At 42.5% G+C, this 72,089-nt stretch overlaps 1 protein-coding gene and 2 long non-coding RNA genes across 16 annotated transcripts; 2 read left to right on the top strand and 1 right to left on the bottom strand.

The window, feature by feature from the left end:
- The first annotated feature begins 25,176 nt into the window (after nucleotides 1-25,176).
- Nucleotides 25,177-26,245, top strand: LOC141022233 (uncharacterized). The gene is made up of 2 exons (XM_073498555.1): nucleotides 25,177-25,263; nucleotides 25,904-26,245. The coding sequence occupies exons 1-2, from the start codon at nucleotides 25,177-25,179 to the stop codon at nucleotides 26,243-26,245; spliced, it is 429 nt and encodes a 142-aa protein (XP_073354656.1).
- Nucleotides 26,246-28,919: 2,674 nt separating this feature from the next.
- Nucleotides 28,920-31,649, bottom strand: LOC141023240 (uncharacterized). The gene is made up of 2 exons (XR_012183876.1): nucleotides 30,109-31,649; nucleotides 28,920-29,708 (listed from the first exon to the last, which is right to left on the bottom strand). It is a non-coding gene; the product is annotated as an uncharacterized lncRNA (long non-coding RNA).
- A 10-nt stretch (nucleotides 31,650-31,659) lies between these two features.
- Nucleotides 31,660-39,974, top strand: LOC109778078 (uncharacterized). Of its 14 annotated transcripts, XR_012183868.1 has the most exons (11): nucleotides 31,660-32,291; nucleotides 32,395-32,637; nucleotides 33,466-33,613; nucleotides 34,421-34,568; nucleotides 35,372-35,519; nucleotides 36,323-36,470; nucleotides 37,278-37,425; nucleotides 37,767-37,935; nucleotides 38,036-38,144; nucleotides 38,232-38,248; nucleotides 38,697-39,772. It is a non-coding gene; the product is annotated as an uncharacterized lncRNA (long non-coding RNA). The 14 variants fall into 14 exon arrangements; XR_012183867.1 differs by having other exon boundaries at nucleotides 38,036-38,818; nucleotides 39,266-39,974; XR_012183875.1 differs by having other exon boundaries at nucleotides 37,767-37,825; nucleotides 37,909-37,935; nucleotides 38,042-39,772.
- Nucleotides 39,975-72,089: the final 32,115 nt, after the last annotated feature.

The following is a 72,089-nucleotide window of genomic DNA, read 5'->3' as shown; positions in this document are numbered from 1 at the left end:
ATCCAACCAAAACTCCTTAATCTGCTTCTTAATTTCCTCCATATGATTTGCGGGCATCCGGTACGGTCTCTTAGATATTGGTCCGGTGCCTGGCAACAACTCGATCAAAAACTCTGTGTCTTGATCTGGTGGCATGCCTGGTAATTCCTCCGGGAATACATCCGGATAATCCTTCACAACTGGCACTTCCTCATGAACAACTCCTAAGAGTGAATTTACTTGGGTCCTCCTTGGAGCATGCCTAGACACATACTTGATCCGTTTCCCCTCTGGGGTGGTGAGATGAATTGACTTACTAGCACAATCGATGTTTCCTCCATACTTCGATAGCCAATCCATGCCTAGTATTATATCCAATCCTTGTGATTCCAAAACAATGAGGTTGGAGGGGAAAACATGTTTACCTATGGTCAATGGCAACTGGCAACACCATCGTCTAGCCATATATTCCGCTCCTGGTGAGCTCACTAACATAGGTGACCTAAGGGCAATGGTTTCCAACTCAATTTATCCACAAATCCCCTTGATATGTATGAATGCGATGCACCAGTGTCAAAAAGAAGAAGGGTTGTAAATGACTTAATCAAAAACATACCAATAACTACGACAGGCTGCTCTTCAACTTCCTCCATGTTCACGTGGTTCACCTGACCTCTGGTGAAGGGATTTGGCTTCTTTCCTGAACTCCCATTGCCATTACCATTCATTGCTTCAGGACACTCGGTGGCGTAGTGTCCAGTCTTGCCGCACTTGAAACAAGTAATGTGACTCAGATCCTTCTTGGCGGGTGTCGCGGGGTTGGAACGATTCTGACTGCTGGTTCCTCCATTCCCATTTCCATTCTTAGGGCCACTGTGGTTATGTCCACTTCCTCCAGAATGAGAATGTCCTCCATGGTTATGTCCTCCATGGTTATGAGTGTGTCCTCCTGAGTATGAGGAATAACGAGGCTTTTGCTGAGCTCCAGAGTTGTACTTCCCCTGTCCATACTTCTGCTTGCGGCTCTCTATCTAGTGCTGCTTGCCTTCAATCATGAGGGCACTGTCTACCAGCTCCTGGTAGTTGGTGAAAGTTTCCACCATCCACTGCATACTTAGCTCATCATTCAGTCCCTCAAGAAACTTCTCCTACTTCGTGCATCGGTGGCCACATCATCTGGGGCGTAGCGTGCTAACTTGCTGAATTCATCCACGTACTGTGCCACAGTACGATTCCCCTAGCATAAGTTGCGGAACTCACGCTTCTTCATACTCATGGCTCCAGCTGAGACATGTGCGGTGCGGAAAGCCTGCTGAAACTGATCCCAAGTAACATTGGCCATGGGGAAAGTGGCAGTAGTTCTCCCACCATGAGGTTGTGGGTCCATCCAGTTGTTGTGCGGCAAAGTGCACCTTCTCAGCATCAGTGCAACCTACAGTGGTCAGCTCCCTTCCAATCTTGCGGAGCCACTCATCAGCGACAATCGGCTCGGTGCTGCTAGAGAACTCCGGCGGATTCAACCTTAGGAAACAGGCTAAATTGTCAACTGGGGGTGGTGTTGGAGGGTTGTAGTTGTTGTTGTTGCCTTAGTTCTGAATGAGCAACTGCATCAAGGCATTCTGCTGTTGGATCAACTGGGTGAGCTTAGGTGGGAAGGTGAATCAGGTATCACGTCTCAGAGGAATCTGATAGGTTAGAGGGATGAGAACAGAATAGAATAGGCCTAATGAGAGATTTCACTACCCATATGCACATGAGACAAACATATTCATTCCACACCACTCAGTATCAAACAAGATTCATACAATCGATCTAAGCTACTATTACAGATCTCGCAAACCATTACTATATACAAGGAAGAACTCTAATTGTAATATGGTGGTCAACTAGAAATTTTGATCGGTGGAAGACTCCATAATATCCGCTCCAGCTTCGTCTTCAAAGTCATCAATGTCCTCATCATCGCTGTCGGGGTCTGTGTCCGTGTCGTCTAGTATGATGTAGTCTTCAGAACGCATGTCCACTTCAGTTTTGGGATCCCCCATGAATATTCCTAGCTTCCTCTTTAGGTCTTCATTCTGCTCCAGTAGCACAATAATTTCCTCTTCATATCCATCGCGTGTTGCCTTGAGTTCCTCTTCTAGCTCCATGTTCCGGGTCATCACCTTCTTCATATCTATCATGTTAGCACACATCTGGTTCTCATATCGATGAATGTGCTGGTTCATCTCCTGTATGTAGGCTGCAATAGATCCATCCTTCCTGGTGTGAATCATCTCCCATTGCTTATCTCGGCGTCCACATATCTGGTAGATGGTGTCTTTCAGATCCTTGTTGTACACCTCGCCTATGCGTCCAATGGTGATGTGGGCGGCCATGCTCTTTCCTAAACTCCAGGTTGGTGCATCAAAGGAAAACTCGATGGGCTCGGTAATTGGTGCAAAAGTCCTTCCAGGAACACGAACTTGAATCGTCCAGCGCTCCTCTTCTAGCAAGATTGCAGTGAAAGTCCCGGTGAATCTTGGTATGTCGATGTTCAGGTACCTAGTGACCTCCTTCAAGTGTCGTCCGAAAGGGGTGTAGTCATCCGGCTAAGTGAACTTGTTGCTGGGTTCAACATCTATAGAGTAGAAATCGGGAAGAGTTAGAAATGAGTAGAGAAGAGTATCATGTTGCTTTTCCTAGTGGTCGCGTCCTATAGTTAGCATGTGCTCTGATACCATCTTGTAGCGACCCGATCCCAATGGATCGGAGTCTCTGTGCTTAAGTGTCATCCCTGGATCAGTATTGCTGACACACACAGTACTCGAGGAATTATAACAGAGTTCAATCACACACTTATTACATCTAGTGTCTCATAAGCAGAAGTTATTACAATAATATGGTTGAAGGCCATCTAAATTAAGATAACTGTGGAAGCGTCGAAGATAAATGAGTCCATCCAACTCCACGGAAAACTAAGTGTACAACAACGACCTAGCGCACCTTACTCTTTGTCTGAAAATTCTGCAACATGATACGTTGCAGCCGTGTAGGTCAGTGAAGGAAATATGCCCTAGAGGCAATAATAAAGTATTATTTATTTCCTTATATCATGATAAATGTTTATTATTCATGCTAGAATTGTATTAACCGGAAACATAATACATGTGTGAATACATAGACAAACAGAGTGTCACTAGTATGCCTCTACTTGACTAGCTCGATAATCAAAGATGGTTATGTTTCCTAGCCATAGACATGAGTTGTCATTTGATTAACGGGATCACCTCATTAGGAGAATGACGTGATTGACTTGACCCATTCCGTTAGCTTAGCACTCGATCGTTTAGTATGTTGCTATTGCTTTCTTCATGACTTATACATGTTCCTATGACTATGAGATTATGCAACTCCCGTTTACCGGAGGAACACTTTGTGTGCTACCAAACGTCACAACGTAACTGGGTGATTATAAAGGTGCTCTACAGGTGTCTCCAAAGGTACTTGTTGGGTTGGCGTATTTCGAGATTAGGATTTGTCACTCCGATTGTCGGAGAGGTATCTCTGGGCCCACTCGGTAATGCACATCACTATAAGCCTTGCAAGCATTGTGATTAATGAGATAGTTGCGGGATGATGTATTACAGAACGAGTAAAGAGACTTGCCGGTAACGAGATTGAACTAGGTATCGAGATACCGACGATCGAATCTCGGGCAAGTAACATACCGATGACAAAGGGAACAACGTATGTTGTTATGCGGTCTGACCGATAAAGATCTTCATAGAATATGTAGGAACCAATATGAGCATCCAGGTTCCGCTACTGGTTATTGACCGGAGAGGTGTCTCGGTCATGTCTACATAGTTCTCGAACCCGTAGGGTCCGCACGCTTAACGTTACGATGACAGTTATATTATGAGTTTATATGTTTTGATGTACCAAGGTTGTTCGGAGTCCCGGATGTGATCACGGACATGACGAGGAATTTCGAAATGGTCGAGACATAAAGATTGATATATTGGACGACTATATTCGGACACCGGAAGTGTTCCGGAGCAGTTTCGGATAAAACCGAAGTGCCGGAGGGGTTACCGGAACCCCCCGGGGAAGTATTGGGCCTTAGTGGGCCTGAGGGGAGAGAGAGGGCAGCAGCCAGGAGGTGGCGCGCCCCCTCCCATGAGGAGTCCGAATTGGACTAGGGGAGGGGGGCACGGCCCCTCTTTCCCTCTCCCTCTCCCTCTCTTTCCTTCCCCCTCTCTCTTCCTAGTTGGACTAGGAAAGGGGAGTCCTACTCCTACTAGGAGGAGGACTCCCCCCCTCTCCTTGGCGCGCCCCAAGGGCAGCCGGCCTCCCCCTTGCTCCTTTATATACGGGGGCAGGGGGGCACCTCTAGACACACAATTGATATACGATATTTTAGCCGTGTGCGGTGCCCCCCTCCACCATATTACACCTCGATAATATCATTGTGGAGCTTAGGCGAAGCCCTGCGTCGGTAGAACATCATCATCGTCACCATGCCGTCATGCTGACGAAACTCTCCCTCAACACTCGGCTGGATCGGAGTTCGACGGACGTCATCGAGCTGAACGTGTGCTGAACTTGGAGGTGCCGTGTGTTCGGTACTTGATCGGTCGGATCGTGAAGATGTATGACTAGATCAACCGCGTTGTGTTAACGCTTCCGCTTTCGGTCTACGAGGGTACGTGGACAACACTCTTCCCTCTCGTTTCTATGCATCACCATGATCTTGCGTGTGCGTAGGAAATTTTTTGAAATTACTACGTTCCCCAACAGTGGCATCCGAGCCTGGTTTTATGCGTTGATGCTATGCACAAGTAGAACACAAGTGAGTTGTGGGCGATATAAGTCATACTGCTTACCAGCATGTCATACTTTGGTTCGACGGTATTGTGAGATGAAGCGGCCCGGACCGACATTACGCGTACGCTTACGCGAGACTGGTTTCACCGTTGCGAGCACTCGTTGCTTAAAGGTGACTGGCGGGTGTCTGTCTCTCTCACTTTAGTTGAACCGAGTGTGGCTACGCCCGGTCCTTGCGAAGGTTAAAACAGCACCAACTTGACAAACTATCGTTGTGGTTTTGTTGCGTAGGTAAGAACGGTTCTTGCTAAGCCTGTAGCAGCCACGTAAAACTTGCAACAACAAAGTAGAGGACGTCTAACTTGTTTTTGCAGGGCATGTTGTGATGTGATATGGTCACGACATGATGCTATATTTTATTGTATGAAATGATCATGTTTTGTAACCGAGTTATCGGCAACTGGCAGGAGCCATATGGTTGTCGCTTTATTGTATGCAATGCAATCGCCATGTAATTGTTTTACTTTATCACTAAGCGGTAGCGATAGTCGTAAAAGCAATAAGTTGGCGAGACGACAACGATACTACGATGGAGATCAAGGTGTCGAGCCGGTGACGATGGTGATCATGATGGTGCTTCGGAGATGGAGATCACAAGCACAAGATGATGATGGCCATATCATATCACTTATATTGATTGCATGTGATGTTAATCTTTTATGCATCTTATCTTGCTTTGATTGGCGGTAGCATTATAAGATGATCTCTCACTAAAATTTCAAGATAAAAGTGTTCTCCCTGAGTATGCACCGTTGCGAAAGTTCTTCGTGCTAAGACACCACGTGATGATCGTGTGTGATAGGCTCTACGTTCAAATACAACGGGTGCAAAACAGTTGCACACGCGGAATACTTAGGTTAAACTTGACGAGCCTAGCATATGCAGATATGGCCTCGGAACACGGAGACCGAAAGGTCGAGCGTGAATCATATAGTAGATATGATCAACATAGTGATGTTCACGATTGAAACTACTCCATCTCACGTGATGATCAGACATGGTTTAGTTGATATGGATCACGTGATCACTTAGAGGATTAGAGGGATGTCGATCTAAGTGGGATTTCTTAAGTAATATGATTAATTGAACTTAAATTTATCATGAACTTAGTCCTGATAGTATTTTGCAAATTATGTTGTAGATCAATAGCTCGCGTTGTTGCTTCCCTGTGTTTATTTTTGATATGTTCCTAGAGAAAAATTATGTTGAAAGATGTTAGTAGCAAAGATGCGGATTGGATCCGTGATCTGAGGATTATCCTCATTGCTGCACAGAAAAATTATGTCCTTGATGCACCGCTAGGTGACAGACCTATTACAGGAGCAGATGCAGACGTTATGAACGTTTGGCTAGCTCAATATGATGACTACTTGATAGTTTAGTGCGCCTTGCTTAACGGATTAGAATCGGGACTTCAAAGACGTTTTGAACGTCATGGACCATATGAGATGTTCCAGGAGTTGAAGTTAATATTTCAAGCAAATACCCGAGTTGAGAGATATGAAGTCTCCAACAAGTTCTATAGCTAAAAGATGGAGGAGAATAGCTCAAGCAGCGAGCATGTGCTCAGATTGTCTGGGTACTACAATCGCTTGAATCAAGTGGGAGTTAATCTTCCAGATAAAATAGTGATTGACAGAATTCTCTAGTCACCATCACCAAGTTAGTAGAACTTCGTGATGAACTATAGTATGTAAGGAATGACGAAAGTAATTCCCGAGCTCTTCGCGATGCTGAAATCAACAAAGGTAGAAATCAAGAAAGAGCATCAAGTGTTGATGGTTAACAAGACCACTAGTTTCAATAAAAGGGCAAAGGGATAGAAGGGGAACTTCAAAAAGAACGGCAAGCAAGTTGCTACTCAAGTGAAGAAGCCCAAGTCTGTACCTAAGCCTGAGACTAAGTGCTTCTACTGCAAAGGGACTGGTCACTGGAAGCGGAACTGCCCCAAGTATTTGGTGGATAAGAAGGATGGCAAAGTGAACAAAGGTATATTGGCAACCCCTCAGTATTTGATACTGGTTCAGTTGCTAAAGAGTAGTAACTCGAAACGGGAGTTGCAGAATAAACAGAGACTAGTAAAAAGGCGAGGTGACGATGTGTTGGAAGTAGTTCCAAGATTGATATGATCATCATCGCACACTCCCTGTACTTTCGGGATTAGTGTTGAAACTAAATAAGTGTTATTTGGTGTTTGCGTTGAGCATGAATATGATTTGATCATGTTTATTGCAATACGGTTATTCATTTAAGTTAGAGAACAATTGTTGTTCTGTTTACATGAATAAAAACCTTCTATTGTCATACACACCAACGAAAATGGTTTGTTGGATCTCGATCGTAGTGATACACATATTCATAATATTGAAGCCAAAAGATGCAAAGTTAATAATGATAGTGCAACTTATTTGTGGCACTGCCGTTTAGGTCATATTGGTGTAAAGCGCATGAAGAAACTCCATGCTGATGGGCTTTTGGAATCACTTGATACTTGCGAACCATGCCTTATGGGCAAGATGACTAAGACGCCGTTCTCCGGAACTATGGAGAGAGCAACAGATTTGTTGGAAATCATACATACAGATGTATGTGGTCCGATGAATATTGAGGCTCGTAGCAGGTAGACCTTCACAGATGATTTGAGCAGATATGGGTATATCTACTTAATGAAACAGAAGTCTGAAACATTTGAAAAGTTCATATAATTTTCAGAGTGAAGCGGAAAATCATCGTAACAAGAAAATAAAGTTTCTACGATCTGATCGTGGAGAAGAGTATTTAAGTTACGAGTTTGGCCTTCAGTTAAAACAATGTGAAATAGTTTCACTACTCACGCCACTTGGAACACCACGGTGTTATGGTGTGTCCGAACATCATAACCGTACTTTATTAGATATGGTGCGATATATGATGTCTCTTACCGATCTACCACTATCGTTTTGGGGTTATGCATTAGAGACAACTGCATTCACGTTAAATAGGGTACCATCTAAATCCGTTGAGACGACATCTTATGAACTGTGGTTTGGCAAGAAACCAAAGTTGTCGTTTCTTAAAGTTTGGGGTTGCGATGCTTATGTGAAAAGGTTTCATCCTGATAAGCTCAAACCCAAATCGGAGAAATGTGCCTTCATAGGATACCCAAAGGAGACAGTTGGGTACACCTTCTATCACAGATCCGAAGGCAAGACATTCGTTGCTAAGAATGGATCCTTTCTAGAGAAGGAGTTTCTCTCGAAAGAAGTGAGTGGGAGGAAAGTAGAAATTGATGAGGTAACTGTACCTGCTCCCTTATTGGAAAGTAGTTCATCACAGAAATCTGTTCCTGTCACTCCTACACCAATTAGTGAGGAAGTTAATGATGATGATCATGTAACTTTAGATCAAGTTACTACCAAACCTCGTAGGTAAACAAGAGTGAGATCCACACCAGAGTGGTACGGTAATCCTATTTTGGAGGTCATGTTATTTGACCATGACGAACCTACGAACTATGAGGAAGCGATGATGAGCCCAGATTCCGCGAAATGGCTTGAGGCCATGAAATCTGAGATAAGATCCATATATCAGAACAAAGTTTGGACTTTGATTGACTTGCCCAATGATCGGCGAGCCATTGAGATTAAATGGATCTTCAAGAGGAAGACAGACAGTGATAGTAGTGTTACTGTCTAGAATGTCGCAAAAAGGTTTTCGACAAGTTCAAGGTGTTGACTACGATGAGAGTTTCTCACTCGTATCTATGCTTAAGTCTGTCTGAATCATGTTAGAAATTGCCGCATTTTATGAAATATGGCAAATGGATAAACAAAACTGCATTCCTTAATGGATTTATTAAAGAAGAGTTGTATATGATGCAACCAGGAGATTTTGTCAATCCTAAAAGTGCTAACAAAATATGCAAGCTCCAGCGATCCATCTATGGACTGGTGCAAGCATCTCGGAGTTGGAATATGATAAGTTGATCAAAGGATATAGTTTTATACAGACTTGCGGTGAAGCCTGTATTTACAAGAAAGTGAGTGGGAGCACTACAACATTTCTGATAAGTATATGTGAATGACATATTGTTGATCGGAAATAATGTAGAATTATTCTGCAAAGCATAAAAGAGTGTTTGAAAGGAGTTTTTCAAAGAAAGACCTCGGTGAAGCTGCTTACATATTGAGCATCAAGATCTATAAAGATAGATCAAGACGCTTGATATGTTTTTTCAATGAGTACATCCTTAACAAGATTTTGAAGTAGTTCAAAATAGAATAGTCAAAGAAAGAGTTCTTGCCTGTGTTACAAGGTGTGAAATTGAGTAAGACTCAAAGCCCGACCACGGCAGAAGATAGAAAGAGAATGAAAGTCATTCCTATGCCTTGGCCATAGGTTCTATAAAGTATGCCATGCTGTGTACCAGATCTATTGTATACCCTACAATGATTTTGGCAAGGGAATACAATAGTGATCTAGGAGTAGATCACTGAACAGCGGTCAAAATTATCCTTAGTGGAATAAGGATATGTTTCTCGATTATGGAAGTGACAAAAGGTTCGTCGTAAAGGGTTACGTCGATGCAAGTTTTGACACTAATCTAGATGACTCTAAGTCTCGGTCTAGATACATATTGAAAGTGGGAGCAATTAGCTAGAGTAGCTCCATGCAGAGCATTGTAGACATAGAAATTTGCAAAATACTTACGGATCTGAATGTGACAGACCCGTTGACTAAAATTATCTCACAAGCAAAACATAATCACACCTTAGTACTCTTTGGGTGTTAATAACATAGCGATGTGAACTAGATTATTGACTCTAGTAAACCCTTTGGGTGTTGGTCACATGACGATGTGAACTATGGGTGTTAATCACATGGTGATATGAACTATTGGTGTTAAATCACATGGCGATGTGAACTAGATTATTGACTCTAGTGCAAGTGGGAGACTGAAGGAAATATGCCCTAGAGGCAATAATAAAGTATTATTTATTTCCTTATGTCATGATAAATGTTTATTATTCATGCTAGAATTGTATTAACCGGAAACATAATACATGTGTGAATACATAGACAAACAGAGTGTCACTAGTATGCCTCTACTTGACTAGCTCGATAATCAAAGATGGTTATGTTTCCTAGCCATAGACATGAGTTGTCATTTGATTAACGGGATCACCTCATTAGGAGAATGACGTGATTGACTTGACCCATTCCGTTAGCTTAGCACTCGATCGTTTAGTATGTTGCTATTGCTTTCTTCATGACTTATACATGTTCCTATGACTATGAGATTATGCAACTCCCGTTTACCGGAGGAACACTTTGTGTGCTACCAAACGTCACAACGTAACTGGGTGATTATAAAGGTGCTCTACAGGTGTCTCCAAAGGTACTTGTTGGGTTGGCGTATTTCGAGATTAGGATTTGTCACTCCGATTGTCGGAGAGGTATCTCTGGGCCCACTCGGTAATGCACATCACTATAAGCCTTGCAAACATTGTGACTAATGAGTTAGTTGCGGGATGATGTATTACGAAACGAGTAAAGAGACTTGCCGGTAACGAGATTGAACTAGGTATCGAGATACCGACGATCGAATCTCGGGCAAGTAACATACCGATGACAAAGTGAACAACGTATGTTGTTATGCGGTCTGACCGATAAAGATCTTCGTAGAATATGTAGGAACCAATATGAGCATCCAGGTTCTGCTTTTGGTTATTGACCGGAGAGGTGTCTCGGTCATGTCTACATAGTTCTCGAACCCGTAGGGTCCGCACGCTTAACGTTACGATGAAAGTTATATTATGAGTTTATATGTTTTGATGTACCAAAGGTTGTTCGGAGTCCCGGATGTGATCACGGACATGACAAGGAATCTTGAAATGGTCGAGACATAAAGATTGATATATTGGACGACCATATTCGGACACCGGAAGTGTTCCGGAGAAGTTTCGGATAAAACCGGAGTGCCGGTAGGGTTACCGGAACCCCCCGGGGAAGTATTGGGCCTTAGTGGGCCTGAGGGGAGAGAGAGGGCAGCAGCCAGGAGGTGGCGCGCCCCCTCCCATGAGGAGTCCGAATTGGACTAGGGGAGGGGGGCGCGGCCCCTCTTTCCCTCTCCCTCTCCCTCTCTTTCCTTCCCCCTCTATCTTCCTAGTTGGACTAGGAAAGGGGAGTCCTACTCCTACTAGGAGGACTCCCCCCCTCTCCTTGGCGCGCCCCAAGGGCAGCCGGCCTCCCCCCTTGCTCCTTTATATACGGGGGCAGGGGGGCACCTCTATACACACAATTGATATACGATATTTTAGCCGTGTGCGGTGCCCCCCTCCACCATATTACACCTCGATAATATCGTTGCGGAGCTTAGGCGAAGCCCTGCATCGGTAGAACATCATCATCGTCACCACACCGTCATGCTGACGAAACTCTCCCTCAACACTCGGCTGGATCGGAGTTCGAGGGACGTCATCGAGCTGAACGTGTGCTGAACTCGGAGGTGCCGTGCGTTCGGTACTTGATCGGTCGGATCGTGAAGACGTACGACTACATCAACCGCGTTCTGATAACGCTTCCGCTTTCGGTCTACGAGGGTACGTGGACAACACTCTTCCCTCTCATTGCTATGCATCACCATGATCTTGCATGTGCGTAGGAAATTTTTTGAAATTACTACGTTCCCCAACAGTCAGCACATGGAATATGCTGGCAAGATAACACTATAGAGAAATGAACAAATACCAGCTATCACTACATGCAGTATATGGCTGGTGGAGGCTCTAAGTTTATCATTTGCATAAAGCCAATTTTTTCCTACAACAAAAGGAATAGATTTTATTTATCTACTAATTTTATGTCATTAATGAGAAGGTTCCTCCAACTCAATCCCAAAACAATATCAATAACCCAACAATTTTATTAAGTAAGTAATGAGATCAAACAATATTTCAAGTACCAGATACTCAAGATGTCCATAACCGGGGACACGACTAATCATGATTAGTTTGTACACTCTGCGGAGGTTTGCGCACTTTTCCCCATAAGACTCAATCTCCTCCGTTGAATTTCTCAAACTACATGATGTTTGAGAAACGGATGACCCAGACACGGTCTTTCCGAAGCATTAACTCTTTACTCTGGGTAGACAACACCACCTACTTTCCCCTACATCTGCTAGCCTACCACTGAAAGAGGTCACACACCATACTCAACTATGCCAGAGCCCATAATGGCTTGTGGCTGCACACATAAGTTTCTAGCATGAATAATCTTATGATCCCTTTGAGCCTGGGTGGCATTCCATAGGATGATCACACGGGTACTCCGGGATATCCTAGGACAACACTGGATTCTCCAGGTGCCCACAAGCAATCCACCAAGATGTGTATTAGAGTAGCCACCTTATGTTTCCCTTAGTTATTATCTCTCACAACTTGCATGATTCTCTCATACCAATCCACGTCTACGAGCATGGCTAACCAATAAGTAACAAAGCGTACATTCCTGGGGTGATCAAAGGTAATAGGTTCCTACCTCATAGACTACAGGAATACCACATGTTACCAATCCTACTCCTGCAATGTTTGAAGGTTGAAACTAATGCATAAAAACTGGGTAATAAAGGGATATGATCAAAGTGTAACTTGCCTTGCTGACAATCGCAACACCCTAGAGATTCGTAGTAGCAAGCTGCGCACTCCGGAAACTCTATCGTAAACAAACAATATCATACATAAGAACTCAAGCATAATATGCAAAGGTAAAACCAAATAAAAGGTCTAAACAGAAACTTCAAGCGAAGAGCTTCGATTTGCAAAAACAATCGATCAAATCGGAACTACGAAACTCAAATTACGATTAAAAGAAGTTCAAATTCGAATCTGTTTGAAACCAAATTGTAAATTTTAAAAAATATGTTCAAGTTGATTATCTAGACAGAGGGGATCGTAACGAAGAATTTGGCATTGGTTTCGTTGAATTTGGATAAACGAGCAAAAAGTTGTGAGGGTTTGAAGATCAGGGATTAAACAGCCAAGAAAATAATTATGAACGGGTCCCTGGCCGAAATAAACCGAAAAAGAAAAATCTAACGAACGGTCGTTCGCTAACAGAGACAACTGAACGAAAACGTTCACTAATAGATCTAAACGAACGAATGTTTGCTAATTAAAGTAAACTAATAAAATAAAGCGATCTAAAAAGAAAAACCTAAAACTAAAAAACAGGTCGGGTTTCGGTGATTTATACCGGTTCGGTGAGAAAAACCGGCGGCGGCGGATCGGGCTCCGGCGGCGGTGCGGCTCTAGCGAACGGCGGCGACGAGCGGCGCGGCGGATGGCGGGAGGCGGCGCGGCAGGCGGCGGCGGGCTGCTGCTGCGTGGAGCAGTGGCGGCTGATGAGGGGGAAAGAGTGGCGGGGTGGCAGCTTATAAGGAGGGGGGACGGCGTCCGACTTGGGGAGGGGGTCCGGGCGCGCCACGGCGGCTCGGAATCCGGCGATTCCAGCTCCCGGCTGGCGCGCCACCGCATGGCGCGACGGGCCGGCTGGGCCTTCGGCCCAGTTCGGTCCGGAGAATTTATTTTAATCGCGCCGCAAAGAAAATCCAAACAAAATAAAGTAAATTTCTGAAAAATTCCAGAAATAATTTTCTCCATGCCCTCCTAATATGTAGACAACGCGAACATTTTGTAGGCTAAATGCAATTTTTTAAAAATGCACATTATTCCCTAATTTAATAAAATGGAACCGAATAGAAATTCAAATAACACATAACTAAAACATATTTTTATTCAAAATTAAATTTCCAATATTTCGCCGCTGTTTTGAAGAAGGCATATTATTTTCTCTCATTATTTTATTTATTTCGAAATAATTGGAAAAATAATTTCGAATAAAATCGCTTAAATCCAATTTGCCAAATTTGAAAATTCAAAAATGGATTTTTGTGAAAACCTCCAACTCACTCAATTGGTCCTTGAGTTGCTAAGGGTTTCTAGGGACCAAAACTCCAAATAAAACGAATTCAAAGATGCATAAATTATGAATGCAGATGATGACCTAATGAATAACATCCAAATTGAAAATTGGGATGTTACACTTACTTATCGAAAGGACTACGATTGATCCCCTATACTTGTGGGTCATCAAGGCTCTTTTATGGCGCCGTTGCCAGAGAGTGAAGCGCTTTTGGTAAGTGGAAATTGGTAAGGAAAAATTATTAATACTTGTTGAAAGTTATTGTCACTTGTTACTATGGAAAACAATCCTTTGAGGGGTTTGTTCGGGATATCTTCACCTCGACCGGAACCACAATTAGTTACTCCTCAACCTACTACACCTACTGAAAATATTGAATATGAAATTCCTTCGGGTATGATAGAACAACAGCTAGCTAATCCTTATGCAGGAGATGGAACCGAACATCCTGAAATATGCACTTGATATATGTGGAAGACATTTCTGGATTGTTTAAGCTTGCAGGTTTACCCGGAGATGAAGTTGAGAAGAAGGTTTTCCCTTTATCTCTGAAGGAAAAAACATTGGCATGGTATAGGCTATGCGATGATATTGGATCTTGGAATTGGAATCGATTGAAATTGGAGTTTCACCAAAAAAATATCCTATGAATCTAGTTCATCGTGATCGGAATTACATATATAATTTTTGTTCTCGTGAAGGAGAAAGTATCGCTCTAGCTTGGGGAGGCTTAAGTCAATGTTATATTCATGCCCCAATCATGAGCTCTTAAGAGAAATAATTATGCATAATTTGTATGCTCGGCTTTCTCATAATGATCGATCCATGCTTGATACTTCTTGTGCTGGATCTTTTATGAAGAAGACTATTGAATTCCGGTGGGATCTTTTGGAAAGAATTAAACGCAACTCTAAAGATTGGGAACTCGATGAAGGTAAAGAGTCAGGTATTAAGCTCAAGTTTGATTTTGTTAAATCTTTTATGAATACCGATGCTTTTCAAAAGTTTAGCACTAAATATGGACTTGACTCTGAGATAGTAGCCTCCTTTTGTGAATCTTTTGCTACTCATGTTGATCTCCCTAAGGAGAAGTGGTTTAACTATCACCCACCTATTAAAGAAGAAATTAAAGAACCGGTACTAGCTAAAGAGGAAACTATCATTTATAATGTTGATCCAGTTGTTCCTACTGCTTATATTGAGAAACCACCTTTCCCTATTACGATGAAGGAACGTGCTAAAGTTTGAACTATGGTCAACAAAAGTTATATTAGAACACCTAAACCTGATGAAAAAAATCAAATTAGAACCTAGTGTTGCTATGGTTAAGGATCTCCTCGAAGAAAATATAGATGGGCATGTTATTTATTTCTGTGATGAAGCTTCTAGAATTGCCAAACCTGATGAAAAAGATAAACATAGACCGGTTGTTGGCATGCCCATTGTCTCAGTTAAAATAGAAGATCACTGTTATCATGGTTTATGTGACATAGGTGCTACTGTGAGTTCTATTCCTTTTACATTATACCAAGAAATTATGAATGACATAGCACCCGCAGAGATAGAAGACATAGATGTTACTATTAAACTTGCTAATAGAGATACTATTTCACCAATTGGGATTGTTAGAGATGTTGAAGTCTTGTGTGGGAAAATACAACACCCTACTAATTTTCTTGTTCTTTGTTCCCCACAAGATGACTTTTGTCCCAGTATCTACGGTAGACCTTTCTTGAACACCGTTAATGCTAAAATAGATTGTGAGAAACAAATTGTCAGTGTTAGATTTGGTGATGAGTCTCATGAGTTTAATTTTTCCAAGTTTAGTAGAAAACTTCATAAAAAGTTTTGCCAAATAATGATGAAATAATTGGTCTTGCTTCTATTTTTGTACACCCTACTGATCCTCTAGAACAATATCTGCTAGATCATGAAAATGATTCACATATGCACGAAAGAAATGAAATAGATGAGATTTTCTTTGAACAACGTCCTTTGTTGAAACAAAATTTGCCTATTGAAACTCTAGGAGGTCCTCCTCCACCTAAAGGTGATCCTGTGTTTGAATTAAAACAATTGCCAGACACTTTGAAATAGGCTTATCTTGATGAGAAGAAGATATATCCGGTTATTATTAGTGCTAACCTTTCAGAACATGAAGAAGAAAGATTATTGAAAGTTCTAGGGAATCATCGAGCTGCTATTGGATATACTCTTCATGATTTAAAGGGCATTAGTCCCACTCTCTGCCAGCACAAAATTAATATGGAACCTGATGCTAAACCCGTCGTTGATCACCAACATCGGTTAAATCCGAAGATGAAAGAAGTGGTAAGAACAGAAATATTAAAACTTCTGGAAGCAGGTATAATATATCCATCTACTATCAGCTATAGGATAGATTATACCTGCTTCCAGAAGTTTTAATATTTCCGTTCTTACCACTTCTTTCATCTTCGGATTTAACCGATGTTGGTGAGCAACAACGGGTTTAGCATCAGGTTCGAGTTCATTCTTATCATTAGGAACACTGGTAATACCTCCTTTCTTAGGGACACAATGAACAGGACTTATCCATCTACTATCAGCTATAGGATAGATTATACCTACTTCCAGAAGTTTTACTATTTCCGTTCTTACCACTTCTTTCATCTTCAGATTTAACCGACATTGGTGATCAACAACGTGTTTAGCATCAGGTTCCATATTAATTTTGTGCTGATAGAGAGTGGGACTAATGCCCTTTAAATCATCAAGAGTATATCCGATGGCAGCTCGGTGCTTCCTTAGAACTTTCAATAATCTTTCTTCTTCATGTTCTAAAAGGTTAGCACTGATAATAACAGGACATATCTTTTTCTCATCAAGATAAGCATATTTCAAAGTGTCTGGCAATTGTTTTAATTCAAACACAAGATCACCTTTAGGTGGAGGAGGACCTCCTAGAGTTTCAATCGGCAAATTGTGTTTAAGCAAAGGACGTTGTTCAAAGAAAATCTTATCTATTTCATTTGTTTCATGCATATGTGAATCATTTTCATGATCTAGCAGATATTGTTCTAGAGGATCAGTAGGGGGTACATCAATAGAGGCAAGACCAATTATTTCATCATTATTAGGCAACTCTTTTTTATGAGTTTTTCTACTAAACTTGGAAAAATTAAACTCATGAAACTCATCACCAAAGCTAACACCGACAGTTTGTTTCTCACAATCTCTTTTAGCATTAACGTTATTCCAGAAAGGTCTACCAAAGATAATGGGACAAAAGTCATCTTGTGGGGAACCAAGAACAAGAAAATCAGTAGGGTATTTTATTTTCCCACACAAGACTTCAACATCTCTATCAATCCCAATTGGTGAAATAGTATCTCTATTAGCACGTTTAATAGTAACATCTATGTCTTCTATCTCTGTGATTGCTATGCCATTCATAATTTCTTAGTATAAGGTAAAAGGAATAGCACTCACGCTAGCACCTATGTCACATAAACCATGATAACAGTGATCTCCTATTTTAACTGAGATAACGGGCATGCAACAACAGGTCTACGTTTATCTTTCTCATCGGGTTTGGCAATTCTAGCAGCTTCATCACAGAAATAAATAACATGCCCATCTATATTTTCTTCCAGGAGATCCTTAACCATAGCAACATTAGGTTCCACTTTGATTTTCTCACCGGGTTTAGGTTTTCTAATATTTTTTGACCACAGTTGAAACTTTAGCATGTTCCTTCATCCTAACAGGGAACGATGGTTTCTCAATATAAGCAGTAGGAACAACTGGATCAACATTACAAATAATAGTTTCCTCCTTAGCTAGTACCGGTTCTTTAATTTCTTCTTTAATAGGTGGGTGATATTTAAGCCACTTCTCCTTAGGGAGATCAACATGAGTAGCAAATGATTCACAAAAGGAGGCTACTATCTCAGAGTCAAGTCCATACTTAGTGCTAAACTTTTGAAAAGCATCGGTATTAATAAAAAGATTTAACACAATCAAACTTGAGCTTAATACCTGACTCTTTACCTTCATCGAGTTCCCAATCTTCATAGTTGCGTTTAACTCTTTCCAAAAGATCCCACCGGAATTCAATAGTCTTCTTCATAAAAGAACCAGCACAAGAAGTATCAAGCATGGATCGATCATTATGAGAAAGCCGAGCATAAAATTTCTGAATAATTATTTCTCTTGAGAGCTCATGACTGGGGCATGAATATAACATTGACTTAAGCCTCCCCCAAGATAGAGCGATACTTTCTCCTTCACGAGGCCCAAAATTTTATATGTAATCCCGATCACGATGAACTAGATACATAGGATATTTTTTTTGGTGAAACTCCAATTTCAATCGATTCCGATTCCAAGATCCAATATCATCGCATAGCCTATACCATGCCAATGTTTTTCCCTTCAGAGGTAAAGGGAAAACCTTCTTCTTAACTTCATCTCCAGGTAAACCTGCAAGCTTAAACAATCCAAAAATTTCATCCACATATATCAAGTGCATATCTGGATGTTCGGTTGCATCTCCTGCATAAGGATTAGCTAGCAGTTGTTCTATCATACCCGAAGGAATTTCATATACAATATTTTAAGTAGGTGCAGTAGGTTGAGGGGTAACTAATTGTGGTTCCGGTTTATGTGAAGATACCCCGAACAAACCCCTTAAAGGATTGTTTTCTATATTAACAAGTGACAATAAATTTCAGCACGTACTAATAATTTTTCCATACCAATTTCCACTTACCAAAAGCGCTTCACTCCCCGGCAACGGCGCTAGAAAAGAACCTTGATGACCCACAAGTATAGGGGATCAATCGTAGTCCTTTCGATAAGTAAGAGTGTCAAACCCAACGAGGAGCAGAAGGAAATGACAAGTGGTTTTCAGCAAGGTAATGTCTGCAAGCGCTGAAATTGTAAGTAGCGAGTAGTTTGATAGCAAGATAATTTGTAACGAGCAAGTAACGGTAATGGTAACAAAAGTGCATCAAGGTAGCCCAACCCTTTTGAGGCAAAGGACAGGCCAAAATGGTATCTTATGATAAGTAAAGCGTTCTTGAGGGTACACAGGAATTTCATCTAGTCACTTTTATCATGTTGATTCGATTCATGTTCTCTACTTTGATAATTTGATATATGGGTTGACCGGTGCTTAGGTGCTGCTCTTACTTGAACAAGCCTCCTACTTAGGACTAACCCCCTCGCAAGAATCCGCAACTACGAGAAAAGTATTAAGAATAAATTCTAACCATAGCATTAAACTTTTTGGATCCAATTGGTCCCTTACGGAATAGCGCATAAACTAGGGTTTAAGCTTCTGTCACTCTCGCAGCCCATCATCTAATAACTACTCCACAATGCATTCTCTTAGGCCCAAATATGGTGAAGTGTCATGTAGTCAACGTTCACATGACACCACTAAGGGAATCACAACATACATACTATCAAAATATCGAACACATATCAAGTGCACATGATTACTTGCAACAAGATTTCTCCCGTGACCTCAAGAACAAAAGTAACTACTCACAAGTGATAAACATGCTCAAGATCAGAGGGGTATTAAGTAGCATATTGGATCTGAACATATAATCTTAAACCAGATAAACCATATAGTAATCAACTACAAGATGTAATCAACACTACTAGTCACCCACAAGTACCAATCTATAGTTCCGGTAAACAGATTGAACACAAGAGATGAGCTAGGGTTTGAGAGAAGATGGTGTTGTTGAAGATGCTGATGAAGATTGCCCTCCCCAAGATGGGAGATTTGTTGGTGATGATGATGACCATGATTTCCACCTCCGGGAGGGAAGTTCCTCCGGCGGAATCGCTCCACCGGAGGACAAAAGTGCTCCTTCCCCATTTCCGCCTCAAGACGGCGGCGCTTCGTCCCGAAAGTCCTCCTCTGGTTTTTTCTAGGTGAAAATGACTTATATACCAGAACATGGGCACCGGAGGTGGGCCAGGCTCAGCAAAACCCACTAGGGCGCGGCTGGGGGGGCTGGCGCGCCCTGGTGTCTTGTGCTCACCAGGTGGCCCCCCTCTGGTAGTTATTTGCTCCAGTATTTCTTATTTATTCTATAAAAATTCCTCATGAAGTTTCAGCTCATTTGGAGCTGTGCAGAATAGGTGGCCTAACGTAGCTGTTTCAGGTCCAGATTTTCAGCTGCCGGAATTCTCCCTCCTTGTGTAAACCTTTCATATTATGAGAGAAAAAGGCATTATAATTACTCCAAAAAGCATTATTATGCATAAAAACATTATAAATAACAGTAGGTAAACATGATGCAAAATGGACGTATCACTACTGATAGCCCTTAGACCCACACTATTGTTAGGCTTTTCCCTAGTAGTGTTGGCAACAATGGCTAGATCAGAGAGTGGGGAAATAGGTGGAGGGGGAGGGGTGAGGAGGTGGTGTCGGGCATGCAATAATTCACCTGGTTTCACTTCAAGTAGCCCAGCTTCTGTAGGGTTCCTCAGATCTTGCCATGGAAAATTCCATGGAGAAGGGTATGGAGGGGAAGGGGAACTATGGTGACGATTGGGGGTTGAGGTGGGAAATGCATGGCGTTTTGGATCGGGGGTCGAGGGGAGAAGCCGCGTGGACCAAGAGGGGGTTTTGCCACGTGGTAGTTCGGGGGTTAAGGAATCTTGTCCGACCAATTTTGTTCGGCTCGAGGGAGTCCCACTTCGAATAGGTCGTTCGGACCGGCGCCCTGTGGTACTGAACATGCTTTATTGACGTTCATCAAATTAAAGGTCTCTCTCTCTCTCTCTCTCTCTCTCTCTCTCTCTCTCTCTCTCTCTCTCTCTCTCTCTCTCTCTCTCTCTCTCTCTCGTTTTATAGGAAATTAAGTTCAATGAAATCCTGTATGCCATACATACTAAAATCAGACGCATATTAAATTTGCTTCCACCGTATGAAAATGTGCTTCCTTTAGTTAATCAATTTGCTTAGAATTTAAAATATGTTCAGACTTTACCAAAATTGTTTTGTGTTGGATAAAATTATTTATCCCATCAGATTTCGAACAGGGAATCTGCTTTCTTCCATTGCATACCAAATTTATTTTTTGATACAACACGTGTTTTCAACACAATGAATTCGCGTTTCAACCAATTCGAGAATTTGCTACTTTTTTTCTTCTTTTTTGAACACGAGAATTTGCTTCTGGTGAAACTAAAATATGCTTCTTCTTTTTTTGTGAGGAACTAAAATATGTATTGACTTAACAAAAAATGTATCCACAAAATTATTATTTTTCATCGTAGCTCAGTTAGAGAATTTGCTTCCATGAGATAGAAACATGAGTCCAATGTAACAGAATATTCTTGTTTCCAACCATAGTAAAAATGAGCCCTCTAATTGTACATATTACTTCCATTATGGTTAGAATTTTTTATCTATGTAGATCTAGAAATCTGCGTCTGCTCGTATATTTTTCTGCATGGTTCGTCTTTCTTTGCTTCATCTTCCAGAAAATTCCAACACCAACACAAAAACCGAAAAATTGATATATTTTTTAGTTTGGTCTTTGGTTTGTCGATTTTTATGTCTACCCTGGCTCCAAGGATGAAAAAGTTCACGAAATTAAAATCAGTTCGTCGATTTGAAAAGTTCAGGATTTTGATAAAAAGATGTGAAAACATGGCCGTTCTATGAAGAAGGGCAAATGTCGCGGGAAGACGTCCGAACACGTGTAGCCACTCAGCGTCCCAACCTGAAGCCTTTCACTGCACTCGGGGACTATCACCCTGCTTTGGATGGATGACACGACATGTTGGAGTGATTGACGATATATGGCAATGTGTTCGTTTAGTCCATACTTTCTCTATGACGAAACTTTGAGCTATGCATGACGAAATTTTGTGATGTAATTAAATTGTCCTCCTCAACTAACGAAGATCACTCTAGTTAGGTCATTTTGGGTACGATGAACTTTGTTATTCACGCTTATGATATGTTGCTTCTATTTTTGCCAACTCCGTCACTTTCTGTTGCTCAACTATTAATGTTGCATATTATCGACTAATGTGACGATGCAGGTACATAGATCATCGATGGCGAAGAAGTGCTATGCCAGGAGTATACGACGAGTAGCCTGAGCGTCAGGCCTAGTTGTACCAGTTTCCAAGTGACAGCCAGAGATGGTTCGATAGCAGAGTCGAAGCGAAAAATAGTTAGTTTAGTTTCACGCTAGTGCGAGAGAGGGATCCGAACCGGGGCCTCAAGAAGTACTACATTATGTATGATGAGACATGTCAGTTAACTTGTATCTCTATATCGTGATTATGATGTGATGACATGATTTGTGTTCGATGATATGATGAGACTATTATGTGTATGATATGATGAGCATATTGCATGTTTATAATATGATTAGAATATTGTATAAAACTGTACAAAAACATCGCAAATACTTAGCAAAAAAAAGATATGTGAAAATATAGTAGTAGCGCTCTTTAGCCCTGGACAGGAAAACGCTAAGCCACTTAGCAGTAGCATTGGAATGGACAACGTTGCTGCTAAGTAGGTATAGTTGTAGCGCGGATCAAAACACGCTACTGCTAAACGTTAGCTGTAGCACCTTATCAGTAGCGCGGTGCCCCGCGCTACTGAAAGCCCTTAGACCCGCGCCCTGCTTGGCTTTTCCCTAGTAATGTTGGCAACAATGGCTAGATCAGAGAGTGGGGACATAGGAGGAGGGGGACGGGGTGAGGAGGTGGTGTGGACATGCAATAATTGACCTAATTTCACTTCTATTAGCAGCTTTTGTAGAGTTCCTCAGATCTTGCCATGGAAAATTCCATGGATAAGGTTATGGAGGGGAAGGGGAACTATGGTGGGGATCCGGCGTGGAGGTGGGAGATGCATGGCGTTTTTGGATCGGGGGTCGAGGGGAGAAGCCGCGTGGACCAAGAGGGGGGTTTCACCACGTGGTAGTTCGGGGGTTAAGGAATCCTGTCTGAACAATTTTGTTCGGCTCGAGGGAGTCCCACTCTGAACAGGTCGTTCGGACCGGCGCCCTGTGGTACCAAACGTGCGCGCGTTATCGGGGTCCATCAAATTAAAGTTCTCTCTCTCTCTCTCCAGTTTTATAGGAAATTAAGCTCAATGAAATTATGTATGCCATACGTACTAAAATCAGATGCATATTCAATTTGCTTCCACCGTAATGAAAATGTTCTTCCTTTAGTTATCAATTTGCTTTGAATTTAAAATATGTTGTGAGTTTACCAAAATTGTTTTGTGTTGGATCAAATTATTTATCCCATCGGATTTCGAAAAGGGAATTAGCTTTCTTCCAATGCATACCAAATTTAGTTTTTGATGCAACACACGTTTTCAACACAATGAATTCGTGTTTCAATCAATTCAACAATTTGCTTCTTTTTCTTCTTCTTTTTTGAACACCAGAATTTGCTTCTGGTGCAACTAAAATATGCTTCTGTTTTTTTTGTGAGGAACTAAAATATGCATTGACTAAACAAAAAATGTATCCATAAAATTATTAGTTTTCATCTTTGCTTAGTTAGAGAATTTGCTTCCATTAGATAGATACATATGAGTCCAATGTGACAGAATATTCTCGTTTCCAATCACATTAAAATATGAGCCCTCTAATTGTACATATTGCTTCCATTATGGTTAGAATTTTTTATCTATCTAGATCTAGATATTTGCGTCCGCTCGTATATTTTTCTGCATCGTTCGCTCTTTCTTTGCTTCATCTGGCAGAAAACACCAACACAAAAATCAAAAAATTGATATACTTTTTAGTTTGTTCTTTGGTTTGTCGGTTTTTATGTCTACCTTGGCTCCAAGGACGAAACAGTTCACGAAATTAAAATTAGTTCGTCAATTTGAAAAGTTCAGGAATTTGATAAAAAAACGTGAAATTGAAAAGTTCATTGATTTGAAAAAAATGTTCATGAATTTAATACTTTTTAAAGGAGGCCGACCGACTGGGCTGGTCCATTGTTGCTCGCCAAAACAGGAAAAATTAAGATAACGGTTTTACATATCTATTTAAGTTATGGTTTTAATTTTTTTTTCTTCAAACCTACTATGGATGCCTACCTTGGGCATGCCCACCTGCTGGAAAAAGTTTAGGTCATTTCATGAATATCCGAAAAACACCATGTGTTCAACGAAGTGTGTTCAGGTAGGGCAGAAGTCTCCGTTTGAGAGCACGTTTTTTTGGCATCGTCAAATGACACCAAATTTTTTCCATGAGCTTATATGACCTATTAAAGGTACCATGTAAAGTTATTTTAGTTTTTGACAAATTTAGTATTTTCTGGTGTTTTCTTGGTCAAAAAATACTGATAAATGGCCGGACGTATCACAACTCAAAAATCGTTCAAAGCTGACATGGATTCCTACCCTGGGCAGGCCTACCTGCTTGCAAAATTTTGAGTCATTTGAAGGATGTCCAAACATAGACCATGTTTAATGAGGATGTTCGGATAGGCCAGAAGACTGAGCATGATGTTTCCCGATACCCTTGAAATGACCCCAAAAATTTCAGGTAGGTGGACATGACCATGGTAGTTATCCATACAAGGTTTGAACGATTTTTGACACCGTATGAAAGTTGCGACACGTCTGCCCTTGTCAGCCTTTTTTGACCGAGAAAACGCTAAAAAATGCAAAATTTGTCAAAAAACCAAAACAACCTGTCATGTTGCCCTGAATTGGTCATACAAGGTCATGAAAAAATTGGGGTCATTTCAAAGATATCGGGAAACAACGTACTCTCACCTGAACACCCTCCATTGATCATGGTCTATGTTTGGACACCCTTCAAATCACCCCAACTTTTGCAAGCATGTGGGCATGCCCATAGTAGGCATCCATGTCAAGTTTAAATGATTTCCGACATCGTATGCAAGTTGTGACACGTTCGGCCATTTATCGGTCTCTTTTGATCCAGAAAACTCCAGAAAAATGCAAAAAAATGTGCCCTCAACGGATACCTGAACACCATTCGTTGAACATGATCTAATTTTGGACATCTTCAAAAGACACCAAATTTTGTAAAATAGGTGGGCATGCCCATGGTAGGCATTCGTGTCAGATTTGAATGATTTTTGACACCATATGCAAGTTGCGACACGTTCGGCCGTTTGTCGGTCTTTTTTGACCGAGAAATGCAAAAAGGCTCGAAAACCAAAACATCTTAGCATTGTGCCTTGAAGGATGTTCGAAGGAAACAGTGATACTGTCAGAAAGCAAACGTGGAGTGGCGACCATCCGCTATTCGTTTTAAGCACAAGAGTCTGGTTAAGCTCACCATCTTCGACTTTCAACCTGAGGAGAACTTTGTGCGATACGATAGGCGCGTCATGGAAATTGCGGTGAGCATGAAGGAGATATATCTGCATGACTGGCAGGTGTGCGAGGACTGCGGGTACTTGGATCCCAATATCAAGGTTTGTCCTTCTCGGTATCCACGGACCAGCGAGGAGAAGGATATGTTGAGGGAGGAGATTACTAAGGAGTTGCAGATGGCTTCGCCTGCTATGATTCACTTTAGGTCCTCATTAATCTAGAGTCCATTTAAATCATCACTAAAATCTTGTACTCTTATTTATCGTCTATGTAGCTGCAAGGATCTTCTATGCTCGCTCCATAATTCAGTAGTCACTTCATTTGTATTCTTATTTATTTATCCCTCAACTCAAGCTTGTACTGATGCCTTAGGGTGAAAATAGTTATTAATAACTGTTTTGAATATCATGATCTTTTATCTGTGGCACCTCTTACGAGATTGATAGATTTTTTTGGAGAAGCTTATCTTGGAAGTTATAAACCAACGGATGCACTTGTGTTTTCTGCTTGGTCTATGTTATACCAGTCCATTATGGCTATATGTATAGTGTTCAGATATCTAGCCTGATGCATACCAAGTCCTTTTTGCTTGTGGTTGACCTAGCCCGACCTCTCAATTTTTAATTTTTTTCGCGAATACGCAAAGCTTGCGTATCATTGCATTGATAGAAAGAGCAGAATAAGTACTGATAAGGCACATGACACGAACGCAGACAGGCGTGAACATGGTGTCCGGAGCAGAAAGACAAGGGATGCTCAGCCCGAGGAGAAGATACAACACAGCTAAACCTACCAAACCCAAACAAAGAGCGGCAAACTCGAACTAACAAGGTCACCAACATCGCCGGAGCCAAGACCGGGAACACCGCGAGCAAGCAAGATGGCGCCTTCAAGAAGGAATACGATGCCGAGACACCGTCGCCATCCAGTCCGGAGGAACCGGACCTAGGGTTTCCCCTCAGGTTGAAGAGGGGCGTAGCCGAGGGCCTTGACAACGCCTCCAAGGAGGAAACGACATCCGCATACGCCGCCGTTGCCAGCATCGGCAAACCGAGCAGGGATTTCTCCCTGGCCCGAGGCTGAGCAATCCCATAGTCGCCGAATCTGGAAACGAGGATGAGGAAGCCAACTCTGATCGGAGCCACCATGTCGGAAGGGGGGTTGGCGGGCTGCACCTGCCGTCGGAGGGTGGCACCTCCTCTAGATCCACGAGTATTGGATATGGCAAAAAGGGAAGGCTTTGAAGTGTACAAGGTAGGGTAGACTGTGAATTAAACCATGAGGGGGTGGGGCGACGACGAACAGCAACGCCGGCAAGCTAGGATTGGAGGTACGCAGATCCGAGCTGCCGTGGCCATAGCCGTCGAGATGTCGAGGAGCCAGGCGAGCTGGAAGGGACGTAGCTGTTTGGTTCTCGAGGCCGGAGCCGCCCGGCAAAGCACACCGGCAGCCATGGACACCGGAGAGACGCGGGTCCAAGTTCGCCGGGGCCGGAGCAGCGCCAACAAGTACCCGTCTTGAGGGACTTCGTGACTGCTTCTAGCAATGTAGCTTCGTCGCCTCCGCGCATGAGCCATCACCATGGCTCGGGAGGGAGAGGTTGTCGGATACAAGGGGGCCGCCTGCAGGAAGGCAGACTATGAACACCCCCGCGACCGGCCGCAGATCCCGCACCCAACCCACGACCAGTCGCACCAGCAGGGCATGGCCTCGCCACGGAGGGTGGAGGGAAGGGCTACTGGGGAGGGCGTAAGGCAGGGACGTGCAGCAGCGCCCGCGCCAGAGCCAGGGTGGGGCCGGGGGTGGGGGGGACGCGTGGGGGACGGATCCGGCCGGCGGCAGCATCCTGGGGCATGGCGCGGCCTCGCCGGTCAGCCCACCGGCGGCAGCGCGGCGGAAGCGGGCGGGGAGTGGCGCGTCCCGGCGGCGGCTGGTGGATCCGCGGGGCGGGGAGGGGGAAGCGCATGGGGACGGATCCGCGCCGCCGCCACCATCCCGGGGCGCGGCACGGCTTCGCCGGCCGGCCCTCCGGTGGCGATGCAGTGGTGGCGGGCGCGGGGGGGGGGGGGGGGGGGGGGGGGGGGTTCCTGGCGGCGGCGGATACGTTCCCCCCGTGTCGCCAGAGGGCGACGCGGGGGTCAGGAGCCGCTACGGAAGAACTTGTTAATAGAGATACTATACCTCTCTCAATTTTGGAGGTGGTAAAATTTATATTTAGGTCTGCATGAGCAAGCCTTTTCTTTTTTTTCTGCTGATTTGAGCAATCAGGACTCGATGACACCAGAAAAAATTATGATGCATGGTTATGGCTGACAACTTCACACGGTCAGGGAGCAGAGCGGTAAATCTAAGCCGGTTGTTGCTTGGTGTGGAGATTAATGAAACGACAACATCAAACTGGACTTCTGGAACCAGTGTTAAGTTTGAAGTGAGCATCTAGTCAAATTCAACTGTTTGCATCAATTTTAGTTTGTACAACTTCTCTTATTAGCTGTCCTTTCCCTCCAGCATATCTGTCCTGTTAATAATGATGGGTGCTCCATAGCCAGGAACCACCGCGGCTTTCCCCTAACATGCAGGTGATCGCAGTACTTTTTCGGGTGTGCCCTTTGATACAGTAAAGGTTAAAGTTTCTATTTCGCTGGAAAGTATAAACTTTGTTGCGTTCGACTAAGTTCTCTCAGTTTTAGAAGTGGTAAAAAATAAATTTAGGTCTACACAAGCAAAGTCTTATTGACTGGGGCAGACATTGAACGTACTGTTGATCTCACTTTGGATCAGGTATGTCTACCCGAGTTGCATTTTTTCAGACATATGTCACTGCACTTGTGATTAATTTGGGAGTAGAGGTAACACGAACCATAATATAATTTTGAAACCATATATAATTTTGCCACCTTACATCTATTTAAAACAAGATATTCCATATAGCTTGGCGCCCTGATTTTGGATTTTCATGAAGCTGGATGCTTTCTGTAGTCAGGGCCAAGCATGGTATGCTCTTCATTTCGTTTCTTTCTTGAGCCACCCAGTAGTGGTGGTTCAGAGCCTGGACGATATTCTTGGGATAACATGGGATTATCTCCATCAAGTCAGTGGTATGTAAGATCCTTGAAGCCTTCTGAGCTAGCAGCTAATTGATTTCAAAATTTATTTTTGTTGGTATGTGTTCCTCGGGGAAATGTCAAACTTCTTAGTTGTTACTTTTTGTAGCAGTGTTACCTGTTAGTCGAAGTGAAAAAATAGATAGAATAAAATAAAGCACGACATTCTCAGAAAACTTGGTAATTTGAAACTTGAAAGCGCCTGTCATCTTATGATCTAGCATTGCATGACCTGGATGAAAGTGAAATGGTGAACCTGTTGGTCAAAGTGATACTATTAATTATTGGACTGATGTAAATTTGGCAGGTGTCTGCACCGTGATTTGTGGAGGTCACTGAACATTCTGGCTTTTGATGAGACATATATATACTACATCACGAATGACTTGCTGTAAATTTAAAGATTGTGTCATGACTCATGTCAACTTTTACAGAAAACCACGAGTAGGCTGACCTAATTATGATGTTTTGGTATTTAATTACCTAATAAATTTATGCAAGCGAGTGTTTGTTTGTTTGTTTCTGATGGTTGTTTACATGATGTAAACATCAACAATTTTAGAGCTGCGTTGGGGGTTTAATGTTCTAGTATTTCACTCCATGACCGAGATGGGCACGGGCAAGATCACCAAACTGAAAATAGCCATCAGTAATAACAACAAGACAATCAGAGTCTATTGCTCCATACATGCCGACGAGAATGAATCTCATACACGGTTACTAGAAGAAAATGGCACAATCATGGATGGTATTAATTAAGTGGAGACAAGAAAGTGGCAACTAAAACGCACAACAATCAGGAGGATCGGGTCCTGTCTTGTCCTCGAAAGCACAGCACACACAAGAGAAAAGAGCAGCCTGGACCGGATCGGACCACATACAAGGAAGGAAATGGACAAGACATGCATCAGATCATACACACCCGCACCGCACTCATGGCTTCACTCCTTGCTGAAGCACCCGTTCGCCATGACCTGCCCGAGGACGCAGGGAGCAAACATCATCGTGTTGAGAGGGCAGGCCTTCCCGATCTGCACCAGGCAAGCGATGCATGCTGCAGGGCACAGCTTGGAGTGGATGATGTCCTCCATCAGTGCGAGAACCTCAAGGCTCAGCTCGTCGGATGGCAGGACGTCGTCATTGCCGGCCTCGGCTAGCATCACCAGCTGGCTGGTGAGCAGAAGAGCCAGGAGGAGCATCACCACCACCTTCCGGTCAGCCATCTTCTTACAGCTAGAGCGCGAGTTTGTGTGGCCTGGCTGAGTGGGTGTTTACTTGTGTGTTCTGCTAGCTGTGTGTTTGGGCGGGCGTGGGCGTGCTATTTATAGACAGAATCTGAGGCTCCACGATGCACATATATGTGCTCTTCTTCTTCATTCTTACTTTCTTCTTTGACTGTGTGTGTGTGCAGTGACCAACCTTGAATGAGTTTTAATTACTTGCTACGATTTAAAAATGGATACCAGTTAGTTTCCACACAGCCCAGCCTAGCCAGTGCAAACATACATATTTTCATTAGCTACCTAGGCAGGCCTGATGAACAAATCTCTAAATTGATCGATCAAAGGTAATTCAGTGCGTTGCATGAAATCAAAGGTAACCCCCTCAATTATAGAGTAGTAGTTTCGGCGTGATTACATGAATATTAAGAAGAAGAATCTAAAAAGTTGGGCAACATAAAAAAAATCATGAATATTAAAAAGTCATCTCGTCCATCTAAAAAATCATCAAGCTGAATAATAATCTAAAAGGCACGGTCTCGCGGACGGACGGACGAACAAACCAAGTTACCATGCATGCAAGTTGCCACGATCAAACCACAAGGCCATGAACCAACCTTACCTGGTCTAAAGAGAGAGCTCTTTGAAGTTGGAAGCAGGCCAGGCACATGACATGCCCGCCCGCCCGCCCGCTAGGAAGGATCACTATCTTACTTACTTTTTTGGGGGAAGAGGAGCTTTGATCTCGTCTTGTTGTTGCGAGAGGAGGGAGACCTAAGCTAGGATGCGCCGGCCGTATGACACAAGGGGAGGGCCGAGAGAGAGAGAGAGATTTGCAAGTGCAGTGGTCACGGCTTGGGTACAAAACTGAGAGAGAGAGAGAGAGAGAGAGGGGGGGAGGATGGCGTTAGGCTTGGCTTAGGATTGCACTACTAGTACTAGTACCTAGCTAGCTGGCTACTGTGTCCGGCCGGCAGCTAAGCTGAATCGTTCTACTCCGGAGACCCAACATGATCCAACGGCGCACAGCCCAGTGCAACAAGCACACGATCCGTGTGCTCTCCTCTCATTGGTCTAAAGTATTTCTTTTCTTTTTTTCCTTCCTTAAGGTACAGTAATGAAGCGAAGTTGGATGCTTTGACAGTAACTTTTGTTCGGCCAAGCTGGATGGTGGATCCTAATCTAGTCCACCAGGGACTTATCTTACTTGGGCGTAATCGGCTGTCATGTTTGATCCCCAGTCTCACTCAGGGCTCATTCGATTTGGAGGAAACTAAAACGTAGGAATTACGATTAGTATAGGAATGTGATAGGGTGGCACTTGCCATCCTAAGGAATTGACTTGTCTCGTTCGTTCCTACGCGTAAAATGAGCTTTAAGTGAATGTGTAGTTTTCTCCAAAAACACACAAAACGAGTAGTGTTCCTATGAATTTCTTGTACGCATCCAAATGCATCTATAGGATCTTTTTTCTTCTCTGAAATCCTTATTCCTATGTTTTTTCTATAAAAATCCTCCAAACCGAATGAGGCCTCATCATGTAAATATGGCTGGTTACATGTTGTAACATTAAAATCTATTATTACTAGCACATTGACCAAACATGCATACATATACTCTACTATTTGAGTTTACAACTATCATAGGCAGTGGTACATCTAATGAGAATATGTACGACTCACCCATAGAAGGGAGCATAAACAGGTGAGATGATGCATTGCAGTTATTAATCCAAAAGCAAAGACATGCTAACATGAGTGCTTCAGTTTGACTCAAGAAAAGGGACCTCATGAGGCCCCGACTAAGGAACCAAATAAAAAACCAAGTCCTTCAGAGGCTTGGCATCATCCATTTCCACATCAGAATTAGCATGCATCATGCTTTTCTCTTGATCTTCATCTTGATGTACCCAACACAAGTGCAACTTAGGCAATATATGATGACTGCTAGCATGCTACTACTTCTGAAACCACAACTACAGCCAATTGAACATATAAACCCTGAAGAAGTGGTAGTCACAACGAAGCTAGCCACGTCGCCTTTAAATCGCTGCTGCCACCGCCTGTAATTTTCATTCCCCGCCGAGGGCATCTTAGTAATTTTCCCCCGCCGAGGGCATCTTGGTAATTTCACGTACAAATGTATAAAAGCCAGCTGCCTGTGGAGAAGACCTAGCCGCCCGCCACTCTCCTCTTTCCGCCGCCTCCACGCTCGCTTCCTCCTCCATCCTCCCGCGTCAGTCGCACCCCCTCCTCCCCTCCCGCATCTCGTCCACCCTGGGATCCGGCGAGGTCGGGTCCTCGAGCCATGGAGGCACTCGTCGCCGGTCCCTCGCCGTTGGCCTCCCGTGCGTCGCACCACCCCTCCTGCCGCCTCGGCTCTCTCCTCCCGCCTCGGCTCTCACCTCCAGCTGCAGCTCTAGAGGAGAGGAGAAGACAAAGACAGAGAGATGGCCGCCGGTGCTGGCGCTGCTGCTGGCGTCGATGCTGCCGGCCCCGCCGCCGACTGCTACTCCTCCACCGCCTCGCCTCTTCCTCCTCCTCGCCTTCCCATCGCTCACGCGCAGGTCGCCCGACGGCAGGGATGGTCAGGAAGGCTTCCCAGCCCGACGGTGCCGTCATGGGAGCTGCAGGGCGGAGGTGAGGATGCGTCGCTCGCGGATTTGATCGAGGGTGCCACGCCGCCGTCGCCGACTGGATTTGCTCCTCCATCGCCGCCGCGAGTCAACTCCACCGTTGTCGCCAGGAATCCGTCCCCGGCAAGGTCTCCCTCGTTGCTCCTCCTCCTACAATCTCTCCCACAATGGTATAGTACGGTGGTTTGATTTGGTTCTTTTGGTGGTATGTTCCCTACCGTCTCTCTTTTTTCAGTTTCTAACTTCGATGCTTTGGTTTGTTGTTTTGTCCAGCAGGAGGAGCGGAAGGGGCCACGGATGAGGAGGAAGGAGACTAGCAGGAGGAGGAGATATTCTTTTTCGATTTGGTTCTCATGCTGGCATCTCCCTGCTGTCTGCTTTCCTTTTAGTTTCCAACTTTGATGCTTGGATTTGTTGTCTTGGCCAGCAGGAGTAGGAGGAGACAGGGAGGATGAGGAAGGAGACAAGAAGGAGGAAGAGAAAATCTTGCTTGCCTTATGGACTCGCAATAAACAGGTGTGTGTTGTGCTACTCATGCCTTTTTTAATCTCACTAACGACGGTGTTTTACTGGATAGAATCAGAGGAAGCTCATATTTGTTTCGTGGACAATATTTTCCTCATGTGTTGCATTCTGGAAAGGGTGTCTTTGGCCAGTTTTCTGTTCTTTCATTGTTTCAATTGTGTGACTCTACACATGTATCCTCACAATTAGTGGCGCCTACAAGAATGCCAGGCCTACCTGTAGCTTTTCTTATGTAGTTAAATAAAACAACTCAGGGTCTCACACTTTCCTTTCTTTCCAATATAATAAGGCTGCTATTGCCTGTTAATACTTCACATTGGTGATGAGCTTTACACCAGTTATAGTTTATCGATTATCTTATGACTTTTTGATAAACATAATTATATTTTAATTTGCTCTATTGTTTTCTTATTTTTTCTATCAAACTGCCATATATGATACACGAAGAAGCATTTACCTGAAGACATTAATAGAGTTTTCATGTAGAATTTGTTCTTTTTTTTTTGCTCCCTTAAATTAGACGATCAAGAAACTGGATAAGCGTCACGTTGGTTCAGGCTTGGTGCTAGATAGTTAGCTCCCATTTATCCTGGACAACTACTGTATTCTCAAATCTATATGGTTAGTTGTACCTCTTCTTTGATGTTGGCGCTACAGATCCATCTCGGTCATTTAGGGAAACTGAAATCTGCATCTTCAACTCATAGTTTGCCAGTTTGGATTATTTATGAGAACAATCCTACCTGGTTATATCCTTGACAAAATTTCTTGAGATTTATTGATATTGTTCTTGGATACTTATAGAGTCAAACTCTGCAGGCAATTGGTTGGGCTACATGATAGACACTTTAATATATCTTCTTGGAAGCCGCTTAGTGTTCCAATGAATAATTGTCGCTGGTGTGGTGAACGCCTTCATTGTTTGGTGGGCTGCTTCCTGCCTGGTGTGGTTGAAGAATTTTCAGAGGTATGGTTCATCTTTCGTGCAGCCTTTAGTTTGAGTTTCTGTTGACACATTAAATTTCCCTTTCCTGTAGACCCCTCCTTTTTCGTTTTATTAGTTGGGTGTAATAGCAAATCATCTATAATTATTTTGTTTAACTACAATCTGATGCAAAAGAGTTCTGTTTAGTTCTCATAGTTCATCCATTATATGTTTGCTTTCAAAACAAAGAAATCGGCTGTCCAAGTTCTGATCATGCTCTTATTGAGATTCAGTCCTCCTTGATCTTTTTTCTATATGCTTGCATCTCCTTAGCATCCAAGTTCTGATCATGCTACAATCTTGTTTTAAATTTATATGGATCGATTATCTTATGACTTTTTGACAAACATAATTATATTTTAATGTGCTCTATTGTTTTCTTATTTTTTCTATCAAACTGCCATATATGATACACGAAGAAGCATTTACCTGGAGACATTAATAGAGTTTTCACGTAGAATTTGTTCTTTTTTTTGCTCCCTTAAATTGGACGATCAAGAAACCTGGTAAGCGTCACGTTGGTTCAGGCTTGGTACTAGATAGTTAGCTCCCATTTATCCTGGACAAGTACTGTATTCTCAAATCTATATGGTTAGTTGTACCTCTTCTTTGATGTTGGCGCTACAGATCCATCTCGGTCATTTAGGGAAACTGAGATCTGCATCTTCAACTCATAGTTTGCCGGTTTGGATTATTTATGAGAACAATCCTACCTGGTTATATCCTTGACAAAATTTCTTGAGATTTATTGATATTGTTCTTGGATACTTATAGAGTCAAACTCTGCAGGCAATTGGTTGGGCTACATGATAGACACTTTAATATATCTTCTTGGAAGCCGCTTAGTGTTCCAATGAATAATTGTCGCTGGTGTGGTGAACGCCTTCATTGTTTGGTGGGCTGCTTCCTGCCTGGTGTGGTTGAAGAATTTTCAGAGGTATGGTTCATCTTTCGTGCAGCCTTTAGTTTGAGTTTCTGTTGACACATTAAATTTCCCTTTCCTGTAGACCCCTCCTTTTTCATTTTATTAGTTGAGTGTAATAGCAAATCATCTATAATTATTTTGTTTAACTACAATATGATGCAAAAGAGTTCTGTTTAGTTCTCATAGTTCATCCATTATATGTTTGCTTTCAAAACAAAGAAATGGGCTGTCCAAGTTCTGATCATGCTCTGATTGAGATTCAGTCCTTGATCTTTTTTCTGTATGCTTGCATCTCCTTAGCGTCCAAGTTCTGATCATGCTACAATCTTGTTTCAAATTTATATGGATCGATTATCTTATGACTTTTTGATAAACATAATTATATTTTAATTTTCTCTATTGTTTTCTTATTTTTTCTATCAAACTGCCATATATGAGACACGAAGAAGCATTTACCTGAAGACATTAATAGAGTTTTAACGTAGAATTGGTTCTTTTTTTGCTCCCTTAAATTAGACGATCAAGAAACCTGATAAGCGTCACGTTGGTTCAGGCTTGGTGCTAGATAGTTAGCTCCCATTTATCCTGGACAAGTACTGTATTCTCAAATCTATATGGTTAGTTGTACCTCTTCTTTGATGTTGGCGCTACAGATCCATCTCGGTCATTTAGGGAAACTGAAATCTGCATCTTCAACTCATAGTTTGCCAGTTTGGATTATTTATGAGAACAATCCTACCTGGTTATATCCTTGACAAAATTTCTTGAGATTTATTGATATTGTTCTTGGATACTTATAGAGTCAAACTCTGCAGGCAATTGGTTGGGCTACATGATAGACACTTTAATATATCTTCTTGGAAGCCGCTTAGTGTTCCAATGAATAATTGTCGCTGGTGTGGTGAACGCCTTCATTGTTTGGTGGGTTGCTTCCTGCCTGGTGTGGTTGAAGAATTTTCAGAGGTATGGTTCATCTTTCGTGCAGCCTTTAGTTTGAGTTTCTGTTGACACATTAAATTTCCCTTTCCTGTAGACCCCTCCTTTTTCATTTTATTAGTTGGGTGTAATAGCAAATCATCTATAATTATTTTGTTTAACTACAATCTGATGCAAAAGAGTTCTGTTTAGTTCTCATAGTTCATCCATTATATGTTTGCTTTCAAAACAATGAAATCGGCTGTCCAAGTTCTGATCATGCTCTGATTGAGATTCAGTCCTTGATCTTTTTTCTGTATGCTTGCATCTCCTTAGCGTCCAAGTTCTGATCATGCTACAATCTTGTTTCAAATTTATATGGATCAATTATCTTATGACTTTTTGATAAACATAATTATATTTTCATTTTCTCTATTCTTTTCTTATTTTTTCTATCAAACTGCCATATATGAGACACGAAGAAGCATTTACCTGAAGACATTAATAGAGTTTTAACGTAGAATTGGTTCTTTTTTTGCTCCCTTAAATTAGACGATCAAGAAACCTGATAAGCGTCACGTTGGTTCAGGCTTGGTGCTAGATAGTTAGCTCCCATTTATCCTGGACAAGTACTGTATTCTCAAATCTATATGGTTAGTTGTACCTCTTCTTTGATGTTGGCACTACAGATCCATCTCGGTCATTTAGGGAAACTGAAATCTGCATCTTCAACTCATAGTTTGCCAGTTTGGATTATTTATGAGAACAATCCTACCTGTTTATATCCTTGACAAAATTTCTTGAGATTTATTGATATTGTTCTTGGATACTTATAGAGTCAAACTCTGCAGGCAATTGGTTGGGCTACATGATAGACACTTTAATATATCTTCTTGGAAGCCGCTTAGTGTTCCAATGAATAATTGTCGCTGGTGTGGTGAACGCCTTCATTGTTTGGTGGGCTGCTTCCTGCCTGGTGTGGTTGAAGAATTTTCAGAGGTATTGTTCATCTTTCGTGCAGCCTTTAGTTTGAGTTTCTGTTGACACATTAAATTTCCCTTTCCTGTAGACCCCTCCTTTTTCATTTTATTAGTTGGGTGTAATAGCAAATCATCTATAATTATTTTGTTTAACTACAATCTGATGCAAAAGAGTTCAGTTTAGTTCTCATAGTTCATCCATTATATGTTTGCTTTCAAAACAAAGAAATCGGCTGTCGAAGTTCTGATCATGCTCTTATTGAGATTCAGTCCTCCTTGATCTTTTTTCTGTATGCTTGCATCTCCTTAGCGTCCAAGTTCTGATCATGCTACAATCTTGTTTTAAATTTATATGGATCGATTATCTTATGACTTTTTGATAAACATAATTATATTTTAATTTGCTCTATTGTTTTCTTATTTTTTCTATCAAACTGCCATATATGATACACGAAGAAGCATTTACCTGAAGACATTAATAGAGTTTTCACGTAGAATTTGTTCTTTTTTTTGCTCCCTTAAATTGGACGATCAAGAAACCTGGTAAGCGTCACATTGGTTCAGGCTTGGTACTAGATAGTTAGCTCCCATTTATCCTGGACAAGTACTGTATTCTCAAATCTATATGGTTAGTTGTACCTCTTCTTTGATGTTGGCGCTACAGATCCATCTCGGTCATTTAGGGAAACTGAGATCTGCATCTTCAACTCATAGTTTGCCGGTTTGGATTATTTATGAGAACAACCCTACCTGGTTATATCCTTGACAAAATTTCTTGAGATTTATTGATATTGTTCTTGGATACTTATAGAGTCAAACTCTGCAGGCAATTGGTTGGGCTACATGATAGACACTTTAATATATCTTCTTGGAAGCCGCTTAGTGTTCCAATGAATAATTGTCGCTGGTGTGGTGAACGCCTTCATTGTTTGGTGGGCTGCTTCCTGCCTGGTGTGGTTGAAGAATTTTCAGAGGTATGGTTCATCTTTCGTGCAGCCTTTAGTTTGAGTTTCTGTTGACACATTAAATTTCCCTTTCCTGTAGACCCCTCCTTTTTCATTTTATTAGTTGGGTGTAATAGCAAATCATCTATAATTATTTTGTTTAACTACAATCTGATGCAAAAGAGTTCTGTTTAGTTCTCATAGTTCATCCATTATATGTTTGCTTTCAAAACAAAGAAATCGGTTGTCCAAGTTCTGATCATGCTCTGATTGAGATTCAGTCCTCCTTGATCTTTTTTCTGTATGCTTGCATCTCCTTAGCGTCCAAGTTTTGATCATGCTACAATCTTGTTTCAAATTTATTCTAATAGATGTATGTACCATGATGATTGAGGAGGCGTATCGATGGAAATAAATCTGAAGAAAATAAGTAAGTCGCCTCCATCAGCGAGGCTGTGAACAACTCGTGGTGCCCCTGTTAACCTCCTCAATGTTTGCGTTGTTTGCCTGTAGGTCAAATGCCCACTATTCAGCAGACAGGTAACTCTGTTTCTTAAATCCCTTTCTCTATTCATCGCCCTGTTGATACATGCTTAGCAATCAGATAAATTGTACTCATATATAATTTAATATATCTCAGATACAGTGTCCAGATCATTTAGGAACCAGCGTCACTTCAAAAAAAGATAGGACCTGATACACATTACATTCATGGACTGCTGATATACCTGATGCATTTCTTCATGATGGTCGGTTTCCTTTCACCAGATCTGACATATTTAATTCTGTGTGCTTGGAACCCGAAACTGATCGAGATCTTCAGTTCTTACTTGCAGATGTTCTGTTATTCAGAGTAATTCAGTTTCCAGTCTCTGTATATTAATCAAATTATGGGTTATTTTCAACCTTATACCCTTTTATTATGTGTTCAGTTATGCTTCCATGGGTTTGCATATGTATTAACAATAAAAAACAGACTATTATTTTGTTTATACTTGAACCAAAGGGTGTACAATTAATTTGCTCTTACGAAAGGAATGAGTAGTCAGCTAGCTGAATGAGACGACAATCATGACAAGCGAACCAACACATATAGAGAAATGTTATTTTCCAGTTCATTGTGAAAGAAGGCACATAAGTTTTCAGAGTTCTAGAATGTGTTTCATTAAGAAACAATTATAACACTGTACTCTAACAAATCACACATATGGAGAAATGTTATTTTCGAGTCTCCATAACATACTGATCTTTTTTTAGATATATGAACTTGCATTCGCTTTGTTAATTCTTCTGCAATGCAGGTAATATTCCTAATCATTGCTGCTGACGCTGAAAAACTACTCCTGAAGCACTAGAAGTGCCCTCTCTATGGCGCATCACTCACTGGATCCAGATGGGCAACATTCCGCTTCAAAATTAAAGAGTACAGTTTTTTCCTGCCATCATTGCTTACCAAGAGTAATCTACCATGTGCCTAATATATATATACATAATTGTTGCACCATCACAAGATTCCCAGGATATACATGGGCATAACTTTCTTTACTGTGAATTAATCGACATGATGCTGACAGGAGGAAAGGCAGGCTGTCATTTCTAAAGGTTGAGATTTTCTGTTTTAAGGAATAGCAATGCTAAATTCTACAATGGTACTCTGTCGAATGTTTACAAATACCACGAAGCTAGAGATCTATTGTGAAAACTTTCTTTCTTTTGTTTGTTATAAGTTTTTAGTCAAAAAAACATGACTTTTCCATTACCAAACAAATATGTAAGATTTATTGCTTTTCTAACCGAAGTGTTCCTGACAATTACATATGAGAGTACATATAACTGAGTTGTGCTGACTTGCTTTTTCTAAACTGGTAAGCTGGAGTCGGAGTTACATATGAGAGTAGAGATAATTAAGTTCTGCTCCTGACTTGATTAACAAAAGCTATAGAAGAAAGGGACCAAATACCAGACAGCTGAAAATTCAAAGAAAGGTGGAAGTAGGGAACTACACAACTTGATTCAAGGTTACAAAGGGACAAAGGGCATCTATTGAGCAGCAGAAAACAATAATGGACTGAGCTAAGGATATAGTGGTCAATTAGTAAAGAGATCTGTGGTAAGTGTAGCAGCGGGACGCAAACGGAACTTTTGTGACTTACTGAAGTCGAGCAGGAGTTCAGAAAAGAAATTGCAACCGAAGTAGAACCTCTTCACCAAGAGAACATAGGGATTTTAAGTTTTTTGTAGCCTGCACCGGAGACTGTAGAGTTAAGTTTCTACATCTTAGTGTACAGTTTAACTATATAAGGTTACTTACTATGTAGTAAATATTGGCTTTTGCCATTGCTGATCAAGTCCTTCTCTCTGTGCTTGGAAGCATAAACCTACTTAGTGATCCGTTTTCAGTTAAGCTAAACTTATATCTTTCTGCTAACATTTTAGTGCTCTAATGATTATTCAGAAGGGGATTTGCATGTTCCTAGATGCATAGCCTTTCTTATATATGTTTTCAGAAGACTGGATTTTTTAGGGATAACATTGGGATTTACGATAGTTTTTTTTTGTTGAATTCTGGAACTGAAATCCGAATAAACCATATCTTGAGAGGCCAGCATAATGGTACTTGAAATAAATGCTAATCCGCACTCACATCTTATGGTGATTTGGTCAAAGCTACTACTAAGCGAAGATATTTAACATGCTATAAGAAGTTATGGCTTTTGTGTTCCGAGATAATAACTAACAAAAAAGATTAGCCCTATGGAGGCATGCGGGAGTACGAGGGACAAGAACACTGGGCCTCGAGTTGCATACATACATGCAGGACCCGCCCTCCCACCATGAAACAAGTCAACAACAATATAAATCAAAATCGAGTGAGAATATGAGGGACTAGGGATGGACCATATGAATAGTATAACTGTTTATTGAAGAGTCTCATATGGTGAAAATTGAGGGTTCTTGCATACATGGTGCAGTTCGGTTCGACGTCTAGGTGGTCACATGCCCAGGCTTCCTCAATGGTTGAGGAGTTACAACCAGGAGTACCATGCCTCTCATGTAAGTGCATTCAAATATTACATGGTTACATGCGAGAATTTGTTTCTCCAGGTGCAACGCACGAGCATATGTCCTAGTAATACTCACAAAAGCCTTGTGCACCGGCTCATTCCGATTGCGCAAGTGTATTATATTCGGGCTCATCCCGCGGAAGGCCTTGTGCACCGGCTCATTCTTCCTGCCGTACAAGCAGTGTATCCGGGGTTCACCCTGCTTGTGGATAAAATGTGTCGCTATTTCTCGCACACAACGCTGTCCCGTTTTGGAACGACCGACCTTATTCTGGGCGCAAGGAGCCAAATGCCGGGGTCCGAGGATGAGAACGGACGCCAAGGCCAAGTCCTAACAACATTTTTAGCAGACCCCGTATAAAGCCGCGACCCATAAAATAACCGCCAAAATACAGGTCGGCGCGGAAAATCCCGCCCCACCAGACCCAGCAAACACGTTCGACCCGTATGTTTTTTGAGGGGCGCGGCAAAATCCCGTCCTCAACCCGTGAAACGCAGGTTTCTGCCCCGCCCCTACGGTGCCCCGTATCCCAGAAAAGCGGTTGGCGGGAGGGACATTTCAGCCCGCGCTCTTTCCCCACCCCTTTCCGCCGCCGCTCGCCATTGGTTCCGCCCGTCCGCCGACGGTGATTCCGGCCAAACCTGCGGACGCAAGCGGGCCACGGGGGCGCCCCTACCCTCTTCCGCCGAGCCGCTGCCCCGGCTCCCCGGATCCGCCGATCCGAGTCGCCCCTAACCGCCGTCGCCACCCGGGATCCGCCGCCCACGAGCCACCCTTAGTCGTCGCCGCCGCCTCCGCATCCCCTGCCGGAGAGCCACCGCCCCGAGCAGCCGGTGTGTATGTACTTGTGCTAGTGCCGATCGGTATGCATTGTTAATTAACGCGGCAGGCGTGTTTGTGAATTTAGATGGAATTGAGCCCGTGCGAGAAGTTTTTACTAGACGATTTATCCGATTCAGACGACTCGGATGTTGAGACGCTGCTTGTCAACTACTGCCAGCAGATGTTGGTGATGGCCCTTGCCGTCAAGGAGCACGAAGATGAGAACCGAAAGAGGCGGCGATGATCGACCTTCGGACGTCTTTGCATTCCTCAAAATCGCCATCTCAAAAATGAGATATTGATGCAAGACTACTTCACGGACAGTCCAACATATCCGCCGCACCCTCTTTGTGAAAATTGTGCAAGCTTGCGAGGCCAATTGTCGGTATTTTACTCAAAGAAGAAATGCTGCTGTTGACACCACATTTTGGCATGACATAAAAGGCAAATAAGATGACCTCGAGTGAAAGGGTTTTCAGCGTGAAAAGTTTCACGTCGCCGAGTGGAACAACTTTGATGTTTCGGTTATCGTCATCCGACCTTATCTTAGGGACCGAAATTGTACTCCGAGTGGCAGGATTCAGTGTTCTGAGTGGTTTTCGGCCGATCACACTTTCAAGACGGCCTCGGATGAAGGAGCACTCTAAAGGAATTGTCTTCGTCTTGTCGAGGCAATCGATTTTGATATATAAATTATCTCAATCCTAATTCATATGCAAAAGTTAGAGACAATACACTACAGACCGAACCTAAACGAAAATATGGCGCGAAGTACCAGACACCCTGTCTGATGGGTCGCGCGAGCAATTAGGCCCTCAAGATGGCCTTGAATCGAAAAACCTTCAACACGGGAAAGTTTCGTCTCGTCGAGACGATCGATGTTCATATATAATACGTCTCAATTCGAGGTCGTATGAGACCTGGAGAGACAAATCAAGATCAGGCTATGTTTTCAGTCGGGAATTCCGAGAGAAAACTTACCGATCGAGTGAAAGTTTGCCATCTGGGTGAACTTATTTTCATCCGAGTGAAAATATTGTTATCCGAGTGAAAAGATTACCATTGGGATGAAAGCTTGCCGATTGAGTAAGATATTGCTTTCCGAGTGAAAATATAGTCATCCGAGTGAAAGATTGTCTTCCGAGTGAAAATTTTGCCATCCGAGTGAAAGATCCTAACATCCGAGTGAAAAAGTCCAGTCGGACGATCCGAGTGAATGACTCCAATATCCGAGTGGATGAGCTCGAATCCGAGTGAAACTGAACATGTGCCCGAAAGTTTATCAAGATTACCTCGGATGGAGAAGTGTTCAATACGGAAGTTGTGCATATTGTCAAAACGGTAAACTTTGGTTTTGGAGTCATCATCATCAGAGATACTATATGGCCTGCAAATTCACTACGAGACTCGGACAATCCAGTCTGCTGCAAGACCGAGTCCGACTGGAAGGTAAAGATGACCTCGAAAAGTATTCAAGATGGCCTTATTTGAAAAAGTGATCAACATGAGAGTTGTTCGTATCGTCAAGGCGCACAAGTTTGATATTTGGGTCGTCTTGATCGGAGATCATATGCAAGCTCGACGGACCGCGCAAGGAGGAAGACAGAAGTTGGGCCAGATTCAGACTGAATCCGAGTTGGAATAGAACTAGGGCTCTAGGGCGTGAATTGATGTAATTTTTTGTAAGGAAAGCCTAGATGAATCCTTTACTTGTACGGGAAGTCCAGCCGCCTCTTATATATGTTGGGGTGATGGTCGATTGAACAACACCAATCAAACCAATCAATCTATTACACTTTTGTGTTCATCTATCTTTATCGCCTACCCTTGTATCTTTCTTTCTCGTTCTTCGTTCATTCTTCGCATTGGAGGGCAGCGATCCATGAGGCTCTAGGGGCGAGCGAATCGACCTAGGGCAGCCCATAGCCGCCGCACTCCCTGACGGGGTCCCTCCCGGGCGTGTGGCGTTTCGGGTCTTCAAAAGCGCCCACCGACTGTCCTGCGTATCGCGCTGTCGGTCGGGTCTCCTTCGACGTGAGTTGTGGTGCATCACCCCCGGCGTAGAGGGTATACGTGACGTGTTCGTGTGTCAACAGCTGCGGGCTTGAAGGGATTTAGTGCATATCAAAAATCTCGGCAGCTATGCGGGTAATTGCATACGGCATTCCGGCTGACTATGCCGATGAGTACCTTCGCATTGGTGAAGATGCTACAATTGAGTCAGTGCGTAGGTTAGCCAAAGTGATCATCCGTGTCTTTGGTCCTGAATATCTTCGGGCACCCAACGAGGAAGACACAAAAAAATTGATGGCAGCTAATGATAGAAGAGGTTGGCCTGGTATGCTAGGTAGCATAGATTATATGCATTGGACATGTAAAAATTGCCCAAAGGCATGCCAGGGAATGTATTGTGACAAGTCTCGTGATGCAACAATTGTGCTAGAGGCCGTAGCATCCGAGGATTTAGAATTTCGCATTGCTTTTTTGTTATGCCGGGTACTCTCAATGATATCAATGTGTTGTAACGGTCTCATTTGTTTGCTAGGCTTGCTCGTGGTGATGCTCCTGTTTGCAACTACACTATCCATGGGCATGAATACACAAAGGGGTACTATCTTAGAGATGGTATATACCCTCTTTGGTGCACATTTGTCAAGAGCATCAGAGAGGCCCAAACTAGTAAATAATGTGAATTCACAAGGGTACAAGAGGCAACCCGAAAAGACATTGAAAGAGCATTCAGGGTTTTGCAATCTAGTTTTGCCATTGTTTATGGTCCTGCTCATTTTTGGGACAAGCGAACCTTGAAAAACATCATGACATGTTGTGTTATTCTTCACAATATGATAATCGAAGATGAGATAGGCATGAACTTGGAGTTCTTCTACTACAATGTGGGTAGCCGTGTCAAACCAGTTAGAGACCCTAACCGCACTAGAGCTTTTCTTCAGACCTACAAGGAGATTGAACATGCAAACACCCACTTTTAGCTTTAGGAGGATCTCATTGAGTACCATTGGCAAAGGGCTGGCCAGTAACACATTCCATTTTTCCATTCATTTTCATTTAATTCATTTGTGATTTGTATTCGGGACAAGTTTTGTATTGAATTATTCAGTTTGCTTCGGTGATTTGAATAATTATTGTAATTTGGATAATTGTTGTATCGTCAAATTGACATTTTTCCTTATATTGCAAATTAGCAATTCTGAATATGTGCATATGTGTCAAATTCAGATAAAACCGCAAACGACTTTGTAAGCCGGCGCGGTTGGGCACAGAGTAAGACACCGCATAGCGGAACTGTAAAATGGAATATCAGCGAATATTCCTTTTTACAGTTCGGTTTTGCGGGGTCTGACTCTGCGCCCGCCCGCGCCTTTTTCGATGATCTGTAAACGTGTTTTGTGTGTCGGCGTTATACGGGGTCTAATAGAGATGCTCTAAGTCTTTCACAGCTCCCGGAAGCAAAACTAGCTGCTAGAGTGCATTGTTCCGTCATCCAATTTTGACCGAGTCAACAATTTCTCAAAGCTCTCTCATCCAATTCTTTTATTCTATACACTATGCTTCTTAATTTTTGAAGGCCCATAATTAATTGAGGTATTCAATTTAGATTTGGGTCATCCAGTTTTGACCTGGTCAACAATTTTTCAAGCTACCCCATTCAATTCTTTTAGTTCACTATGTTCCCTGATTTTGAAGCTCTTTCATTCAGGTATTCAATTTTGTATTTGGTTTACGATTTTAACTGGGCCAATGATTTTTCAAGTCAATCACCAGCAACCGGCTTATAACAACATAATAATCCGGTGCACCTTCCCACCACCTGGAAAAAAGAAGCCTCATCATGTGATATTGTAGCACTAATATAGTATATATGCAGCCATCGACACAAAAATTTCCCCACATAAATATAGCTTGGTTAGTGTATAACACATAATCACACCAGGAAAGGCGCACCAAATCAACGCGTTATAAATAAATAAAAATAAAACACACTATCGTCTCCCGCACCTGCCAAACTAAATATCCCATCAGTTTCAAATATAAGGGGTATTAGTATTTTAGAAAGTCAAAATTATTTATCTTTGACCAAGTTCAAAGAAAAAATATCGACATCCATAATATTAAACAAAAAAGGTATAGAAATTCATTTCATGATGAATCTAAAAATACTGATTTGATATTATGGTTTTTGACATATTTTTGTATAAATTTAATCAAATTGAAAAGGTTTGCCTTTTCAAAAAGGCAATATACCTTATATGTTTAAACAGAGTGATTATTTGTTGAGAAACCCAACAACACGAACGACGTAACAAAGCGCGTCCAACCTTTCTAGTTCAGATGATTTTCAAAAGAAAAGTACTGATGGTCCTCCATGATGCATGGCCATGTCAGAAGTAGATCAGTAAAATTTTATCAGGAATGACCCCGTGCATGCATTCCTCATAACATTTACTTGAACCATCGAAAATAAAGCTTTCTAGCTAATCCCTTGGCACCAATTTGTGGTTGGGTAAAAATAAGGAGGAATGGCCACCGTGCACCCAGCATGTCACTTACAACGTGGGGTTGTCCATGTATCTCTCACGGCCACACTTTTTTCTCCTAAGCATGCTATTTAACCGGACAATGGCCAGAACTCCATCCAGAAACCATCATCTCCTCATCAACAACCTCCTTCTCAACCCGTCATACGTACCTTGTGGAAGTAGTCTCAAGAAAGAATGGCGCTGAATACTAGGAATGCAATCGTTGCCGTTCTCCTCCTCGTCGTGATGGTCGTGGCGGTCTCAACACCAGCAGTAACTGCCCAAGAGGACTGCTGGGACAAATGTTTCAAGGACTGCAAGGCAAAAATGGCAATGGAAGTGTGCAACCAAAAGTGCATTGACTTTTGCAAGTATCAAGCTGGAGCCGGAGAATATGTTAAGATGGCTGGCGATAAACTCAAGGAGGCCAAAACTGCCTCTCCAGAACAGGCCACTAAACTCAAGAATGAAGCTACCACCTACTTAGAACGTGCCAAAGTCCTCAGCGATAAAGCCGTGACCCCGTGAGTGTGAGTGCGCGCTCTTTTGTCTATCGGTGTCGCTGCTGTTATGGTGTCTATGGATGTTTTATTTATTTACTATTAAATTGCCGCGGTTGCATCCCATATTTTTTGGTTTCTTTCATTTTTGTCTCTTTGTTAACAGACCGTCTTTTGTATTATGACGACATGCTTGTTCCAGTGACTCCCTTTCTCTGTTTTTATTGTCGAGATTACTCATGTATAATGGTTTTCCATTGATTTGGATACATAATAATAAAGATTCTTGCTTCCTTTTTAATGCCATATTCTCCTATTTTATCTGCATGCAACAAGGATTGGAAACTTGAGGATGTGTGAAAACAATCCGTCTACATTCAACAACAATTTAGGCACGCATATTCTAGAAAAGTATCCGTGCAAGTTGTTGCACCTTTTTTCAGAAAATGTTGTTCATATATATCTAAAAAACTATCACCCTGGCATTCACATGTTTTCCTAAAAACATCATGTAAGTTGCCTGTGCGTTGTAAAAGAAGAAATGGAAAACACCAGGAAACCACATAAATTAAACAGTTTTTCCTAGGAAATACTCGCACGCGAAAACATGGTGGCTGAGAAAAAACAGGGCATCTATAATCCCCACAGCCACGGAGGCAATCACGCTTAGTCTTATTATTATTTTCAAGACCGATTGTTTCGACCGGCTCAAGATCGATGCACCGCGGTCTGGATAAACAGAATATTTCCAGTCCGGTTGGGGAAAAAACAACTGTACCGCTAAAATTACACAAGAGGGTTATGCAAAGAAGTGGTAGCCCAGTGCGAAAATTTCTTGTTACATTTTTTTCTCTTTTGAGAACCCGTTACCAAATAGGAAAACTTGGCACCTCACATTCCGTCTTGGAATATTTTTGTTTCTGCTAAAGGAAGAGAGAACCTGGCACCACACATCCTGCCAGGGAATATCTTCACGTTTGCAGTTTCATCAGGGAGTATTTTCAGTTTTGGCATTTGAACCTGAGGTGATTTAGGTGGAACAAATTGCCTCTGCCCACAACATTATTATTTTCTAGTTCATTACACATTCAGTTATGCTCTATCTATACCGGCCCATTGTCTTGGATTTTCAGAATGTGTTAATCGGTTGCTCCATTCTGCAATACATCTGAACAAGAGACACAGGTTTTTCTTTTCTTTCGAACTAGGGCTCATCCAGCTTCCATTTGATACTGTTAATGGAAACAACACCATACAAGCTTGATAGAGCTCTATATGGACTGAAACAGGCTCCCAGGACATGGTACTCACGACTAAGTCAGAAACTGCAAACACTTGTTTTCGTTCCTTCAAAATTTGACACATCCTTGTTCATTTACAATAAGTCAAATACCACTATATTTGTTCTTATTTACGTTGATGATATCATTGTCGCAAGTTCATCTGATGAAGCTGTGACAGGTTTGTTAAAGGATCTGAGTGCTGAGTTTGCCCTTAAGGATCCAGGAGAACTACATTTCTTTCTAGGAGTTGAAGTTAAAAACCATGGAGACAGTCTTCATCTCTCTCAGGAAAAGTACGTCACTGATCTGGTAAGGAGAGTTGGATTGCAAGGATATAAGCATGCACCAACACCACTATCTAGTACAGAAAAACTGTCACTTGCTGAGGGAGAACCCTTGAGTGAGGAAGATAGTACCAGATATAGAAGTTTAGTGGGAGCACTTCAGTACATAACTTTAACAAGGCCTGATATTTATTTTGCTGTCAATAAAGTATGTCCGTTTCTTCATGCTCCCACCAAAATTCATTGGACTGCTGCAAAACGCATAGTGAGATATGTGAAAGATACTATGAATCTTAGTCTTACCTTCAACAAATCCTCTTCCACTCTTGTTAGTGCTTTTTCTGATTCTAACTGGGCAGGATGTCCAGATGACAGATGCTCCACTGGTGGTTTTGCAATATTCTTTGGGCCAAACTTGATATCCTAGTGTGCAAAGAAAGAAGCCATGGTGTCAAGGTCAAGTATAGAAGTTGAGTATAAAGCACTAGCTAATGCCACAACATAGATTATATGGGTTTAGTTCATGTTGAAAGAGCTTGGTGTGAAGCACACTCGAATTCCATGTCTATGGTGTGATAATCTCGGTGCTCCTTATCTATTTGCTAATCCAGTCTTTCATGCCAGGACAAAACACATTGAGATAGACTTCCACTTTGTTTGAGAAAGGGTAGCTAATAAGCAATTGGAGATCCGTTTTGTGCATTCACGAGATCAGGTTGCAGATGGATTCACAAAGTCATTATGTAACATCCCAAATTTTCAATTTGGTATGTTATACATAGATCGTCATTGCATATCATATTTTATTGCATTTTGACAAATCCTCGATAAATCCTAAGCAACTCAAGGACCCTCGGAGAGAGTTGGGGATTTTCTCAAGTTTTCATATTTGACTTTCCCTCAAATAATAAAACGAGGATTTTGGTTTTAATTATTTTCTCTCCGGAAAAATATTTCATTTTAAAAATAAACGAGAGGAGAAAATATGACTTCTCCAAAACAATTGAAATACAGGAGAAAAACTGTTAAAATCATTTATTGGAATTTATTTGGATTTTATTTGCAATTTTAATTGCATTAAAACTATTGCATGTTTTCAAAAATTATTTTTGTGTCAAAAGAAAAAATGTTCACCCTATTCTAGATTTTCTAACTAGACGGGGAAAATTTATTTTATCTTTTTTGGACTTTTATTTATTTTTCTACGAATTTTTTTCCGTGGAACGTATTTAAAAAAAAATGCGCGCCGCCCGATCGCGCCGAGGCCCAGCCGAGCGCCGGCCCGCCCGCGCCGTCTCCTTGCCCAGTACGCCGCCGCCGCCGCTTTCCCGGCTCGGACTCCGCCGGAGCCGTGCCTTGCCCCCTCCCCCACGCCTCCAGCACCCCCCTCATATATAGCCGCCGCCCCCCCTCCTTCTCACCCCGCCGCCGCCCGCACCTGCCCCGCCCCGAGCCGCCGGAGCCGGTGCCCCGACGCCCGAAGGCCGCCGCCGCCGCTCGCCGTTCGCCGCCCCCCGCCCTCCCCCGAGCACCCCCGCACCCCGCCGCCCTCGCCGCCCCTCGCCGGAGCCGGCCATGCCCCGCCGGAGCCCGCCCCGACGAGGTATACCTCGCCGCCGTTCGGTTGCCGGTTTTGTTTTAAAAAAACCGTTCGTTTAAAAAAAACCCTAGATCGGTTTTTTTCGGTTTTGTTATTTTGTGAGCGTTCACCGACTCGTTCGTTTTAACGAACGCGTTCGTCGGTTTTTCTCTATTAACGAACGTCCGTTCTTTAACCGTTCGTCCGTTTTTCTTTTTCGTCGGATTTTTCCGTGATTATCTCAGATTTTGATTTCTGATCGAATCTTCGTTTCTGTTTAACTTTTCGCTCGTTTATCGGAATCAGGCGATTCAAGCGCCTAGAGTTTCGTCTCGAAATTCTCTTTCCGTTTAACCTACTCAAACAAGTTTTTGTTACTGTAAAATTTGACCTAGATCCAGATTAGTAAACGAAGCTTGTTTCTTTCGCAGTTTGACTTTCGTTGCTTCGTTCGAATTGATTCTTTTTGCAAACCGGAGTTCTTAAGTTGAACTTTCTGGTTGGATCTTTCATTCGAGTTTTTACCTGTGCATTAGATGAGTACTGATTGTATGCTTGTTTGTTTGTGATAGAGTACCCGGAGTGTGCCGCTTGTTACTTCGAATCGCTAGGTTTCGCGGATCATCAGCAAGGCAAGTAACACTTTGATCATACTTTCCATACCCAGTTTTATTGCATTAGATCTATTCCTCAAACAATTGCATGATTAGGATCTAATTAAATTGTGGGACTTTGGGAAGTAGTTGAGGTAGTACCTATTACCTGTTCTTTTATCAAACCCTTGGGAGTTGCTTCTACGTTGCTATTATATTGCCATGCTATGCTCGTAGACGTGGATTGGGTTTGAGTGAATTTTCCATGACAGATGTGAGATTGTTAATTAATGGTTCAACTTAAGGTGGCAACTAAAACTCACATCTGGGTGGATTGAGGCACCTGGAGAACCCAGTGTTGTCTGTTTGTATAAGGACCGCCACCCAGGCTCAAAGGGATCATAAGATTATTCATGCTGGAAACTTCCGTGTGCAGCCACAAGCTATTATGGGCTCTAGCATAGTTGAGTAAGTTGTGGGAAACCTTTCCATGATGGGCTAGCAGATGTAGGGGATTGTAGGTGTACTGGCCTATCTATTTGTTTCAAGTGCCAGAAGACGGGACACTATGCAACTGATTGTCCTGAAGCCCAAAATGGAAATGGCAATGGAAGCTCTTGGAAGAAGCCGAACCCGTTCAACAAAGGACATGTGAACCACGTGAGCGTGGAGGAGGTTGAAGCTCATCCTGATGCAGTAATAGGTAAGTTTTTGGTTAAGTCATTTGCTGCAACCGTTCTTTTCGATACTGGTGCATCGCATTCATACATATCAAGGGGATTTGTGAATAAGTTTAAGCTGTCCACCCAAGTTCTCAAAACCCCTATGTTAGTAACCTCGCCAGGAGCAGAGTATATGGCCAGCCAAGGATGTTTTCAGATGCCGTTGGCCATTGGAAGGCATGTTTTCCCCTCAGACCTCATAGTTTTGGAATCGCAAGGTTTGGATGTGATTTTGGGAATGGATTGGCTATCGTTGTATGGAGGAAACATCGATTGTGCCAGCAAGACGATTTTTCTTACCACCCCGGAAGGAAAAAGGATCAAGTATGTATCCCGGCATATGCCGAAGAGGACCCAAGTGAATTCATTATCAGGAGTTGTACAGGAGGAAGTACCAGTGGTGAAGGATTATCCGGATGTATTTCCAGAAGAGTTGCCAGGCATGCCACCAGATAGAGACATTGAGTTCTTGATTGAACTTTTGCCAGGCACAGGGCCAATATCTAAGAGACCGTACAGGATGCCCGCAAAAGATTTGGAGGAAATTAAGAAGCAGATCAAGGAGTTACTGGATAAAGGCTATATTCGCCCAAGTTCGTCACCTTGGGGATCACCAGTACTTCTAGTGGAGAAGAAAGATGGATCGCTAAGGATGGTTGTTGATTACCGTGGATTGAATGAAGTGACCATCAAAAACAAGTACCCACTGCCAATGATCAATGATTTGTTTGACCGCCTACAAGGAGCTAAAGTATTTTCTAAGATCGATCTACGATCAGGATACCATCAGTTAAAGATTCGAGAGCAGGATATACCTAAGACGACTTTTACCACCAGATATGGATTGTATGAGTATACCGTTATGTCATTTGGTCTGACTAACGCACCTGCCTATTTTATGAACCTGATGAACAAAGTATTTATGGAGTTTTTGGATAAGTTCGTCGTGGTGTTCATTGACGACATTCTAGTCTTTTCCAAGAATGATGAAGAGCATGAGGAGCATTTGCGATTGGTACTTGAGAAGCTCAGAGAACATCAGTTATATGCCAAGTTCAGCAAATGTGAATTTTGGCTGAAGGAAGTTGGATTCCTTGGACAGGTTATTTCGGGAGAAGGAATAGCAGTAGACCCTACCAAGGTTGACACAGTGACAAGTTGGGAATCACCCACGACAGTTGGAGAAATCCGGAGTTTTCTTGGACTTGCAGGATACTACCGGAGATTCAACGAGAATTTCTCGAAGATTGCTAAGCCCATGACGGAGCTATTGAAAAAGGACACCAAATTCAATTGGACTGAGGAATGTGAAGCTAGTTTCCAAGAGTTGAAGGAACGATTGGTTACATCACCAGTGTTGATTCTACCAGATCAACGCAAGGATTATGAAGTTTATTGCGACGCTTCTCGTCGAGGACTTGGAGCAGTGCTTATGCAGGAAGGAAGAGTTGTGTCATATGCTTCACGACAACTTAAACCCCATGAGAAGAATTATGCTATGCATGATTTGGAGTTAGCAGCCGTGGTGCATGCATTGAAGACATGGAGACATTTTCTCATCGGAAACCATTGTGAGGTGTATACAGATCACAAGAGTTTGAAGTATATTTTCACGCAAAAGGAGTTAAATCTCAGACAGAGGAGATGGTTGGAGCTCATTAAGGATTATGATATGAGATTGCATTATCACCCAGGAAAGGCTAACGTTGTAGCAGACGCGTTGAGCCGCAAGAGTCATGTCAACACCCTCATGACAGGAGAGTTACCTCAGGAGTTAGCCGAGGACCTTCGCGAGCTATGTTTGGAGATAGTCCCAAGAGGCTATTTAGCGACATTGGAGATTCAGTCTACCTTGATGGAAAGGATCAGAGAAGCTCAGAAGACAGACAAGTAGATTGAAGAGATAAAGGAGAAGATGAACAAAGGAAAAGCCAAGGGATTTCGTGAGGATGAGCACGATACCTTATGGTTTGAGGACCGCGTATATGTGCCAAATGATCCGGAGATCAGGAAGTTGATTTTGCAAGAAGCCCATGATTCACCGTACTCAATTCACCCAGGGAATACCAAGATGTATTTGGATCTAAAAAATACTTTCTGGTGGACCGGAATGAAGAAGGATATTGCAGAATATGTAGCAGTTTGTGATGTATGTCAGAGAGTGAAGGCAGAGCATCAGAAGCCAGCAGGATTGCTACAACCATTGCCGATACCCGAATGGAAGTGGGATAAAATAGGCATGGATTTTATCACATGATTACCCAGGACTCGTTCAGGCTATGACTCAATATGGGTTGTAGTCGACCGTTTGATGAAAGTGGCTCATTTTATTCCAGTGAAGACCACTTACACCAGTGCTAAGTTGGCAAAGATATACATGACCAGGATCGTATGTTTGCATGGAGTTCCGAGGACCATTGTATCAGACAGAGGAACCCAATTTACCTCGAAGTTTTGGAAGCAGTTACATGAAACATTGGGAACCAGGCTAGAGTTTAGTACAGCTTTTCACCCACAGACGGATGGACAGACCGAGAGAGTCAACCAGATTTTGGAGGACATGTTGAGAGCTTGTGCACTAGATTATGGATCTAGTTGGGACGACAATCTGCCTTATGCGGAGTTTTCTTATAACAACAGTTATCAGACCAGTTTGAAGATGGCCCCTTTCGAAGCCTTGTACGGAAGGAGGTGTAGAACACCGTTGTTATGGGACGAAGTTGGAGACCGTCAGTTGTTTGGACCAGATTTGATTAAGGAGTCTGAACAGAAAGTAAGGTTGATTCGCGATAGGCTCAAGGTAGCCCAGTCCAGGCAGAAGAGTTATGCTGATTCTAAACGAAAGGAGACAGTTCACGAAGTCGGAGACAGAGTGTATCTTCGAGTATCACCACTTCGAGGAGTGAAGCGCTTTGGAGTTAAGGGAAAGTTAGCGCCCCGTTTTATCGCACCATACAGAGTTGTGGAACGTATGGGAGAGGTTGCCTACAAGCTGGAATTGCCCGAAGGATTGTCTGGAGTTCATGATGTATTTCACGTTTCCCAGTTGAAGAAGTGCCACGCAGAGATGGCTGAGATACCACTGAGAGATACTGTGCCACTGGAAGCAATTCAACTGGAAAGTGATTTGACCTATGAGGAGAAACCAGTTAAGATTCTTGAGTATGCCAGCCGAGTTACCCGCAGTAAGGTTATCAAGTTTTGCAAAGTCTAGTGGAGTCACCACACGGAAGATGAAGCCACCTGGGAGCGAGAGGAAGATCTACGGAAGGACCACTCCCAGTTGTTTTCTAGCCAACCCGAATCTCGAGGGCGAGATTCATCTTAAGGGGGGTAGGTTTGTAACATCCCAAATTTTCAATTTGGTATGTTATACATAGATCATCATTGCATATCATATTTTATTGCATTTTGACAAATCCTCGATAAATCCTAAGCAACTCAAGGACCCTCGGAGAGAGTTGGGGATTTTCTCAAGTTTTCATATTTGATTTTCCATCAAATAATAAAACGAGGATTTTGGTTTTAATTATTTTCTCTCCGGAAAAATATTTCATTTTAAAAATAAACGAGAGAAGAAAATATGACTTCTCCAAAACAATTGAAATACTGGAGAAAAAGTGTTAAAATCATTTATTGGAATTTATTTGCAATTTTAATTGCATTAAAAATATTGCACGTTTTCAAAAATTATTTTTGTGTCAAAAAAATGTTCACCCTATTCTAGATTTTCTAACTAAACGGGGAAAATTTATTTTATCTTTTTTGGACTTTTATTTATTTTTCTACGAATTTTTTTCCGTGGAACGTATTAAAAAAAAAACTCCGCGCCGCCCGACCGGGCCAAGGCCCAGCCGCGCGCCGGCCCGCCCGCGCCCTCTCCTTCCCCAGTACGCCGCCGCCGCCGCGTGCCCGGCTCGGACTCCGCCGGAGCCGTGCCTTGCCCCCTCCCCCACGCCTCCAGCACCCCCCCTCATATATAGCCGCCCCCCCCCCCCTCCTTCTCACCCCGCCGCCGCCTGCACCTGCCCCGCCCCGAGCCGCCGGAGCCGGAGCCCCGACGCCTGAAGGCCGCCGCCGCCGCTCGCCGTTCGCCGCCCCTCGCCCTCCCCCGAGCACCCCCGCACCCCGCCGCCCTCGCCGCCCCTCGCCGGAGCCGGCCAAGCCCCACCGGAGCCCGCCCCGACGAGGTATACCTCACCGCCGTTCGGTTGCCGGTTTTGTTTAAAAAAAACCATTCGTTAAAAAAAACCCTAGATCGGTTTTTTTTCGGTTTTGTTATTTTGTGAGCGTTCACCGACTCGTTCGTTTTAACAACGCGTTCGTCAGTTTTTCTCTGTTAACGAACGTCCGTTCTTTAACCGTTCGTCCGTTTTTCTTTTTCGTCGGATTTTTCCGCGATTATCTCAGATTTTGATTTCTGATCGAATATTCGTTTCTGTTTAACTTTTCGCTCGTTTATCGGAATCAGGCGATTCAAGCGCCTAGAGTTTCGTCTCGAAATTCTTTTTCCGTTTAACCTACTCAAACAAGTTTTTCCTACTGTAAAATTTGACCTAGATCCAGATTAGTAAATGAAGCTTGTTTCTTTCGCAGTTTGACTTTCGTTGCTTCGTTCGAATTGATTCTTTTTGCAAACCGGAGTTCTTAAGTTGAACTTTCTGGTTGGATCTTTCATTCGAGTTTTTACCTGTGCATTAGATGAGTACTGATTGTATGCTTGTTTGTTTGTTTGCGATAGAGTACCCGGAGTGTGCTGCTTGTTACTTCGAATCGCTAGGTTTCGCGGATCATCAGCAAGGCAAGTAACACTTTGATCATACTTTCCATACCCAGTTTTATTGCATTAGATCTATTACTCAAACAATTGCATGATTAGGATCTAATTAAATTGTGGGACTTTGGGAAGTAGTTGAGGTAGTACCTATTACCTGTTCTTTTATCAAACCCTTGGGAGTTACTTCTACGTTGCTATTATATTGCCATGCTATGCTCGTAGACGTGGATTGGGTTTGAGTGAATTTTCCATGACAGATGTGAGATTGTTAATTAATGGCTCACATCTGGGTGGACTGAGGCACCTGGAGAACCCAGTGTTGTCTGTTTGTATAAGGACCGCCACCCAGGCTCAAAGGGATCATAAGATTATTCATGCTGGAAACTTCCGTGTGCAGCCACAAGCTATTATGGGCTCTAGCATAGTTGAGTAAGTTGTGGGAAACCTTTCCATGATGGGCTAGCAGATGTAGGGGATTGTAGGTGTACCGGCCTATCTATCGGTTAAGGGGACCTCTTCGGAAAGACTGTGTCTCGGTCATCCGTTTCTCAAAAATCATGCAGTGCGAGAATCAAGCGGAGGCGATCGAGTCTTGTGGGGAAAAGTGCGCAAACCTCTGCAGAGTGTACAAACTAATCATGGTTAGCCGTGTCCCCGGTTATGGACAACTTGAGTATCTAGTACCTGGATTATCATTTGAATCTCATCACCATGTTACTTTTAATTAATTTTGTTGGGTTAATGATGATTCTTAATTGGGATTGAAATGCTGTCAACCATCTCAATGTTTCACAACTACCATGATAGTTAAATAAAATTTATTCCTTTGAAGTAGGGAAAAATTGGCTTTTCGCAAAAACTTAACCATAGAGCTTTCCACCAGCCATATATGCATGTAGTATAGCATTATTATTGTTCATTATTCTCTATGTGTTACATTGCCAGCATATTCTATGTGTTGACCCGTTTTCGGGCTGCAACGTTTCATGTTGCAGACTTTTCAGACGACGAGTAAGGTGCCTTAGGTCATGGTCTTATACTCAGTGATGCCGCTAGAGTTGATGGACTCACTTATCTTCCAAGTCTTCCGCTGTTATCGTTTTTAGATGGCCTTAAGCCATATTTATCATACTTATTCTCTTTGGAGATATTCGATGTAATAAGTGTGTGATTGCTACTCTGTTATAAATCCTCCATTTGTACTGTGCGTGTCAGCATTACTGATCCAGGGATGACACTGCTGCACAGCAGCACAGACCATTTGAGGTCTGGTCGCTACACATTACCTACAAGGAGTCTTGAGGAATTCAAGCGTAATCTCAACTTAACCAAGTTGTGATTAAGGGAGAGTGTCAAATGACACATATTGCATCGTGTGATAGCCGGCTCCACTCCTTGTAACCGAATACTACAGATAGGGATAGAGATAGGTAGTTTATAGTCTCTGTTATCTCTTGTAACTAGATATCTCTTCCTTCCTTCCCAAGTCTGTAATACCAACAACTTGTATGATGTCCAAGGAGTGGCGCCCCTGGTTATATAACATGCAAGCGTCGCCCAGAGCTAGGGTACGACGTTTCCCGCAGGGCTCATCCAGGTTCCATTTGATCCTGTTAATGGAAACAACATCATAAACGCACAAAATGCAACAAAATGCTAAATCAGAAGCCTCCACACACGGGCTACTAAAAGGTGATTTTGACACCTTTCTGGGAGGGCTAGCAAGGTGGGTACAAGTGAGTACGTAGTTAGCATTTTGGGCCGTGTGGATGTGGAGTTCTTGCATGTAACCATCTTGTAAGAATACTGTGGATGGGGTCGTTTCCCTCCTTATTTAATACATGATACACACACTCGTGCGATGTCTAGAAAAAAGCCTCCACTAATGCCAAGAAAAACCCATTGAAACGCGCGCTATCGTGTCGACAAACATCCTTATGAGGCGAAAAAAACCTGGCGAGACTCTGACGGAGTAGCAAAGGTGCCCAAACATCAACGTCTATACCTGACGCAATAGGCAAACAAATGAATGAAATGATGCAGTCGTTTGAACCTCAAAACACAGTCATTTCAGAATCTCAAGACTGATGCCTTCGACCAGCTCAAGACCAGCGCAAGGAGTTGGATCAAGAAAGTGCCCTTTAGTTTGTGGTCGGCATACACCACCCTGTGCAGGATCACAGACGGAAATCTGTTGGGGCAAAACCTTGCCCTAGCTCTTCCTCGAGCCTACCTCTCCCTCTCTGTCACCTCAGTCTAGCATAAACTGATCAGAGGAAGAAGAAAGCGAAGAGTTCTTTTAAGAACTCGTGAGGGAATATTTTCCGGGCACCTCACTTTCGTCCGGGAATATTTTCGGTTCTGCTAAAGGAAGAGAGAACCTGGCACCACACATCCCGTTAGGGAATATCTTCACCTTTGAAGTTTCATCAGGGAGTATTTTCAGTTTTGAAATTTGAACCTCAGGTGATTTTGGGGGAACAAATTGCCTATGCCCACGACATGACGATTTTCTAGTTCATTACACATTCGGTTATGCACTATCTACATACATTGTCTTGGATTTTCAAAATATGTTAATCCGTTGCTCCATTCTGCAATACATCTGAACAAGAGAAACATGTTTTTCTTTTCTTTCGAACTGGGGCTCGTCCAACTTCCATTTGATACTGTTAATGGAAACAACACCATACACGCACAAAACGCAACAAATGAGAAATCAGAAGCCTCCAATAATGCTAGGAAAAACCCACTAAAACATGTGTTATCTTGGAGACGAACATCCTTATGAGGCAAAAAAAAACCTGGCGAGACACTAACGGAGTAGAAAAGGTGCCCAAACTTCAACGTCTACACCTGACGCAATAGGCACACAAATGAATGAAACGACGCCGTCGTTTGAACCTCAAAACGCGGTGCAGTCGTTTCAGAATCTCAAGACCGATACCCGCAAAAAAAAGAATCTCAAGAGCGATGCCTTGGACCAGCTCAAGGCGGCTTCACACGAGCAACCAGGCCTTGTGTAATCGAAAGAGAAGAAACAGAGCTGTTTATTTATTAATTAGCGAAGTTTGTGTCCTGAGACATAGTTAGTAATCATTAGGACTAGAAGAATACATGCGCCTTGCGGTGCCGTTTTTTATGTTTTTCGTTTTTCTTCTAGTGTGATCAGAGTCCTCGTATTCTTGTGGTGCCCTTGTTAGGGCATCTTCAATGGAGAGGCGCCTATTTAGGCGCTTAGTAATAGGAAAATATAATTACTGAAGTTGAGTTGATGCAGGCGTCTGTTGGGCCAACGCACGAGCGCCTAACTGAGCGCTAATAGAATTTATTTTTCTCAGAAAGAATATCCTTATCGCTGGTTAAAGGGGGTCATACGAACAGAAACGAAACAAGCGCCCGGCGACCGAACTAGCATCGATGCCAGCCCCAATCCCTGGATCGAATAGGATTAGCCCAAAACTGCCCGGAATAGAACCCAGACGTCTAGCCTAAGCGCCCCCGTTGTAGATGCCCTTAGCGGACTAGCCGCAGGAGGTTTCAACTTCTTCGATCCATCTATAATAAGGCCAATGGGAGACTTTGCGGACACAGGAAACAATAATGTAAGTGTTTTCTTTGTTAGAGTTATATTAAGTGATGTCTTTTGGCCTTTTGCATTCTAGTCTCTTGGCATCCTCTTGTAGCCTTTTGGCATCCTCACGTATGTGTATATATGTTGGCTCATTTGTTTTTGGAGGTTTTTCTGTGTGCGTTTAGGGTTTGTGTTTTTCTATAAAGACGAGATGGCGGCGGCTTCCTGAAGTTGGAATAAGATTCTTCGCGCCTAGTCCCCGTTCTGGTGGCACGTCTAGCATCATCGGAGGGCATGTGGAGATGTGTCTCCGACGGATATCACCGGATTCGGTCGGTGTTTGTCTTTGGTGGATCCATGATACGCCCATTTTGCATCATGCTTTTATATCAATATTTATTGTATTATGGGCTGTTATTACACGTTATGTTACAATACTTATGGCTACTCTCTCTTATTTTACAAGGTTTATCATGAAGAGGGAGAATGCCGGCAGCCGGGATTCTGGGCTGGAAGAGGAGCAAATATTGGAAGCCTATTCTGCACAGCTCCAAAAGTCCTGAAACTCCACGAAAGTCATTTTTGAAATTATTAATAATTATTGAGCGAAGAAAATACCAGAGGGGGCCCACACCCTGGCCAGGAGGGTGGGGGCGCCCCCCCCCTACTGGGCGTGCCCCCTGTCTCCTGGGCCCCCTGGTGGCCCTCCGGTGCCCATCTTCTGCTATATGAAGGCTTCTACCCTGGAAAAAAATCATAAGCAAGCTTACGGGACGAAACTCCGGCGCCACGAGGCGGAACCTTGGCGGAACCAATCTAGAGCTCCGGCAGAGCTGTTCTGCCGGGGAAACTTCCCTCCGGGAGGGGGAAATCATCACCATCGTCATCACCAACGATCCTCTCATCGGGAGGGGGTCAATCTCCATCAACATCTTCACCAGCACCATCTCCTCTCAAACCCTTGTTCATCTCTTGTATCCAATCTTGTATCCAAAACCACAAATTGGTACCTGTGGGTTGCTAGTAGTGTTGATTACTCCTTGTAGTTGATGCTAATTGGTTTACTTGGTGGAAGATCATATGTTCAGATCCTTAATGCATATTAATACTCATCTGATCAGGAACATGAATATGCTTTGTGAGTAGTTACGTTTGTTCCTGAGGACATGGGTGAAGTCTTGCTATTAGTAGTCATGTGAATTTGGTATTCGTTCGATATTTTGATGAGATGTATGTTGTCTCTCCTCTAGTGGTGTTATGTGAATGTCGACTACATGACACTTCACCATTATTTGGGCCTAGAGGAAGGCATTGGGAAGTAATAAGAAGATGATGGGTTGCTAGAGTAACAGAAGTTTAAACCCTAGTTTATGCGTTGCTTCGTAAGGGGCTGATTTGGATCCACTAGTTTCATGCTATGGTTAGGTTTACCTTAATACTTCTTTTGTAGTTGCGGATGCTTGCAATAGGGGTTAATCATAAGTGGGATGCTTGTCCCAGTAAGGGCAGTACCCAAGCACCGGTCCACCCACATATCAAATTATCAAAGTACCGAACGTGAATCATATGAGTGTGATGAAAACTAGCTTGACGATAATTCCCATGTGTCCTCGGGAGCGCTTTTCTCATTATAAGAAATTGTCCAGGCTTGTCCTTTGCTACAAAAAGGATTGGGCCACCTTGCTGGATTTTATTTACTTTCATTGCTTGTTACCCGTTACAAATTATCTTATCACCAAACTATCTGCTACCTACAATTTCAGTGCTTGCAGAGAATACCTTACTGAAAACCGCTTGTCATTTCCTTCTGCTCCTCGTTGGGTTCGACACTCTTACTTATCGAAAGGACTACGATAGATCCCCTATACTTGTGGGTCATCAAGACTCTTTTCCGGCGCCATTGCCGGGGAGTGAAGCGCCTTTGGTGAGTGGAACTTGGTAAGGAAACATTTATATAGTGTGCTGAAATTTGCTATCACTTGTTACTATGGAAACTAATCCTTTGAGGGCTTGTTCGGGGCATCTTCGCCCCGACCAGTAGAGCAAAGAATTGCTCCTCAACCTACTGAACCTACTGAAAATGTTTACTTTGAGATTCCTTCGGGTATGATAGAAAAACTGCTAGCTAATCCTTTTGTAGGAGATGGAACATTGCATCCCGACTTACACCTTATCTTTGTGGATGAAGTTTGTGGATTATTTAAGATTGCAGGTATTCCCGATGATGTTGTTTAGAGGAAGGTCTTTCCTTTATCTTTGAAGGGAGACGCATTGACCTGGTATAGGCTATGTGATGATACGGGATCTTGGAACTAGAAACGATTGAAGTTGGAATTTCACCAGAAGTTCTATCCTATGCATCTTGTTCATCGTGATCGTAATTACATATATAATTTCTGGCCTCGCGAAGGAGAAAGCATCGCTCAAGATTGGGGGAGGCTTAAGTCAATGTTATATTCATGCCCCAATCATGAGCTCTCAATAGAAATGATTATTCAAAATTTTTATGCTCGGCTTCCTCTTAATGAGCGCACCATGCTCGATACTTCCTGTGCTGGTTCTTATATGTTGAAGACTACTGAATTCAAGTGGGATTTATTGGAAAGAATTAAATGCAACTCTGAAGATTGGGGTTTCGATGATGGTAAGGAGTCAGGTATGACACCTAAGTTTGATTGTGTTATATCATTTATGGATACCGATGCTTTTCGTGGATTTAGCGCTAAATATGGACTTGACTCTGAGATAGTAGCGTCTTTTTGTGAATCTTTTGCTTCTCACGTTGATCTCCCTAAGGAGAAGTGGTTTAAATATAATCCTCCCACTGAAGTAAAAGTAGTTGCACCTATTACAGTTGAAGAAAAGACCATCACTCATAATGATCCTATTGTTCCTACTACTTACATTGAGAAACCACCTTTTCCTGTTAGAATAAAGGATCATGCTAAAGCTTCAACTGTGGTTCGTAAGAATAATACTAGAACATATACACCTCCTGAGCAAATTAAAGTTCAACCTAGTATTGCTATGGTTAAAGATCCCTTGGATGATAATATAGATGGGCATGTTATTTACTTATGTGGTGAAGCTGCTAATATTGCTAAGCCCGATGCTAAGATACATAAACCCGTTGTAAGCATGCCTGTTATTTCTGTTAAAATAGGAGATCATTGTTATCATGGTTTATGTGATATGGGTGCTAGTGCTAGTGCAATACCTCATTCCCTATATGAAGAAATTATGCATGATATTGCACCTGCTAAGTTAGAAGGTATTGATGTTACTATTAAGCTTGCCAATAGAGATACTATTTCACCAGTTGGGATTGTTAGAGATGTTGAAGTCTTGTGTGGGAAAGTTAAATATCCTGCTGATTTTCTTGTTCTTGGTTCCCCACAAGATGACTTTTGTCCCATTATATTTGGTAGACCCTTCTTGAATACTGTTAATGCTAAGATTGATTGCAAAAAGGATGTTGTTACAATTGGCTTGGGGGATGTGAAACATGAGTTTAATTTTGCTAAGTTTCATAGACAACCCCATGATAAAGATTTGCCTAGTAAGGATGAAATTATTGGTCTTGCTTCTATTGTCGTACCTCCTACTGATCCGTTAGAACAATATTTGCTAGACCATGAAAATGATATGTTTATGAATGAAAGAAGGGAAATAGATGAAGTATTCCTTCAACAGGGTCCTATTCTGAAACACAACTTACCTGTTGAAATCCTAGGGGATCCCCCTCCACCCAAGGGTGATCCCGTGTTTGAGCTCAAACCTTTACCTGATAATCTTAAATATGCTTATCTTGATGAAAAGAAGATATATCCTATTATTATTAGTGCTAACCTTTCAGAGCAAGAAGAGGAAAGATTATTGAAAACTCTGAAGAAGCACCATGCTGCTATTGGATATACTCTGGATGATCTAAAGGGCATTAGTCCCACTCTATGCCAGCACAAAATAAAATTGGAGAAAGATGCTAAACCAGTTAGAGATCCTCAACGTCGGTTAAATCCTAAGATGAAAGAAGTGGTAAGAAAGGAGATACTAAAGCTCCTAGAGGCAGGTATAATTTATCCCATTGCTGATAGTGAATGGGTAAGTCCTGTCCATTGCGTTCCTAAGAAGGGAGGTATTACTGTTCTTCCTAATGATAAAGATGAATTGATTCCGCAAAGAATTATTACAGGTTATAGGATGGTAATTGATTTCCGTAAATTAAATAAAGCTACTAAGAAAGATCATTACCCTTTACCTTTCATTGATCAAATGCTAGAAAGACTATCCAAACATACACATTTCTGCTTTCTAGATGGTTATTCTGGTTTCTCTCAAATACCTGTGTCAGCGGAGGATCAATCCAAAACTACTTTTACTTGCGCTTTTGGTACTTTTGCTTATAGACGTATGCCTTTTGGTTTATGTAATGCACCTGCTACCTTTCAAAGATGTATGATAGCTATATTCTCTGACTTTTGTGAAAAGATTTGTGAGGTATTCATGGACGATTTCTCCGTTTATGGATCCTCTTTTGATGATTGCTTGAGCAACCTTGATCGAGTTTTGCAGAGGTGTGAAGGCACTAGTCTCGTCTTGAATTGGGAAAAGTGCCACTTTATGGTTAATGAAGGCATTGTCTTGGGGCATAAAATTTCTGAAAGAGGTATTGAAGTTGATAAAGCTAAAGTTGATGCTATTGAAAAGATGCCATGTCCCAAGGACATAAAAGGTATAAGAAGTTTCCTTTGTCATGCCGGTTTTTATAGGAGGTTCATTAAGGACTTTTCCAAAATCTCTAGGCCTCTGACTAATTTATTGCAAAAAGATATTCCTTTTGTCTTTGATGATGATTGTGTAGAAGCATTTGAAATACTTAAGAACGCTTTGATCACTGCACCTATTGTTCAGCCACCTGATTGGAATTTACCCTTTGAAATTATGTGTGATGCTTGTGATTATGCTGTAGGTGCTGTTCTAGGGCAAAGAGTTGATAAGAAATTAAATGTTATCCAGTATGCTAGTAAAACTCTTGATACTGCCCAGAGAAATTATGCTACCACCAAAAAAGAATTCTTAGCAGTTGTATTTGCATGTGATAAGTTCAGACCTTATATTGTTGATTCTAAAGTTACTATTCACATTGATCATGCTGCTATTAAATATCTTATGGAAAAGAAAGATGCTAAGCCTAGACTTATTAGATGGGTTCTCTTGCTCCAAGAATTTGATTTGCATATTATTGATAGAAAGGGAGCTGAGAACCCCGTTGCAGACAACTTGTCTAGGTTAGAGAATGTTCTTGATGACCCACTACCTATTGATGATAGCTTTCCTGATGAACAATTAGCGGTCATTAATGCTTCTCGTACTGCTCCACGGTATGCTGATTATGCTAATTACATTGTTGCTAAATTTATACCACCTAGTTTCACATACCAGCAAAAGAAAAAGTTCTTTTATGATTTAAGACATTACTTCTGGGATGACCCACACCTTTATAAAGAAGGAGTAGATGGTGTTATTAGACGTTGTGTACCTGAGCATGAACAGGAACAGATCCTACGCAAGTGTCACTCCGAACCATATGGAGGACACCACACTGGAGATAGAACTACACATAAGGTATTGCAATCCTGTTTTTATTGGCCTCCTCTCTTCAAAGATGCTCGTAAGTTTGTCTTGTCTTGTGATGAATGTCAAAGAATTGGTAATATTAGTAGATGTCAAGAAATGCCTATGAATTATTCTCTTGTTATTGAACCATTTGATGTTTGGGGCTTTGATTATATGGGACCTTTTCCTGCCTCTAATGGATATACACATATTTTAGTTGCTGTTGATTACGTTACTAAGTGGGTAGAAGCTATTCCAACTAGTAGTGCTGATCATAACACTTCTATTAAGATGCTTAAAGATGTTATTTTTCCGAGGTTAGGAGTCCCTAGATATCTTATGACTGATGGTGGTTCACATTTTATTCATGGTGCCTTTCGTAAAATGCTTGCTAAGTATGATGTTAATCATAGAATTGCATCTCCTTATCACCCTCAGTCTAGTGGTCAAGTAGAATTGAGCAATAGAGAGCTCAAATTAATTTTGCAAAAGACTGTTAATAGATCTAGAAAGAACTGGTCCAAGAAACTTGATGACGCATTATGGGCCTATAGAACTGCATATAAAAATCCTATGGGTATGTCTCCTTATAAGATGGTTTATGGAAAAGCATGTCACTTACCTCTCAAACTTGAACATAAAGCATATTGGGCTATTAAAGAGCTCAACTATGACTTCAAACTTGCTGGTGAGAAGAGGTTATTTGATATTAGCTCAGTAGATGAATGGAGAACCCAAGCTTATGAGAATGCCAAGCTGTTTAAAGAAAAAGTTAAAAGATGGCATGATAAAAGGATACAAAAGCGAGAATTTAACGTAGGTGATTATGTGTTGCTATTCAACTCTCGTTTAAGATTTTTTGCTGGAAAACTTCTCTCTAAGTGGGAAGGCCCTTACGTTATCGAGGAGGTCGATCGTTCCCGTGCCATAAAAATCAACAACTTCGAAGGCACAAATTCGAAGGTGGTGAACGGTCAAAGAATCAAACATTATATCTCAGGTAATCCTATCAATGTTGAAACTAATATTATCGAGACCATAACCCCGGAGGAATACATAAGGGACACTTTCCAGAACGTTTCAGACTCCGAAAAGGAATAGGTATGTGGTACGGTAAGTAAACCGACTCCAAAACAATTCTAATGGTAATTTTTTTCCGTTTTGGAATATTTAAGAATTTTGGAAAGCAAGAAGTAATCCGGGAAGGACACGAGGCCTCCACGAGGGTGGAGGGCGCGCCCACTCTTACTGGGCATGCCCCCCTGTCTCGTGGGCACCTCGTGTGCCTCCCGGACTCCGTTTTCTTGCACGTTACTTCTTTTGTTCGGTAAAAATTCATTATATAATGTCCCGAAGGTTTTGACCACCGTATCACGCAAAAATCCTCTGTTTTTGTTTCAAGCTGTTTCTGTCGCAGAATTAGAGCAATATGTCATCCCAGGATTCGGAGGGAGAAAGCTATGTTCCTGATTTCCTTGCAGACCCTAAGGTCTACGGGGACTTGGAGCATGGTGGCTGGACCACTGAGGAAGAGGGAGACTATGAGCCTAAGTGAAAGGAGGATACGAGCTCAGACGAAGACGAAGCCCCATTACCTCAACCTGGGGACATGCATGTGCAGTTTAAAAAGTCAAGCCTCCCTGATAGAGCAAAGAAGCCAAAGATCGAGTTTATCCCTTTTCGTCTCTTGCAGGAAAATAAACAGGAATTATGCAAAAGAATATTAAGCCTTGAGCAGGAGATCGATGATCTAAAGGAGCAAAATACTATCCTCAAGCGTAAATTGAGGAAGAAGCCTACATCATCAACAACTCCTTCTTCAGCACCTCCGATGACATAATCACATGGGTATGGGCACTCCCCTTGGCAACTGCCAAGCTTGGGGGAGGTGCCCCAGTATCGTATCACCATTACACTCCTATCTTTACCGTTTTACTTAGTTCGGTCCTTTTAGTAATATCTTGATCTGGTAGAATAAAGTTTTGGTATGAATTAGTTTTTGAGTTTTGCTTTGTGATCTCTTTATGTAATCGAGTCCGTGAGCTATCTATAATAAAGATTAGTGTTGAGTCAAGGGCTTTGCTATCTTGCTATGATCTTGAGAAAATAGAAAGAATAAAAAGAAATAAAAGAGTTCATATTGATCTTATGGATAGTAATGACCTCACATATAAAGAGTTTGAGGCATAAAAGTTGTTGAGAGTTGACAAACATAGTTTTGGTCATCGTTGCAATTAATAGGAAGTAATAAAGAAAGAGAAGCTTCACATATAAATATACTATCTTGGACATCTTTTATGATTGTGAGCACTCATTAAGTATGACATGCTAAAGAGTTGATGTTGGACAAGGAAGACAACGTAATGGCTTATGTTTTCTCACATCTCAGTTAAAGTATAGTGTCATGGATCTTCTTAACATGTTGAGCTTGCCTTTCCCCCTCATGCTAGCCAAATTCCTTGCACCAAGTAGAGATACTAATTGTGCTTCCAAATATCCTTAAACCCAGTTTTGCCATGAGAGTCCACCATACCTACCTATGGATTGAGTAAGATCCTTCAAGTAAGTTGTCATGTTGCAAGCAATAAAAATCGCCCTTTAAATATGTGTGACTTATTAATGCGGAGAAAATAAGCTTTATACGATCATGTGATATGGAAGTAATAAAAGCGACGGACTGCATAATAAAGGTTCATATCACAAGTGGAAATATAAAGTGATGTTCTTTTGCATTAAGATTTTGTGCATCCAACCCTAAAAGCACATGACAACCTCTGCTTCCCTCTGTGAAGGGCCTATCTTTTACTTTATGTCTTTTATATTATGTAAGAGTCAAGGTGATCCTCACCTTTCCCTTTTTCATTTTATCCTTTGGCAAGCGCCTCGTGTTGGAAAGATCCTGATATATATATCCAATTGGATGTAAGTTAGCATGAGCTATTATTGTTGACATCACCTAAAGGTGAATACGTTAGGAGGCGAAATTATAGGCCCCTATCTTTCTCAATGTCCGATTAAAACTCCATAACCATAAGTATTGCGGGAGTGTTAGCAATTGTAGAAGACTATATGATAGCTGAGTATGTGGACTTATTGAAAAGCTCTATCGTTGACTCTTTCCGAAGTTATGATAAATTGCAATTGCTTCAATGACTGAGATTATAGTTTGTTAGTTCTCAATGAAGTTTCTGAACCATACTTGACATTGTGAATAGATTGTTACTTGAGCATAAGAAATCATATGACAAAATCTATATATGTTGCTGTTTTGAGAATGATCATGATGCCCCCATGTCCGTATTTTATTTTTATCGACACCTCTATGTTTAAACATGTGGACATATTTTTCGATATCGGCTTCCGCTTGAGGACAAGCGAGGTCTAAGCTTGGGGGAGTTGATACGTCCATTTTGCATCATGCTTTTATATCGATATTTATTGCATTATGGGCAGTTATTACACGTTATGTTACAATACTTATGGCTATTCTCTCTTATTTTACATGGTTTATCATGAAGAGGGAGAATGCCGGCAGCCGGGATTCTGGGCTGGAAGAGGAGCAAATCTTGGAAACCTATTCTGCACAGCTCCAAAAGTCCTGAAACTCCACGAAAGTCATTTTTGGAATTATTAAGAATTATTGAGCAAAGAAAATACTAGAGGGGGCCCACATCCTGGCCAGGAGGGTGGGCCCCCCTACTGGGCACGCCCCCTGTCTCCTGGGCCCCCTGGTGGCCCTCCGGTGCCCATCTTCTGCTATATGAAGGCTTTTACCCTGGAAAAAATCATAAGCAAGCTTACGGGATGAAACTCCGCCGCCACGAGGCGGAACCTTGGCGGAACCAATCTAGAGCTCCGGTAGAGCTGTTCTGCCAGGGAAACTTCCCTCCGGGAGGGGGAAATCATCACCATCGTCATCACCAATGATCCTCTCATCGGGAGGGGGTCAATCTCCATCAACATCTTCACCAGCACCATCTCCTCTCAAACCCTAGTTCATCTCTTGTATCCAATCTTGTATCCAAAACCACAAATTGGTACCTCTTGGTTGCTAGTAGTGTTGATTACTCCTTGTAGTTGATGCTAATTGGTTTACTTGGTGGAAGATCATATGTTCACATCCTTAATGCATATTAATACTCCTCTGATCATGAACATGAATATGCTTTGTGAGTAGTTACGTTTGTTCCTGAGGACATGCGTGAAGTCTTGCTATTAGTAGTCATGTGACTTTGGTATTCGTTCGATATTTTGATGAGATCTATGTTGTCTCTCCTCTAGTGGTGTTATGTGAACCGAACCGGGACTAAAGGGTCGTTACTAAAGCCCTGTACCTTTAGTCCCGGTTCGCCCAGGAATAGGGACAGATGGGGCTCCATGTGGCCGCTGCCGCTTGCCCAGGCAGGGGGGCCTTTTGTCCCGGTTAGTGCCACCAACCAGGACCAAAAGGCTTCCACGCGTCAGCACTTCAGGGGCTGGGTCTTTTTTTCTGAAAGGGGGGGGGGGGTTTGGGGGGTTTGGGGGGTTTTGTAGGGTTAATTTAGGGGTTTCATATATTGTGTTAGCTAGGAAATAGAGAGAAATGTCATGTCTAATCTCCGTGCTTGGTCGACGCTACGTATAGAGAGGAATCGACACGCTAGCTAGCTAGTAAGCAAATGAAGGAAACCATTAAGTATAGAAGATCGTCATGAACATATGCACAGAGAGAAGTGAACGATCTCTCCTTCTCCAATAGATTGGTCGAACAACAAGTTTTCGTATATCTATCCGACGCTACTGGCTACATATATATATATACAATATAAGATCTCTTACGTCCCCTAACATCTGAACTCAACTTCCACATGGTATTCTCCGTGTTTGTCGATGACGTGGTCAAGAAAGAATCCCACAAATTCCTCTTGAATAGCTCGTATGCGATCTTGTGGTAGGAGTTCATCCCGCATCTGCCACATCTAATTTCAAGAAGGGGGTCAATACATATATATGAATGAAACTGAACACAAATCATGGTAATAAAATAAAATTGTGAATATTATTGCTTACGCACTTCATATTGTTGTTTAGAGTAGCCCCCCTCACAGGTGGTGTGGTGGATGAAATCGCAAATGTAGTGTCCACAGAAATCATTCCCGGGTTCCTGCCACAACCACTTTACAAGAAATAGAGGTCAATCAAACTGATAAGCAAGCATGCTAAATGGTATTGATGAAACTAGCTAGAATCAATGGGAGATGCACGGAACTAGGTAGGCTAGCACTTACTTTCGGGTGGTTAAATCACAGCTGCACCGGCAGTCCCGGAGCTTGTGCGGTGAACTTTTTGCAAACCCTGCCAGACAAAGAAAACAATTACTTGATATCAGGAAATGAACAAAGTTGCCGATATGGTGCGATAATGATCGATTGAACTTACTTCTCGCGCATTTTAGTCACGGTCGCATACTCCTTCGGATTTTTTCGTTTGGAGTCTATGACGGTTACCAGTCCCTGCTCAAGCTTAATCTCTAGCAGAGTAAAGTGGAAGTTACGCACGCATGCATAACTCATCAATTACATTACCATAACCTCGAGTAATAAGGGAAACCGAATATGCACAAGACAGTAACACTCACTTGTATTCTTAAGGAAAGAGTATTGTAGCTTTGTTTTGATTTCGAAGTACGATGCGAGCAAGTTGGCCTCGGTTTCTCTGGCAGAATGTTTAACACTTCATTCATCCATGAGATTTATGTTAATGAACCCAATATCACCTACTTGTCTTTTCTTCAATTCTGCGATCTTCAATCTGCATAATATAGTGAGGATAATTGTATATACATGCAATGAAAGAGCTGAGCTATATATAGAGACTTAATTAATTACAGAGAAGTAGTACTTATAAACAGTAGCAAGTGATGATTGTTTTATCGAGGGCCTTTTGATTGAAAAACTAGAAGAACTCCTCATATGGAACTAACAACACATCAATTCCAACGAGGTCGTGCTCCTCTTTAACTCTCAGCGACAAAGTATTTTTCCCAGACTTCCTGCAGATGTCCATGTACCAATCATGGAATCTTCGCATCACCAGGTCTGACGAGAGGCTTCCCGTGCTCGAATCTTAATGTGTCCACCTCCATTGTTTAAAAAAAATTGCATCGTTGTCGGTCATGTAATCTCTAGGATTGGTACCGGGCAACATCCCCGAAAGATTAGCGACGATATCGCTAGACACATTGAGCGAGGGGCACGATTGCTTCGCTTGTTCGCCGAGCTGGGGAATTTTTTCCCATCTTCGTTCTGCTAGCCTTTGCCGAGCTATACTGCTAGACGCCGGAGCAGCCGGAGCGGCTGCAGTTGTCTTCTTTCGTTGCTAAAGAAGCGGAGTAGCCGGAGGCAGACTGCTACGACGCGCCAGAGCAGCCGGAGCGGCGGCGTCTATGTTCCGTCATCGCTTACGAGGCGGCGAAGGAGGAGGCGGACTTCTCGGACGCGCCGGAGCAGGCGGAGAAGGTGGCGGAGTACTACCGCCCTCACGTGCCAGAGCAGGAGGCGGGCTGCTCGGACACGTCGGAGCAGGCGGAGAAGGAGGCGACTGCCGCCCTCACGCGCCGGAGCAGGAGGCAGAGGGCCGTGATCACTCGCCGGAGGAGGAGGAGGAGGCGGAGTGCCCAGCTGACTCGCCGGAGCCCTGAAGTTCAGAAGGTTGATGTGCTCCTTCCGCAATAGACACAGAGTCTTCATAGCAAGACCTAGCTGAGTCTCCCCATCTCCTGTAGGGTGGTCAAGCTGGAGCTCCTAAAATCCCTCCGTTATTTCGTCCACCATCACAACAGCATAGCCTTGTGGAATCGGACTGTAGTGAAAAGTTGCTCCGGGTGAAGGAGGGAACACAGAGCCGACAGCTGCCTTGACTTTGAGTTGAAGCCATTGCGCCATAAGGTGGCACTAGTGTGAATCTGTGATAAAATCCACGGGGTAGCTAGGACCCGTCAAGTCAGGCTGCTGAACAAGCTCGGTGGAAGCCACGCTGCTTCTCCGCTGAGATGGCGGGGTAACTTCTGGGGCAGGATCTCGCAGTTGCTGGTTCTCAACATCTCGTTCCTCTAGCTTTCTTACCCTTGCATTAAGCTCCTGTAGTTCGCTCTGCTCCACTTTCCTCCTCCTCTCTTGGGTTTTGTAACCGCCTGCGTCGGGAAACCCAGCCTTCCACGGAACGGAGCCTGGCGTGCCTCGTATTCGTCCAGGGTGCTCAGGATTCCTGAGGGCCCTTGTGAGCTCGTCGTTCTCTCTGTCGGGAACGAACTTCCCTTCCCGCACTTCGTTGATTTCTTTCCGAAGCTTCATGATGGGTGT

The sequence above is a fragment of the Aegilops tauschii genome, chromosome 5 (assembly GCF_002575655.3).
Source record: "Aegilops tauschii subsp. strangulata cultivar AL8/78 chromosome 5, Aet v6.0, whole genome shotgun sequence".
Lineage (NCBI taxonomy): Eukaryota > Viridiplantae > Streptophyta > Magnoliopsida > Poales > Poaceae > Aegilops > Aegilops tauschii.
Note: the sequence above shows the minus strand (reverse complement) of the source record. Positions and strands in the feature narration are given on the sequence as shown.

Excerpts from the sequence above, each read along its gene's own strand:
- LOC141022233 (XM_073498555.1), top strand. The coding sequence starts at position 25,177 with ATGGAAATTGCGGTGAGCATGAAGGAGATATATCTGCATGACTGGCAG. Across the intron at positions 25,264-25,903 it reads ACTTGGATCCCAATATCAAG|AAAGACAAGGGATGCTCAGC; the intron begins GTTTGTCCTTCT and ends TGTCCGGAGCAG.